This window comes from Odontesthes bonariensis, chromosome 18, assembly GCF_027942865.1.
Source record: "Odontesthes bonariensis isolate fOdoBon6 chromosome 18, fOdoBon6.hap1, whole genome shotgun sequence".
Taxonomy (NCBI): domain Eukaryota; kingdom Metazoa; phylum Chordata; class Actinopteri; order Atheriniformes; family Atherinopsidae; genus Odontesthes; species Odontesthes bonariensis.
Genome location: NC_134523.1, coordinates 24,520,947 through 24,580,245, shown reverse-complemented (window position 1 = coordinate 24,580,245; position 59,299 = coordinate 24,520,947). Strand labels below are relative to the sequence as shown.

The following is a 59,299-nucleotide window of genomic DNA, read 5'->3' as shown; positions in this document are numbered from 1 at the left end:
TTTACAGCATCAAAATCAGACTTTGAATTTGAAAAACCAACAGTGGAAAAAAAAAAATTCAGTGGAAAAATTCAACTTCCAAAAATTCAGTAGAAAAAGAACCAGACTCAACATCCGGGTAAACAGGGAGAAGCAATCGATCCCTGTTCTCAATTCATCCAACGGCAGCCAATCAAGTTACGCTCCATTGGACAGATCAGCCATGTCCATGGTGCTTCGGGGATTGAGTTTACTTTATTTGTGTTATTAAAATTTGTGTTATTAAAATTGAGCAATAGATATTACTCAATATCTATTGAGCTGATCTGATGAATTGAGACAGGGATCGATTGCTTCTCCCTGTTTACCTGGACGTTGAGTCTGGTTCTTTTTCCACTGTTGGTTTTTCAAATTCAAAGTCTGATTTTGATGCTGTAAAAAATTCAATATTAGAAATTCGTATTCAAACTCTGATGGCACAGAAAAACTTCCATACTCGTCAGAACCAGGCAACGGTTTTCCAATCTTCTATTGTCCAGTTCTGGGGAGCCTGTGTGAATTGTAGTGGAGTACTCAAGTACTTTTACTTAATTTATTATTATTATTATTTTTAACTTTAGTACTTTTACTTGTAATTGAGCACAATTTAAGCAATGTAACAGTATTATTTGTACTTGAGTACAAATATTCAGTACTCTTCCCACCTCTGTGTCTGATTAAAGGCTGATTTAAGCCCGATTAGTTTCTTAGATTTTAATTTATATCTTAATTTCTTAGACATTAGTTTCGTAAGATGTTCAGACCCTTCGTCACCAGTCAGTCAAGTCTGCCTTCAATTAACACAACAGCAAACTATCTTCAGCCAAAAGAGGAATAAGGAGGCATGAGGTCAATGATTTCTGATGATCTCTGAAGAGCAAGAATTTTCTGTACTAACAAAAAGGGAAAAGGCAGTAAGAGCATTTTATTTGTTTCTTGAGTTATTTGATCATTAAAAACAATTTTAAGTTGATATCAAAGGGGCTTTAAAAGAAACTTTGTCTTTGGCACCTGATTGATAATGGGTGTGTCACTAAGTTCAAGGTATATGGTTTTAGAGAGCAGCAGTCTGGAGACAACAAACAAATGAATGAAGTATTTACTGGAAAAACAAGCTATAAACTGAAGACAGAAAGACTAAAAACACAAACAACCAGCTGAGGGGAGAAAAGCGTAAACCAGCAATGAAGGCGCAGCAGTAATGGAAAGGATCTGACAAGGGTTGACCAAACCCAGGGAGCTTAAATACAGGCAGTGAGTGCAGCTGGGACTGGTTATCAACAGATAAGTGTGGAGGGAAGCCAAAGGAAACAAGGTGACAAGTGAGGAAAACTGGGGGTGAAAAAAGATCCAAACACACAGCTGAATGCAGGGATGAAGTAAAGATGATGACGTGCTGTCAAACACTAAAAACTGATAAATAATGACAGAACGGGTGTGATTTTTCCTACAAATGCCTTTTTATTTCTCCCGAATGTTTCACAGTCAACAAGATCCCAAATGAAAGTTTCACTGGAATAAAATAGAAAAAAAGTACAAACACAGAACAGAGAAACGCGACTGAGGCTCACACACTTTGGGTTTGAGTTGAACACTTTAGAGGCTCAGACGGAGTAAACAAGTATTTCAAACTTCACATCTTTTTTCAGAAGAATTATAAGAAGCTTTTTATCCGTTTCATTTTTGAAACTTAAAGATTCAGTTTGAATAAAATAGTCCAAAGTTGGTCCTTTTTTTGATGAATTTGCAGTCAATGTAAAAGTCTGAGAAGCTCTTCACCGCAACCCAGAAAGCTTTATGATGCTCGTGTTCAGTTTTCCAGTTGAGCGCCGCTCCGTGTTCGTGTTTTAATACTTTACAGAGTTAAATAAGAGTTAATGTGCTTCCCAGGTGAGGATTATTGCTGCAGTCTTCCCGGTGATCCAATCAGAGCTCTGAGCATCTGCACGACGTTGGCTGGCGTCTGAGAAAAGTCCCGAAACTCTGACAACACACCGTCAGGAAGCCTGAGTGTTTGAACCTGGACAGAGTTGTGCAGAATACACACCAGCTGCACTTTTAGCTCAAAGTGAACCCTTGAACATGACAACAACTTAGAAGGGTGCCTTTATTTCTGCCTGAGGCTGATGGTAACCTGTAAATACTCACACATATGATCCATTTAACACCTTAAAAGTTGAATAAAATGACACTGAACACTGATAAATTCTTGCTTTCATACCTTTGAGTCTCACATTCAGGTCAGAGATCCGGTTGTATACGCAGCTTCAAACACTTTAATAAGTTAACATGATTTTACAGTCAGAAAAGAATAAAACCAAACCGAGGAAACCTTGAGAAAACATGAGAATAAAACAGGTTTCAGATTCACAAAGTCTTTCCAAGTCGCATCATGGCAGTAAACTGTAAGTTTGGTGAGTTTGTTGGATGTTTCATTTCTTATTTAGATCAATAGTTCAGCCCCCGGAGCGGTTTGTTCCCTCTCTATGAGACCAGATTCTGGTGTAAAAAAGGATTTTGGAAGATTCTTGTTGATCAAACTAAAACTATCTCGACACACACAGTAAACCATGGCACGTTGATTTGGTCGTTTGGTTTCATTCCGTCTCTCGTTCTGCTCTCTGCTTCAGACCTGCTGTTTTCCTTCATTTCATTTCACAGTTTTTCTATTTTTTGGGGGATTTTTGTCGTTTTCTTGGCGTATTTTCTTTCTTGGACTTCGGTTGCGTGATTTGGTTACTTTCTTTAGGCGTCCTCCTCCACGTCCTCCTCAAACTCGCCCTCCTCCTCGGCCGTGGCGTCCTGGTACTGCTGGTACTCGGACACCAGGTCGTTCATGTTGCTCTCGGCCTCGGTGAACTCCATCTCGTCCATGCCCTCGCCGGTGTACCAGTGCAGGAAGGCCTTGCGGCGGAACATGGCGGTGAACTGCTCAGAGATGCGTTTGAACAGCTCCTGTATGGCCGTGCTGTTGCCGATGAAGGTGACGGCCATCTTGAGGCCGCGTGGCGGGATGTCGCACACGGCCGTCTTGACATTGTTGGGGATCCACTCCACGAAGTAGCTGCTGTTCTTGTTCTGCACGTTCAGCATCTGCTCGTCCACCTCCTTCATGGACATCCGGCCGCGGAAGACAGCGGCGACCGTCAGGTAGCGTCCGTGGCGGGGGTCGCACGCCGCCATCATGTTTTTGGCGTCGAACACCTGCTGGGTGAGCTCGGGCACCGTCAGGGCGCGGTACTGCTGGCTGCCCCGGCTCGTCAGAGGGGCGAAGCCGGGCATGAAGAAGTGGAGACGAGGGAAGGGCACCATGTTGACGGCCAGCTTCCTCAGATCGGCGTTCAGCTGGCCGGGGAAACGGAGGCAGGTGGTGACGCCGCTCATGGTGGCTGAGACCAGGTGGTTGAGGTCTCCGTAGGTGGGCGTGGTGAGTTTGAGAGTGCGGAAGCAGATGTCATACAGGGCCTCGTTGTCAATGCAGTAGGTCTCGTCTGTGTTTTCTACCAGCTGGTGGACGGAGAGGGTGGCGTTGTACGGCTCCACCACCGTGTCCGACACCTGCCGCACAGAGAGGAGCCGCATCAGAACATGTGGAAGGTTACATTTAATAAACACGTGCAGCTCAGAAGATCACTGCTGAGCGCTGAGCGTCACAGCACATTACCCCCTCATAACTCCAACTGGACCCTTTCCTATCAGAGCTCCAGTTACACTGACCCAAGACCAATCAATGCATGTTAAAAAAAAATAACTAAAATTGTTTATATTGTAATCAATATTAAATTCAATATTTATGCTGTGACATAAAAAACAGGACACAGCAGTGATTCCCTGACTGTTTCTGACTACATGAGCTGCGTTTAAGCCTGGAAATGAAGGTGTCAGTGTTGGCTGCGGAGCGGCAGCGTCTGCGCTACCTTTGGAGACGGCACCACGCTGAAGGTGTTCATGATGCGGTCGGGGTACTCCTCTCTGATCTTGCTGATCAGCAGGGTTCCCATACCGGAGCCGGTGCCTCCCCCCAGGGAGTGCGTGAGCTGGAAACCCTGCAGGCACTCGCAGCTCTCGGCCTCCTTCCTCACCACGTCCAGGACCGAGTCCACAAGCTCCGCCCCCTCCGTGTAGTGACCTTTGGCCCAGTTGTTTCCTGCTCCGCTCTGACCTGGGAAGCGATGGTTATTATCATAAGTTACTGACGATCATTTTCTTGGAGTCATCATTGAATTATTACACAACAACTGGAAACATCCAATAGCCTCAGGTTTAAGTTTGACCCCTGACCCCTGGCCACATTAGCCCCTCCTCTCCCGTCCAGCTCGTTCTTACCAAAGACAAAGTTGTCGGGTCTGAAGATTTGTCCAAAGGGCCCAGAGCGGACCGAGTCCATGGTGCCTGGTTCCAGGTCAACGAGGATGGCTCGGGGCACATACTTCCCACCTGCGCACGGACATAAACAGAAAGAAGAAACTTTCATTCAGGTTCTGGGACTCCACGATGGAGGCCGCAAAGGCCAGATCAAGTCTATCAACCCATGAGGGTTTGAAGGAATTTTATATTTTACATCAAGCCGTTTAACTTTTATTAAAGCCAGAAACAACATTCAAGCTTCTTGACGTGAAGAAATGCTGGAAAAGGAGCGTCGGGTGGCTCAAATGACTTAGACTATGACTTTCTTTGTTGTCATAGCACAAAAAACACAGGTGAGTCTTGACAACGAAATGTCGTTACGTGGCTTCTGGTTAACAGCGCCAAAATTTTGAATGCTGTACAGTACTATACAATAAAAATAATTAGGTATGGAAGTGCTATGTGCCAGCACTGGGAATAAAAATATAAAAAATAAATAAACTGCACTTAGTGCAAAAATATTGCTAAATATTTTTGCACTCAGCCTCAGGGAAATTGCACAAACAGAAGTGTGTAGTTCGACCCCCAGGTCGATGGTTGAGCAGGCGCCCTGTGAAGCTAAAGCTCCCGCAGGTTAAAGCCCTGGCTCGGGCCATTTCCTCTCGCTGTCACCCTTCCTGTCAAATAAAGGCCACATAGTGCTCAAAAATCCTTTAAAAATAAAGAAAAGAAAGTCTGTAAAATCATTAAGTGCTAGATTGATTTAAGAGTAGAGAGAAGCAGCAGGAAAGAAGTGCGTGTGTTAGAAGAGGAGGGGCTTCTGAGAGCTGGGATGGCTTAATAATAATAATAATAATAATAATAATAATAATAATAATAATAATAATAATAATACTACATTTTATTTGAAGGCGCCTTTCAAAATACTGAAGGATGCTGAACAATAAAATCAAGAAGACAAATAAGAAACTGACATAAAATCCATGAACAATAAACTAAAGACGATGTAAAATGGGGTCGTGTGACAGACATTAAGTAGAGGAAGCTATTTTTAACAGATGAGTCTTGAGTTTAGTTTGAAGTCAGACAGATATGGAGCGAGGTGATGAACGGCCTTGAACGTCCACGGGAGCATTTTAAAATTGAAGCGTAGCTTTACCAGGAAGCTGGAGGGGGCCGAACGGCAGAATTCTGAACTATCGAAGCTTTTTGGAGGGATTAGTGAGTGATTTGAGTTTCAGCTGCTGTGGGACAGAATTAATGAATACTGAGAATATAAGAAAAAACAAAGTTTCTCAACAGACTGGAGTGAAAATCTCTAATCTTCAGTGGGCATTTCTACAGCTGGCGTTCATGTGTAGTACCACGTGTGTCCACTAGATGGAGTCAAGCACAGTAAAACACTCAGTTGACATTTAGTTTGGGAAGCTGAACAAAATGTGTCTGAGATGAACATTAAGGATCATTTTAATACTCAGAGGCTCTTCCGGGTCATTCTGATTCATTTTTAATGATCAGCAAGCGTCAATAGACTTTAAATCAATGTGTTCTTTTACTGAAGGCAAGAGTGCAACTCGGGGTCAAACTATATACACTCAGGGTAGCAGAATATACCATTAGCATTAAAATTAAATGAGCGTAACTGCGTGGCTTTTTAAGGCGGCACGGCCCACATGCTGACTCACAGCCGAGCAACAGAGGACACTTAACACGTCATATCCTTAAATTGTAATAATATCAGGCCAATATGCATAACATTACCACATCCCTGTTTGAAAACTGCAGTGAGCTAGTTTCTCCACAAGGGGGACGCCTCAGTTCAACATGTCCAACACTGGGAAGTCTGGATGAACTCACCAGTGGCTTCGTTGTAGTACACACTGATCCTGTCCAGCTGCAGGTCGCTGTCTCCGTGGTAGGTTCCTGTTGGGTCGATGCCGTGCTCGTCACTGATCACCTCCCAGAACTAAACAAACACACGAACCAACATATCACTGCACCAACTGGGCTGTACGCTCATTAACTGCAGAAAAACATAAAAGCAATCACTGAACGCGGGTTTCCAAGCTTTATCTGATAAATCATTGTGTACTCAACAGTTTTCTGGTCACAGATTCCTGACAAAGAGGCGTCTGTGTGGTTCTTCAGGTCATAACTGAGCTAATTTCAGGAGAAACGGTCTTCTGTGCTTCCAAAGCACATGTTAGCATCTAATTGTGTTTTGTAGTCACAAGACCACCTGAAAACAGCAACGTGTTATCTGAGAACACTTCTTTAACATGATATGTAGACCAGAAGTTTAAATAAAGTAACAACCCGCCACAAACTAAGTTTAGCTTTTTCCCCCCCATCCAAAGGCAATTTGAAATTCCAAGGGACTGCCAATTTGATCCACGTCCCAGCCAGATGGAGGCTGAAAAACTAACAGTAGTTTTTCAGGAATTTTCTGAATGGAAATGGATCAGAACAAGAAAAAGGATGAGAGCAGAATGAAAAACAGGAGCCATAAAATAAGCACATCGAGGCATATTCAGGCTACAACTAATAAAATGTATTAACTGCGTCTTAATCTGACTCCTCCAGCTGTGTTCTGCAACATGAGCCTGCAACTTCCTGAAGAAAATGTTGTGAGCATGCCGACTGGAGTCAGAGTGTGAAACATCTGTAGATCAAACCTACTGCAGATGTGCAGAGAAGCATCCAGGTCAGTACAAACCGGCCCTAAGCAGAACTTTCATATTATAGTTGGCAGGAGATTTGATGGGCCACAAACAAAAAATAAAACCAATCAGATCAAACAAAGGAATTCCAGTGGATTTCATCTGAGAAGCAGTTTTTCCACCAGGACAGGCCTTCAGTGTTTTTCTTTGCTCTCCTTTGGATGAAGAAGCCTCCTCCATCACTGATATGAATGAATATATGGCTGAACCCTCAAGCCTGGATCAAGCTTGTCAAGACAACTAACGAGCGATCCATAAACCTAAACACAGGATTAACATGGATGCGTTGATGCGTGATGGTAGTCGGGCCTGATGCTTGGAATCGTAGCAACAATAAAGCTCGAGGTGAGATGCATGATTAGTGATGTAATTTGATTAGTTGGTTGGAAAAGTTGACCAGTTCCCAACTTTCCACCACAAGCTACGCTAACAAGGTGAAGCAACGGACCCTGAATTCAAAGCGATGGAGAGGAGCGACCCCCGAACACCTGCAACACATACATGAAACCAGCCCAATGAAAGGAATGAAAAGGAAATAAACTAATTTTTATATTAAATATATATATATATATATAATAAAAAATAACACAGATTTGTATTAAAATTGCAACCAGAAGTAGGACACGAACCAACTTAGAAGTGATTCTAATTAAAGTCCACATCTGGATCCAGGAATGTTTTATCCATCCATGGGAAGCAATCTCAGGCTGATCTGGATGATGAACCGAATGAGCGGCTGTTTCATCTCAAGATAGCACATAAAGCTAAAAGGAAATATACCTCGCCATCAGTACAAAGGTTAAAAATTAATAATAATCCAAGTTCCTCTCCATCTGGGTGAATAAATCTGCTGTTTCTGCAGAAGAGGAAGCACAAAGCCATGCAGTCATTTTCAACCTGAAAGCAGGAAATCATTGGAAAACAAGGAAAACTTAACAGGATGTTATTGTGTTCCACTCTACTCTGTGATCTGAGCTGTAATAAAAGTCTAAAAAAAAGGAAGGGAGGATGCCGTTTAATCATCCCCACCTGGATGTTTCCAGTTGGTTCAGTGAATCACACTCTGACCACAACAGTGTAAATAAACATTTAAAAAACTCTTTCACTCTTTATTACTCATATAGGAGAAGCTAACGCGAGAAAGCTGAGGTCAGACAGCTCGAGTATTCTCCAAAAACAAGCATCCTGATCACATGCTGGGCCCAACACGTCATAGGAGAAGCTAATGCGATCGTTTTCCTCTGGAAACAGCAGATGTTACATACTCAGTTCATGACTGAAAGCAAATCTCATCCAGAGATGTTAATCTACAGCAACATTAGATTCGGTTTGGAGGAACTACAGTGTCCCCCCAAGCATTTATCTGGAAGTCGTTGGAGAAATTTCACCCATGAGCTGCTTGTTTTTCTAACTGAACTCGTTGTAAAGATGTTTCCTGCTGCTGATGCCAGATTTTGCTGACCGGGCCAAAACAGGCAGCTCGGTAACTTCCCCCCCCCCCGACCCTCACACGGGCAGCTGGGTGTGCCACTAAAATCCTTATGGATACTGATGCTACTCCAGCCAATTATCTGTGAGACACAGAGATAAAGTCTTTTGTGTTTTTTGTCCATCCTCTCGTTCACTGTTCACCCCGCAGGGGAAAAGCCCCGGGAGACATTTCCCCTGGGAAGACGCACTGTGTCTGTGGAACCTCCTGATTCAGGACGTCAGTCAGAGTCAGCAGCTCTGATCAATCATATTTCACCAGCATGAACGCAGCAGAAACAGTTCTGTGTTCATCACTGACTGAGGAAGACGTTGGAGTCGTGCCTCGTGCAGTATTAAAGGAATAGCTCGTGTTTTTTTTAAGTGGGCTTGTGACGTATTTATAAGCAGCAGCAGTCAGAGCTCTTTGAGTTTGGAGCAGCAGGAAGTCTTTTTGTCATCTAAAACAACTCAAACCTCTAAAACCTCCCCATATTCCAGTTTTTTTTTTTTTTACAACTCCTCACTGTTGCTTCAGATTAGCTTACTTTGTCACTGTTTTCTCAACCCAATGGCGTCCCTATTGCTCGCCGATCACTACTGATGATCACGGATCAGCCGAGTCCACCAATAGTTGTGTCAGACATGTTGGACATCTTCCTCCAGGGAAGATTACTTCTGCTCCGTCTCTCTGTCCCACATCTCTTATCAGCAGATCTTCTGCCTCATACACAAATCCTCTCATGTCTTCGCTTTGGTAATTCCTCGTCTTTAGAGTCCCGTTGCTTTGGGATTGGACCAGCAGAACGATAAGCAACACGGACTTTGTTCAAGTTAAACTACTGTGCTAAAGTCTAAGTTTTAAGGTTTCAGTTGTCGTTAGGCTGCTCCATGTGAGCTGCTGCAGGTACCAACGACTCATAAATACATCACCTAAAAACAGCCAAACCATCTCTTTCAGGGCTCTTTGCACGCCAAAACCTTTTTTTTTTTTTTTTTTTTTTTATTTAATAGGAAAACAAATGACTGGTTTGTGGTTGGGGAGCAGCTGAAACGGAGCTTTAAGACTTTAGATCTGTTCCTTTCACAGTTGGAGGCTCAGTAAGCGCTGAGCTTTCACAGAGGATCTAGTTCTACAGGCGGAGACATTAACGCCAAACTCAGTTAGAAACAAGAGCACAGGCTGTCGCACCAGCTCAGTCAACTGACCCTAATCTGTGCCCCGGACTGAGTGTGTTTAAGAGAAAGAGTTGGAGATAATCGGGGGGCGTGGGGGGGGGGGGGGGGGGGTCGCCCATCTTTGAGCTTCTATACGAGTGCAGGAGAGAGCAGAAGGGAGAGACGGAAATCTAATTTCTTTTCTTAATCGACCTCAGTTGATTCAGTTTTAGGGGGAAGAGCGTCTTAATTTGCATTTCCAAGAAGTAAAAATCAATCCCGAGGAAAGTTAAAATTGACGAAACCAATAAGTTAGAAAACAGTAAGTTACTGAAACCTGGAAAAAAATGGTCCAAGCTTCCATTTCCATCACATCTTTTGAGACGTTATCCAGCAACTCAAGAGAGCCGAGCGGCTTTTGGTTGGATTGTGTAAGTGAGGGAAATCAGGCAGTTAATCCACTGTGAAATGTTCATGACCTCAGCCTCGCTAAGTCCTCTGTAAATACACTTGGCTTCACTGATGGGGACCATCGAGCAGTGGATCCAATGTTCCCGGTTGAGTCTATAACAGGCCAAATATCTGAATACAATTTAAATAAATTATGCTAAATATCCATCAGGCTGATGAAGCTTTCATTGTTATCCTGTTACAGAGCAGATTAAACTCAAGCCTAAACTTTATAAGTGATAATCTGATATATTCACTGATGTTTTATTGAATAAATAGACCACTTACAGCGACCTCACGGCGGTCATTTTACAAAAAGTGCTCATTGTTTTCTGAAAAAATAAATTTAAAAAAATCGCAAAGTAATTGTCCCATTTTCTGGAATTTAAAGAGTTGTGCTTTGAAAATGGCTTTACATGCTATATGCACCAAAGAAAAACAGTGGAAATCTTCACATGTGGGGAGATGAAGCAGGCAAAGGTTGAGCATCTTTTGTTTAAAGCAACGCATTGTTGGTCCGAATTATTGAACAGATCCATCTGCTGCATCATCAGCTTGTTGCTGACTGGATCCCTGTGCAGCTTAAATGTAGAGACTCCATTCAAGTCAAGTTAAATAGAAAGCACACATTAGTATCTTTGTGTAAACAGGAGATTTGTTTAGGGTTTGGGGGCCCGGGGTGTGTGCATGTGATACACTGACTGGAAAGGCAGCCATTTAAACGACGTCATCTGTGCTTTCAGAGCACACACTGAGCCACTTGTCATCCCCCCCCCACCGTCACCCTCCTCCTGCTGCGTTCCTCTCCTCTGCCTCAGCAAATTTCTCTTTTCTTTTCACCCTCTTCTCTTGTGTTTTTTTCTCATTGACAAAGACTCGTCATGCAGCCAAGACAGCAGCTGGTTCTGTGAGTCTGCTGGAGTCTGGCCGGCTCATTAATCATGGCTCAATGACCCGAGTCACTCTTTAAAATGCTCATTTTCACTGTAGCCATATGCATGGATTTAAATCCATTTGATCAAAGTATAATGCAATATGCTGCACGCTCACATGTTTCACATTGTTGAATTAAACGGGAGTTAAGATACGAATGCTTAAACAGGCTTTTCTGCATTTTGTGTTGCTGTTATAATCCAACACATCACAAGATATTTCAACAGTGATTTATTGTTCCTGTCAAACAGAATTTAAATCCACTTTTACAAGAGGAACAAGGTAGATTTTCCATTTAATTTCCATTGTGCCTGTGGGTTAAAGATTTATATCACAGTTATAACAGCAAAATCTGGACACAAGCTTGGAAAAACGGACAATAAAGTGCAAAATATACACTTTCCTTCTGGGTGAAAGTGACAAAATAAATTCATTTGGAGCAAATAAAACAGAATAAACTAACTTATAAAGTCATGTATCTGATCCAAGTTTCTCAAAACAAGAAGAGCAAAACATTAGAGGTGCATGGTTTCTTATTACGTTGCATCTTTAAAACTGAAAAAGGTGAGTAAGATACAGAAATTAAGCCATTTGTTTGGTATCTATAAATAAATTCAGTTAATGTTTAAACTGTTAAAAAATAAAACAATAGTCCTGAGACTGAGAGATGAAGATGTGGGTAAAAAAAGGGTGAAATGTTTCAGAAAAAAACAGATTAAACTGCTAATTAACGTTTTTTATCACTTCTTCTTACCTTTGCCCCAATCTGGTTCCCGCACTGGCCGGCCTGCATGTGCACGATTTCTCTCATGATGAATGGTAGTGAGTGATAAAAGTCAACTATAACTGTTTTAATTGAGTACGGTTGACCTACTGACTGAGCACAGCCCGGACAGACGGCGACAGGAGTTTGTCAGAGCCCGGAGTACAACAGGCGGGTATAAAGGGTTTGGAACGCGCCCATCATGTTGTCCGCGCCAATGATTGGCTGCTGTTATTTCAGGCCCGGCGTTGATTGGTTGAAATGTCGGATTTCTCTTACAAGGGGTTTCCTGGACTTAAAGGCAAGGACCGGAAAAGAAGAGGTAGCGGTTTTCATCATCACTGCCCTGTTGGAGCCCAACTAAAACAATGTAGAGTAGAATAGAATAGAACAGAATAGACTAAAATAGAATAGAACAGAATAGAATAAAATAGAATTTGTTATTCTTGGATTTTGTGCACTCAGAACAATATGTTTATATTTTTGTGCACAGTTTTCCATTATGAAATTTGAATTTAATTTATACATAGATTTATGCATAAAAACGTTCAATTTTACCAAAAATTTCTGCATTAGAAATCCTCACTTAATTTCTGCCAGTGAAATTGACTTTAAGGGTTAAATATCACTTCGCTGAGCCGCATCACCGGCCTTCCTCTCTCCTCCTGGGGCCTCTTCCACATTGCTGTTTTCCATTTTGTGTTAAAGGGGGAGTTGTGTTAACATATCTACCTTAGTTTAAAACATATTCTTTTCTGTTTTCACACTATGTGAACTGCTCTGTTCATTACAGGATTGTTTTACATTTACAAGCTTTATTTCTCTGTTTATATACATCTACAGGCACTTAAAATACAGAAACTGAATGTAACCCCTAACCCCTGATGGACACTGAAAGCTGCCATTTGTGTGAGGGGATACAAAGCTGGTCTGCGTGCTCCCAACCCACAGAAGATTCACAAAACAGCCAACTGCTGAAAACACTGAAATCCTCTTTTGAGATATCATCAGTCATGGAAGTCACCACCTGGTCATCCATTGGTGTGGGAACTGTGGTTTTAAAGCCTCCAGGTTGGCATTCAGGCATCACTGTGTTAGTCTTTGTAGAATTCAAACTGACTATAATTGGAAAAACTGCTGACACCATGATGAGTGAGGAAAAAAGATTTGGACTTATTAGTATTTCATCATAGGAGTTGGTTTTTGAAAGGGAATCTTCACAACAACAAAAAAACCATGAACAAACTACTACTTCTTCTCTACTGTTTAAAATGTAACTGATAAACTGAAGCACAATTACAGGACCAATCAAATCCGTATATAAAAAGTGCATTACATGAACAGCAGATTCCAACCGAGCCTGCTTTCTAACATAAACAATCATTAATCACTAGTGGTTGCAGTTCCCCACCACGCCGCTAGATGGCGGGCGCGGGCAATCGATGGGCGTGCTCCAAGCGAGATGCTGTTCGGTTGGAGCGAGTCATCGTCACTGGCCGCATCATCTCGTATTTTACGGGAATAAACGTTACCTGGGATTAAAAAAAAAACAAACAAACATATTTTTTAACGCACAGAAAAAAGATACTGATATCCATCTGTTTTAACTATCCAGCCTAAATCCTGAGCGGTAAGTGTGCGTTTATATGACGTCTCTCTCCTGTAAACTGTAAACACAAACGTTTGGGAAATGTGGATTGAAAAAATGGATGAACAGCTAGCTGCAAGCTGCCTGCGCTGAGAATTATACAAAGGGTAAAAGCCCAGTCGGACGCTGTAATGTGTAAGTCCTCCGTTTTTTGTTCGACTTTTTCTTGCGCATTTTACTGCGCAACATTTGCGTCAATTAGATTATTCCAGACCTGCTTGTCTGCTCCGCTTCCCACCACAGCCCCTCCCTTCTGTGTAGCAGTCATACAACACAAACCGGTGACAATTTTGGAGCATTTCATCTGTAAAATACTGTTAAGGGTGGTTTAATGTCGTCTGCTTTTATTCATCATCTGTTACTTTATTTGACTTTCAGCCTGAGGGAGGATCAGTAAACATGTTCTACACCTGTGGTCCCAACGAGGCTATGGTGGTGTCAGGTGAGGAGATGATCTGTATATGCTCAATAAATAACATTAAAGAAAGTAAATGTGTGATGATTAATACTGTTGATGCTATTGTGAACCTGTTTTGGACTGATTCTCAGTTTCTGAGGTGAAAATTTGAGCAGAAATGTAGTAAAACAGGCTCCGCCTTAGAGGAAAGAGTAAAAGAAATAGTTGTTCTGCAGTCACTAAATGATTTGATGCTCCGCTTGGTTTCCTGGTTTCCTCATAGGCTTCTGTCGTTCTCCTCCGCTGATGATCCCTGGAGGCAGAGTGTTCGTCATCCCGTGCATACAGCAGATACAGAGGTGAGAAATAACTCAGGCTTTTTTTTACTCGTCCTGATATACACCTGCGTACACCGGCTTTATTCACAGTAAGCGTCTTTGGCATTTGGCAGACATATTTCAACTGGCTGATCTGGAACACCTGATCTTACCAGAGTGTTGTAGCTGACTTCTACAGTCGTGCACTCGGTGCTTGCAGCTCAGTATGACACAAACAAAGAGGAAATACGGCACGTTAATGTATACCATTAGAGCGATTTACAATCCATCAGTAATCACCCTTACTCTGACGCCTTATCCTGCGTCTACAGGATTTCCCTGAACACTCTGACTCTGAATGTGAAGAGCGATAAGGTCTACACCCGCCATGGAGTCCCCATCTCTGTCACTGGGATCGCTCAGGTCAGTTCAGCCTGGAGATGAAACAGTTGTAAAGCAGTTTCTGTGAGAACAACAACCAGTTTCCATGTGTTTGGACTCTTGTTCCTATTTAGAGATGCATGCGCTGTTTGTCTTCCAGTCCAAATGTAGTTCCTCTTATCGTCTAGATGTAGTTTCATCATTTTAAACCTTACAGTGTTGTTTATGTGCATATTGGACCCGTCCCTTTAACAATAAAGTGGTAACTTGTATTCTACAGATGAAAATCCAGGGACATAACAAACAGATGCTGGCTGCAGCCTGCCAGATGTTCATGGGGAAGTCGGAGCCTGAGATCGCTCATATTGCTTTGGAGACGCTGGAGGGACACCAGCGAGCCATCATCGCCCACCTGACTGTTGAGGTGAGGATCAAAGAGTCGCCTCCAGTTTTTTTCTTCACAGCAGATTAGAAACATTTAGCTTCTCTGAAACTGATTCCACGCATTCTCAGACTGAAAACTGCAGCTGTCACATCCTGGTTAACATCTTTCTCTGATAGGAGATCTACAAGGACCGCAAGAAGTTCTCAGAGCAGGTTTTCAAGGTGGCTTCCTCAGACCTGCTCAACATGGGCATCAGCGTGGTCAGCTACACTCTCAAAGATGTGCATGACGACCAGGTACTTCTATGTTCTCACGCATAAAGAACCACAATCGTTTAGGGGGAAGAAATGTATTTAAAGTTTTGCTTTTGAACAGCTGAAATTAGAAAGGCAGCAGAATAAGTTAATGAGTTAATGAGTCACATCCGGCCCTTTTTCCCCCGGTGATGCACAGGATTATCTCCACTCGCTGGGAAAGGCTCGAACCGCCCAGGTGCAGAAAGACGCCCGCATCGGAGAGGCCCAGAACAAGAGAGATGCTGTGATCAGGGTGAGACGGATCACTTTGTTCTTATTCCTACCAATGTCTCATTCCACAAACAATCTCGTTGCTCCGGGCAGCTTTAAAGGGATAGTTTGCCTCTTTTGACATGAAGCTGTATGACATCCCATATTAGCAATATCATTTATGAACATTTTCTTACCCCCTGCTGCGTCCTGTGAGCCGAGTTCCAGCCTCGTTTTGGTGTTGGCGAAGGCAGTCCGGCTAGTTGGATGGGGCCACAAAAATAAAGCGTTTTGCTTCTCAAAACAATATGCATTCAAAAGAGTAATACATATGCATCAAAAAATGAGAGAAAATAGGGCTGACTTTTTCCTGGAGAACGATTTTGTGATGCCAATGTATTACTCTTTTGAACGCATATTGTTTTGAGAAGCAAAACGCTTTATTTTTTAAACCCCAGCCAACTAGCCAGACTACCTTCATCAACACCAAAACGAGGCTGGAACTCGGCTCACAGGACGCAGCAGGGGGTAAGTCAATGTTCATAAATGATATTGCTAATATGGGATGTCATACAGCTTCATGTCAAAAGAGGCAAACTATCCCTTTAACGCTTATTCAAACTGTTTTGAGAATCAGGAAAATTAATATTTTTATTCATCTGGTTCTGTCACCATTTAAGTGTCTTCAGTCGGGTCTGTATTAGCATGTTATCCCAGTGTGTTTTCAGGAGTTGCTCCCACTGATGGCAGCTGTCCTCGTGTCCCTGCTCCTCTCTGCAGGAGGCTCATGCGATGCAGGAGAAAATATCTGCTCAGTACAGGAATGAGATCGACATGGCGAAGGCCCAAAGAGACTATGAGCTGAAGAAGGCGGCCTATGACATCGAAGTGAACACCAAGAAGGCGGAGTCAGAGATGGCGTACCAGCTGCAGGTACACAGCAGTGAATAGGAATTAGTTGTGAAGTAATTCATTTCATTTTTCATTTTCTAACTGGATCAGATCTTTTATGACACTGAGTGAGGACATAACTGATTGCTTATGTGTGTTTTCCACCGGCAGGTTGCCAAGACGAAGCAGTGCATCGAGGATGAGAAGATGCAGGTGCAGGTGGTGGAGCGGACGCAGCAGATCATGCTGCAGGAGCAGGAGATCACCCGCAGGGAGAAGGAGCTGGAGGCCAAAGTGAAGAAGCCTGCCGAGGCCGAGCGGTACCGGCTGGAGAAACTGGCTGAGGCTCAGCGGTGAGTTGCAGGTTTATTCTCACTCACGGCTACTCATGTTCTGCTGCAGAATGTTTAGGCAGACATCCTTTCAGATTTATGTCGAGGAATCTTCTTAACGTCTTAATTTAACCACTTCTTAAGACATCTGTTCGACCCCACAGACCAGGTTCAGTCCAGATAATTCATGGTGAACTCGTGCCTTTTTGAAGCCTCTCTTTCTGTCTCTGCTCATCGTTTGTTCTCCCCCAGTCTGAAGATGATCATGGAGGCAGAGGCTGAAGCTGAGTCCATAAGGGTGAGTCGCAAATCGATACAGAGGATTCTCACAGGAGCAGTTTGTAGGATTTGGCGCCATTTAGAGGTGAAGTTGAAGATTGCAATGAGCTGAATGTCTCTTTTAACTTCCAAGTATGCGTGAGGAGCTAAAGTGGCTGCTGAACAGGGAAAGGCTGCTCTGGGCTGCTGAAGAAATATGTTCAGAGGTTACAGAAACAGAGCATTACTTCACCTTTAAATCCTTTTATTCATTTAAAACATATAGATGGAAATGATATTTTTTTAAATATTTTTAATTCATAAGTTTGTTTAGCTGTTCTAATATATGGGAACTCTGGAGAATGTTCAGAAAATTAGATTCAGACTTTGGAAGTTGCTGTTATCACATGCACAAGCTTTCTTTTTATAACTATAAAGTGTTATGGAGTGTATTCAGCTGAGCTGAGAATAGTGAGCGGGGCTCACCGATGACTATTTGTGCCGATATGAATCTCACATGTATTTGGATGTATTCGACGAACGAGGGAAAAGCAACATGCAGGTCAGCAAAGAATGAGCATGAAGCAGCTACTCTAGCTTTAAATGCTCCGGAGTATCACCTGCTGTGCTCGCACACGGGCCTCTAACCAGGCCGCAGGTTGGTAAACTGTGGAAGAAGTTGGGTTCATGCTTCAGGCATTTGTGGTCTGACTTGCTGCTCCTCTGGATCATTGAAAAGCATTTCAGGGCAGCAGTTTACGTGAGAAAACGGCAGGAATCAGAGATGCTTTGGTGGGAGGATGAGGGAACCATGTTTGATCCTTCAGAGCCAAGGCCAGATGTGTGCAGGTTTGTGTGTGCAAATAGGAGTGTTGGTGCTACATTTTTTTTAAATTCTTTAAACTTGAAGCCGATTCTTCGGTTGAATCAATGAAGACATTGAGACAGTCCTTCTGTAAGGTTAAATAGTAAAGCACCTTACAATCCGGAATAATCTTTTTTTTTATAACCGCAGGTTTTCCTGTTGATGTGATTTTAATAAAAAGGAAGCTGAGAGTTTACCGTTTCAGTCAACCTGTCCTGTCGACTTTCAGATCAAAGGTGAGGCTGAGGCGTTTGCGGTGGAGGCCATGGGCCGAGCTGAGGCAGAGCAGATGGCGAAGAAGGCAGAGGCCTTCCAGGAGTACAAGGATGGAGCCATGGTGGACATGCTGCTGGAGAAAATCCCTCTGGTGAGCAACGGGAAACCATTTGTACAGCCGGCTGTTACTCTTTGCCTCTACGAGATGTCGTGGATGGATTCACTTTGCATTATCAAAATATTAACGCAGGTTTTATTATTTTTTTTTTTTATTAAAAATTTTTTTTTGGAAAAAACGTTTGTTTTTTTTTAGGCTTTCATTTTGTAAAAGTCTGCTGCTCACAGGTTTTTATTTTGTAAAAGTCTGTTGCTGTCTGCTGCGGAACCGGAAAAGAAAGTAATTGAAAGTAAAATCCACCAAACATGGAGAAGGGTACGGAACTTTTACTCGGCCATTTTCATTTTGAAGTTCTTCCAGACGGCGGAGTCGACAGAACCAAAGTCATCTGTAAACACTGCCAAGTTGAATTGTCTTCTCAGCGTAGTAGTTCCAGTCTAAAATATCACTTAAAGGCAAAACACACAACTGATAGCAGCAAGTCATTCAAGGAAACAGACAGTGGAGCGAGGCTTCTACATAAAAACTACAGAAAGATGCTGATGTTAAAAGTGTGTTTGCACAACAAATGTTAAGGCACTTTCATTCATATGGCAGCACATTTAAAATAACACTAAATTCTAAAAGCTATACACTACTTTTGAATTCATTTCGGGATTTTGCGTACAAATGCGATTAATCGTGATTAATCAGGGAAATCGTGTGATTAATTAGATTAAACATTTTAATATTTGCCCAGCCCTAGTTTTAACATTTGGTGATGTCTGTCCTGCACCAGATGGCCGAGGAGATCAGCAGGCCTCTGTGTGGAGCCAGTAAGGTCACCATGGTGTCCAGCGGAGGTGGAGAGGTGGGCGCCGCCAAACTGTCCGGAGAAGTGATGAACATCATGACCCGCCTCCCCGAGGCAGTGGAGAAGCTGACCGGGGTCAACATCTCTCAGGTAACGCGCACTCACATGTGCGTTTGCAGTGTTGGAACAGGAGCAGGGACCTGTGCGCCACCTTCTCCCATGTTCCTTCCCCTCCGTCCTGCAGGTGACCTCCCGCACAGGCTGAGCAGAGTCGACCACACCTGCTGGCAGATCTACTCTCCCGCTGTGTCACCACCCGCCTGGACTCTCTGCACCCGTCCTCTGTTGTTCCCCAGCTGCTTTGTGATGTTGCTGTGTGGTGAAAATGGTATTCCACCTTTGTCCGGCGCCCTGCTGTGTTCAAATGTATTTATGTTATATGTTCTTCTGTTGATAATATCCTCACTGGTACTGCATTCATTCAGTAACAAGTATTCAAACGACAAGATTTTAGAAATATTCTTTTCGGTTTCAGGCCTGTGACACGAGATTTTAAATGCAATGAAATTTAACTGTAGCTATTATTTGACATTTCTTATTATATTTATCTGTCTCACTGCGTGTTTACGTCTGACTGAGTCTGAGTCCCCCCCCCTGTGTCCATGTTTACCTGTAATGTCTCCTCCATTACTGCCTGCGTCCACTGCCTCGCTGCCAAACCTTAAGTGCATCTTAGCATGAGCCTGTGATAGAAACATGCAAACTAAACCTTCCTTTACTAACGCCTCTAACATTTTGCTTCATGTGTTTCTGACAGAACAATTTAATCAAGTCCTTTCTGCATAGGGTCACATTCTAACAGGTGATAGGTGGCATTGAAATATTTAAATCTGTCATTGCTTTCTGTTTAAAATCGGTTTAGTTTGTTTTTAGGGATTACTTGAGGACCCTTTGATTAAGTCTTACCAGTTGCATCACATCTTCAGCTTGCTCCTGACTTCAGGTTCTTCACCACAAACGCTGCATCAGTCGAGACTTATCCAGCTTTTTCATTTCTATCATTTGAACCCTGCTCTGGTTTTAAATGTTTAAGCTTTTTCTGGTAGAGGCTTGAGATTTTCACTCAGGAAATTCAGTTTTCTTTTCTAGCAACCTCATAGAGCATCTATACAGACAGACTAAGGAAACAGAAGATTTTAAAGCTCTCACATTACAGATTACAGAGTTTATTCTAAAAGTTCTAAAGTTATTGGTTATTTCTTAATAATCTGATGCTGTGGTGACCACAGAGGACATTTCTCCTTGATAATCCACAGCATAAGACTTCGTGGGCAGAGTCAACAGAGTAACAATCATGTTAACGTACGTCCTGAGTGATCTGAGCTCAGCTGCGCAGCTCTGAGTATGTGTGCTCACACCTGGTGTTAAAATGCATCTTCACATGCATCCTCCCACTCAGTAACATGTTACAGATTCACCTGAGATGCACTTATTGATTATTTACGAACATTTCTGCACATCTCTGCTGATAAAACACTCGCACTGAAGGTTTGAACCCCCTTAAATTTCTACACAACCTTGCTGTGTGCACATACTTTTGGAAATTTGAGATTCTTATTGTTTGATTGATGTAAGGTTTTTTTTATTTAATGGGGGTGATCACAGCAATCTTGATCCTGTGATTTTGTTGGCACACAAACGCATAAACATCTGTTTATGCAGTTGTGAGGTCACGCGACCGACCCCAGAAAGGATGGATGCGTCCTGAGGGACCCGATCTGAGTCCATCCTCAGTCTGTCCTGAACACACTCCCACCTGTTTTTAGCTGCGTCCACTTGTGTTCGGATCACCCAGGATGCATGTTATCACTAAATGTGTCCAAAATGTACCAGATTTAGGCCCAAACGGGAGCTTGAGCTGTACCTTCTGAGTCAGTTTCATTAGAGACTTTACCAGCCTGCAGTTCAGGAATACACCTGAAGTCAGCGCTGGCTGCTGGGTTACTTTGACCAGCTATGCAGCAACAGATGTAGCTTGAGAAACTAAAGATAAATCTGGATAAAGTAAACCTTTAGCCATCCAGAGAATATCACAGAGTAATTATAAAAGGAACCGTAAGTATTGAACCGTTAGTTTATGAACAGGATGCTGAACAGTACGACCACAGATCTGTAAAGGTCAGCTTGTGCTCCAGGGAAATGGATGCCAAAATGAATAGTCTGAATCAGGAATTATGGAGAAATGATCAGATTAGTGCAGTTTTTTTTCTTCATTCCTGTTCATTCTTGCTGTAATACACACTGAATGTGTTTGTTGATTTACACAAATATCAAACAATTCATTGTTTGGAAGGGAACGTTTCTTTCGATCTCCATGCAGCTATCACCCAGAATGATAAAACTACTGTAATGGCGGTTTAGGTCATCAGCTCTGATGTGTTACTGTAGTTATTATCAAGTGTCCCAAATTGCCTTATATAAGTCCCACCGTCTCCCTCTACCTCACCTCTTGGGCTGCTTGTATTAAAAGCAAAAGAAACACTATTTATTTCTTAGTATTCGAGAACATCAAAAAAGGGAGAGAAAAATCTCTTTAAAATTAAAAGCATTCTTATTTATATTTTAATTGGGTCTGTTTGTGAACCAAATGGACTGAAGTGACTTTTGAAGATGCATTCATTTGTATTTGATGATAAACACTGCTGTTATGACGCATGTATCAATACCTATTACACTTGAATTGTCATGTGATCGTGCAAAAGATCTTATGCAGAAGGCGTGCGTCACTCTGGAGTTACCAAAGTAGGAGATTACGTGTTGACTAGCTATGGAAATGGTGTTTTATTTGCTGTGATACAGTATGGAATAGATGTAATTATGCAGAATATATTTGATAATTGATAAAGTAGCAGTGTAGCACTGTATGTTTCACAAATCACCACTGACAACTTCACTAACTCTCACTAAGGGAAGCTTCTGTGTGTTATCATAAATGTATAAAAAGCTCCATTCAGATTATTGTGATTTCTATGCTGTGCTGCTGTGCTATGTTGAAGAAGTTCTGCCTAAATGGAAGTTACCTCTTTATGGCGTTTCAGTTGTTCACAGTGCATTTCAGGAAGCTTGTGTTGAAGGAAAATGTCACTCTACAATCCTGTACACGATATACTTATTAAATTTCAAAAAGGAAAGCACGTCTTTGTTGTTTCTGAAAGCAGTTATTACATATTATGAATATATCCTTCTGCTATATGTTTTATTTTGAGTTTACACATACAATGTGTGCATGTTTTGTTGTTGTTTTACATGTTTGTTTATTTTATTGTTTTAGTTTATCATCTGTGGGGTTCTAATTAAATTTTTCATGGACTCTTTGTTTTGTTATTTTATATGTTTGTCTATTTTATTGTTTTAGTTTATCATCTGTGGGGTTCTAATTAAACTTTTTCATGGACTCTTTTTTTCAGTTTTCAGTTTATTTATCTATCAAACACACACACACACACACACACATATATATAAATAGATATAATCTATATTCTTTTGTTGATTTAAGGGTATGTGGTTTACATCCCTAGGGTGCTACCTTATTCCCACACTTTATATTAAGAAGCTTGAGTGGAAGTGACTGACTCCAGAGCCCCTGATTGGTGTATTTGTAGATCCAGGGCTTCAAACAGATAATTGCCCTAATGACAGAGTCTATATGATATATAGATATAAACAGTAAAAGTACATTAAAAATAGAAAAAGATGAAACTAAGTGGATACACGACAAAATACAAATAGAAAATACAGGAAATTAGTGTGTATCAAAAACATTGGGGCACCTCTTAAATGCAGTGTTTGTCTTTTTATTTACAAACAGTGAAAACAATATAGCATCGAATATGAGACAAACGACTCATAATGGTATATATCACAGCATACATTATGATGTTCATATTCCCGTACAGCTAATCAATACACCGGAAACACTGTGTGGACGTCGGTAGTTGTGTCAAGTTAATAGGAGGTACAGGAAATATGTGGATTTAATATCAAGAATTGAGATACAAACCGTCTGAAAAAAGTGGCGTTTTGTGTGTTTTGAACAAACTTTAAAAAAAAAAAATTAATAGAGACAGTGTAATTCAAATGGAAAACACGTCAATTGTCAGATTTATTGTGAAAAGAAATGTTCAGTCGTCAAAGAAAACAAGCAAATATAATATTATATTAAAGCTACCAAACATAAATCCATAAATGCGTGATTAGATCTGACACTGGTCGTTTCTTCCCATCTTTATTGTTGTTTCATCGTTGTTTTACTGTTGCGAAAGCGCCTTATCCGCGTTAAGCTGGGGATTTATTTTGAAAGGTGCCACCGGAAACGCCGCTGTTTAACACCGTCTGATTTGACAGGTAAGAAGAGCAGGAGGGGAAAAAAAGGAAAAAAACCCGAAGAAAAAAAAGGCACATCTGAGGGCTTTGAGGGGCGGATTTGGACAAAGTTTCTTAACTGTCCCGACCCGAGGAAGCTCCGGGGGGGTTGACGGGGAGTCCATTTCACCGGTAATTAACACAGGAGTTATGAGTCGGTTGTTAATTAACTGTTATTTTCAGTGTGTCTGAGAGCACCGTCGTCCCAGCCGCCGGAAGTCTGCATGAAGCTGCGTCTCCTACAGAGTCAACGGCGTCGACGTTTTTTTTTCTATTTTTTTTTTCTTTTTTTTTTTTTTTTTTTATTCGAGACTTTTTTTTCTCTTTTTTTATTTTCTCACAGCTGAGATGAGCAGGGAGTGAGGAATGGAGGCGTAGGGAGCGAGGATGTTTGTGTTTGCCAAGCGGCAAGCTGGCTTAAGCATGAACACACGGGCCTCCTTGTAGCTAGAGCAAGCCAGCGAACAAAAGGAGAAAATTAATGGAGGCAAGTTAGCTAGCTCCCCTTGTCTTGTGAGGCGTTAAACAGCTCCCGTTAGCCATGTTTGTGTGTGACCCTGATTACACTTTTAGCTCTTGGCAGCCGGTTAGGTGCAGTGTAACACATCTGTCCTGAGAACATCGCAGGTTGTTTCCTGAATTATGCCAGTTTTAATGATTTTTTAGAAGATATCACCAACCACTGCTAACGTTAGCTCGTAGCTAGCAGTGCCACAGTTTTGGAGCCAGCTTGTGCCCTCCCGTCAAAAATGGCTCTCACAGCACTGAAACGTTGACTGTAATACACAAATAACAGCCCCTCGTATCCGATGCTGAGTAGCAGAATAGCTGCAGCATATGGGAAAAAATATAATTTTCCTCAGAGGCTTTTCACATTTTTTTATTTATTAGCTGTGCAGCTGCAGAAGAGAAAGGCTGATGAAAAGCAACGCAAACATGCCCTGAGTTGTGTTGCCAATGTGTTGCATGAAATATGTCGGTGCCTAAAATGTTATGGTGACGTTCTTTTCCCATGCGCTTCACATCCTTTTCTGAAAGATCTTGACTGATATTTGCTGTATAAACCTATAGTTCAGTTTAACTAACATGTAATTACATGCATGCTTCTTCTGGTCCGTGAGCAGTATGGCTATGCTGGGCATCCACAATCTTCAGAAAGCTGGATCTCATAACTGCTTTTCAGGAGAAAAACATGGGAAATAAAGTGCAAATGCATGCCAAAATTGGACAATCTACATTAAACTTTCTTCTTTGTGCTTCTGAAAAAAATATTGTCTCAGTGAGAGATGATCAGGGAACAGGAAATGACTGGTTAAATTAATAAGGTATATATTAGTCTTATAAACCAGCTGTATCTAGTTTTTGTTCTTAAAAACTGATTGACATGTTGCTGATAAAACAACCACTTTAAGATTTTATAATTTGATCATAGCAACACATTCAGAGGTGCATGGGCTGTGTTACTAAACACAAAAATACTGATTTTTTTTTTTTTTTACATGTCCATCCCCCCTGGGATGAACATCTTTGCCTGACTCCTTTTGCATCCTCTTCTCTGTAAAATTGATCAGTTATTGAAACAAAAAGCGCTTCGCTCTGGCCTCGGATTTGTAAATTTTCCCAATCCCAACAAAAACTTGGCAGCATATATTGTCTCGTTTTCCTTAGATTTTTAAACATGTTCAAAGTGTTCGGAGGAGAGGATACATGGAAAGGAAATGAGCTAAGATGACTATAAAGCAGCCAAGCATGCTCTCCTTTCATGTGACAGAAAAAAAAATAGAGAAAAATCAACAAGGAGGGGGAGGACAGGTGTTTTCTAAGTGTGTTGCTTTTTAATTACAGAAATAATGGACGATTCCCATTTCAACTCATCATACTTTTGGTCTCCCGTCCCCACTGTACAAGGACAGGTAGAGACAACCTTATTGTTGGAATTGTCTTGAAATACACATGGTATAGTGGTGTGAAGCGATTATTATCACTTTGACTGTTTATGGAAATACTTTTGACAATGAATTGAACATGAACATGTTGTTTGTCACGCAGCCAAATAAGAGGCTGAAGTTAAGCTCACAGTGAAGTTTTCAGTGATTTCTCGGTTGGTTCACTGGGTCACATGATCACTCGTGTCCCTCTCCTCTCTCATCTCTTAATTTCCTCTTTGTTTCTTCTTTTCATTTATTTTTTGTATCTCACATGCGTTCGTTTTTTTCTTCTCTCCCACTGCTTTCTTCTCTTCTGTGTCTGTCCTCACTCATCCAACCCATCACGCTTTGACACCCTAACTTATTATTACCTTCGTTTTATCTCTCCCCACGTGAACTGTCTCTCTTATATGTTTCATCTTTTTTTTATTTGTCCCTTTATGACACACGTGCTGTTATCTGTATCACCTCCTCTGGTGTTTTCTTTAAATATGAACTTAACCCCTCCTTCGCTTTTCTTCCCCACCTCCTCCATTATGCCGTCATTCTCTGCATACTTTTCCCTTCATTTTAATTTCTTTTCCTTTTCGGTTTCTTTCCGCCCTCCGCACTTGTTTGATCTCGTTCTTTTTTTGTCGTCATATTGTTTTTCCCCTCTCCTCACCTCACCCCATGTCCTCCTCATCTCTCGTGAGCTTCCTTCTTCTTCTCGCTTTCCATCCTTCCCCTTCCTTCATTTTAACTCACCCAACCACCCACATGAATCATTTTTACCTTCACCATCCCATATTCCCTCTCCCCTTTTTTACTTCATCCTCCCTTCTTTCCTCCCTCTACTCACCACTGTCTAGATCGAGAACGCCATGTTCCTCAACAAGGCTAAGGAGCAGCTGGGTCCTGAGAAGACCAATGCGCCCCCCTTCCCTCACTCCTCTGCATCTTCCACCTCCTCCCCCCACTATCCTACAGCTGTGCTCGCAATCCCGAGCTCATTGGACGCGGGGGCTGGAGTCAGGGTGGTCCCCAAACAAGAAGGAGGTGGGGGCACTGCAGGAGGTGGTGGAAACGGCAGCAGCACATCCTTGAGTGTAGTCGGGGGACACCTCCACCAGTCGCACACCTCCCAGAACGTCACCGTTGTGCCTGTTCCCTCCACGGGTATCATGACCGCAGGTGAGTGGGATTCTCTGTCCTTTTCCCGGCCTGAATCGTGACATCCTCCTCTCAAGTTGTCACATATTGGTTCACACTATTTGGTGGTATCTCTTTAAGATTGTGAGAGAGGGACACTATAAATATTCATCAGCAGGTGCCTCTTGGCTTGATCTCATCTGTTTTTCACTTTCTTTGTATTGAGTGTCATGGTTAGCAGGTGCATGCAGCACCTTTACCGACCCAGTCGTTCCGGGGGGAAAAAGTCTTCAATATGATAATTGAGAAATGTTGAGAATTGAAAACCTAGTATGCCAACATCTGGACTGCCAGATCCTTTTCTTTGTTTTGATAGCGGGGTTAGTGATCACCACCCCTCAAGGCACGCTGGTCCCCACTGCCTCCACGCAGTCATTTGTGGCTGGGCACCATACTGCCACCACCATGATAGTGTCAGCAATGCATCCTTCAACTACAGGTAATACACACCTGCTGCTCACCAACACTTGGGTCATTTAAAGAACTGATGAAAGATATCTGTGAATTTCTTTAGTAACGTTTAGCTCTGTGGTGCACACTGATAGACAGTCTGCATCATGTGGGATCAAATGAGGCCAAGTCCCTGAATATCATTTCATTTACAAACATGGTTTAAACATGTTCAAACAAAGCTACAGCTTACCTGTTGTGATGGTGACACTGAAAGATTTCAGTCCATTTCAGCAGATGCATGTTACTGCTCTTCATGCCTTCACTTTTCAAGTCATATTAGTCATGGATTACACCAAACTGTGTGTTTATGGTTATGATCAGAGGCATTTCTGGGTTTAAAACAATCATGAACGCAGTTACTGCGCCGCAGCACAGAGGTTGGTGTTGTGGGTACACACAGGCAGTTCAACAAAGCACGCAGCACAAACACCAGGACAAGCACCACACAGATGTCTTCCAGATGTTTTTACAATCAAAAGATGCTCAGTGGGTACACGCTCATGCAAACGTGCGAACTGTTGTGTATATCTCCAACCCCCACTGTGTTTTCCTTTCAGATAAGAAGGATGATGTTGCTCTTCATCCTGCCGTTGTCATGCCAACACCATCAAAGCGAGGCAGGAAGAGCAAACAGGTGATGGGCAGAATGGGTGGGGTCCTCCCCACGGGAAGCGATGCATTAATATTGGCACACCTTGCTGCTGGCGGACAGGTGAGGGTCGTCCTCTCTCAGCTTGTCTTGTTTTGTGTTTTTGACTTCTGTTGCTGGTGTTCCATACATACGATCAGAGGAATTTGTTGTTACAGCACCACACTGCTGACCCATATGATCTTTCAAATGATGAGGATGATCATACCAGCAAAGATGGCCCCAAATCCTACAGGTAGTTGAAAGATGTTGAGATAGAATAATTGTATTTCTTTATATATTTTTATAGCCACTGATGCAGGCTCAACACCGGCTGCTAACTCTGAACAACCTTTGTGTTTCTGCCTTCTTTCTCTCACTCTTCCCCTCCCAAGGTGTCGGATGTGTGCAGTGACGTTTTTCAGCAAGTCAGACATGCAGATCCATGCCAAGTCCCACACTGAGGCCAAGCCCCACAAGTGCCCCCACTGCTCCAAGTCGTTTGCCAACTCCAGCTACCTGTCCCAGCATATCCGCATCCACAGCGGGGCCAAGCCCTACACCTGCACCTACTGCCAGAAAACATTCAGGCAGCTCAGTCACCTGCAGCAGCACACACGGTACTGGGCCGGGCTGGGCTGTGAGGTCCTCTGTGTGTGCGTGTGTGTGCGCACTTGCCTGTGCTTGCAGTCGCTGTTGTAAAGCATGTGCATGAACTTCTGTGTGGTGATGGATAAAAGGAGGAATGGAGTGATGAGCTGGGGATTTGCTGGGGGGTATTGACAGTGTAAAGAATGACTTTTTGAAGATACGCCAAACTTTGATTAATCGATGTTTGGATTATAAATTACAGTTGTTTTCTTCTCCTAAGAGCTGGAATCCTCCCAGAAACAATGAAACCCTGGTGGATGGATGTAACTTAGTGTTTGATAGTTATTACCAAATTATATATATGTTTTACCTCTTCTTTTTCCACACCTCCTTCAGACATCCCCTCTTTCACGCCAGAGCTGTTTGGTCCGCTGTAAACGCACCAGAGTTAGTTTCCCCTGATGGTCCGCTTCGTTTGGGCTGATGTGAAAGCTCATCCGAGCTCTGGTGCGGACCAAACAAGCGAACTCTGGTCTGCCTGAAAACGTGGGTCTTGGTTCTCTTACAGTGGGAAATGCAAACAGACTATCCAGCGAACCAAAGAGAGGAGGCGACGTACCTCGCTCTGCGTCCGTTACCATAGCTACTGTTACATCGTGAGAGCAATTTCAATTACAAGTAATACATTTCAAAGGGATTTGGTCGACTGTAAAGTCAGTCTCTCATTCTCCCCTCACATTAAACAAAAATTCCCACTTACATCTGGCTTTTGAGTGCAGAGGGAGAGTGTTTAAAAAGCACTCTGTCTGTTCGGTTAAATAACTCTGGAACAGTCATGGGTATTTATTGGCTCCAGCTCCAATCTGCATTGTTGGAAACAGTATATCCGAGTACACGTTAATCTCCACTAAGGGGGCCCGTGTTTAGTGCAAAGATCACTTTTCTTTTATTAAGACATGTTTAACGATTGTAACGCCCTCACACTGAAGCTCTAAAACTGACAGCAACCATTCACGGATAAGAAGAGACTTACTGACTTTTAGCAGGACAGCTGGCAGAAAGCTCTCAGTCCTACCAGGGTCCAGTCAAAAAAGATAAGCTAGCTTTAGTGTTTCAGAAAGCTCTCAGTCCTACCAGGGTCCAGTCAAAAAAGATAAGCTAGCTTTAGTGTTTCAGAAAGCTCTCAGTCCTGCTAGGGTCCAGTCAAAAAAAATAAACTAGCTTTAGTGTTTCAGAAAGCTGTAGTTGTAGTAACTGGATGTAACTCCAGTTCTGTAAGTGTAGGCCTCATCACACTGGGAATAGTTGTGTTAGTGGGTGTACCTTTGGTAAAAAAACATACATAAAACGGGTATTATTGGAATCCCACTGTGTGCGTAAGACTGGCTGCAGGAATTTCAGTTAATACACCTTCATTACTATCTTTACTACGCTTCTTACTGCACTTTGCATGTGTCCCACATAACGACTGAAAGGTTTAAAGCCACTAATAGCACTCTGAGAGTAGTTCCACTAATAGTGACTGAAGTCTTGTCATGCTTCTTCAACTGTTTCTGTTTTACGTCTGACTTTGTCATGCATCCTCCTCGTGTTTTCTTCTCACTCACTGCCATGCTCTGGACTTTCTGTGAGAGCTTCAGGTTTCAAACTGGAGGATAAGCTCCACTTGCTTGCCGCTCGCCTTTTGATTTCCATTTTAGTTTGACTGCAGCAGAGTCAGACACACACACTTACACACTCACACACACACACTGCAGGACACACCAAATGGAGAGAGAGAGAGAGAGAGAGAAAGAGTAAAGCGTGACTGTGCTTGCTGTATGTTTGTTCTGTGTTTTCACAACTCAGACACAGCACAAAGAGCACACTGTCAGATCGTCTGTGGTCGGCGTAGTCGATCGCAGATTCTTTCAACTCAAACGCATGATTTGGTCCTCGGTTCATCGTGAAGTTTGGTCATGCTGTAGCTTAAAAGTCTCTCGCTGTTTCTCTCTCTGTTTCTCTCTCTCCACCCCCTCAACCCTCCAATCCCGCCTTCCCGTGTTAGAAACCACACTGAGGCCAAGCCCCACAAGTGTCCCCACTGCTCCAAGTCGTTTGCCAACTCCAGCTACCTGTCCCAGCACATCCGCATCCACACCGGGGCCAAGCCCTACAGCTGCTCCTACTGCCAGAAAACATTCAGGCAGCTCAGTCACCTACAGCAGCACACACGGTACTGGGCCGGGCTGGGCTGGGCTGGGCTGGGTTTGAGTGATCAGGTGTGTTTTGTGTGCATGTATGGGAGCAGGTGTGTGGAAATATTCTTCACTGTTATTTGATCTTTTTTGAATGTTTGTCTCTTTGTGGGATCAAATCTATCAAATTTAGAAATCTAACCGGTGTTTTATGGTATTTTCTGTCAATTCAGAGTAATCAAACCAATACTTCTTACACAGGATTGGCTTTTTAAACCTCATTGGGCTTAACACTGACAGCAGCTTACCTGTCTGCCACAATCAAGATTTTCTGTTTTAAGCCTCTTTCACGTGTAAAAGCACAGAGGCGGAACTGATACGCCTCTGAGCCAGCAACAAGGGTAGTAACAGAGGCGAAATGGTGTGTGTGTGTGCTTACACACATCACACGTCAGTGTGTGTAAGGACCCAGTAATGCGGTGCTGATCCGTCTCTGTTTGGCAACGTGAATTACAGTGAGGGTCAGCGGCAGGTTAACGAGGTCGTCCTCTTTCGCCTAAAAGGCGCAACAAAGAAGCTTTTAGTAACTTCCTACTATCAGTGGCATAATGTCATAGATTTCCTTATCTTAATGCTGTTCCACTGCTTCTGCTGATGCTTTATCCATCGTACGTTGGGCTAAAGATCGGTGTTAGCGGCACCAAAACCTTTAAGGGAACAGGAAGTCAAACGGCTCAGTAGGTCTTCTTAGTGGAAGAAGGTAAAATATCAGAAAGCAGTGAGTTTAGCTGAGAATCTGTGATCTTTATGCTGTAACTGCTGTATGTTTGTTTACACTCATTTTTTTAATTATTAGTCATAATTGTAATTTGGAATGTAATTAACTTACCTGATTTTTCAGAATTCACACCGGTGACCGGCCGTACAAGTGTAACCATCCTGGTTGTGAAAAAGCTTTCACCCAGTTGTCCAACCTACAGGTGAGAGAATTCACAGGTTTTCTTCTGTTCCGCTGACCCGCTGATAACTGTTCCCCCCCATCTGTCACCCCCACCCCGCTGCTCAGTTTGGGCCAAATGCCTGAAACACAAACGTAAACTGTTTTTCTTTCCAAACTCTTCTGTGTTTCTCTGTTCCTCGCAGTCTCACCGTCGGCAGCACAACAAAGACAAGCCGTTCAAGTGCCACAACTGTAACCGTGGTTACACAGATGCTGCCAGCCTGGAGGTGCACCTGTCCACGCATACTGTTAAGCATGCCAAGCTGTTCTCCTGTGGCCTCTGCAACAGATCCTACACCTCGGTACGCTCTCAGTCTTTCCAGGCCTCCTATGTTTCAGACCAGCTTGTAAATGCTTTACTGTGTCCATGATAGAATATAACGAATTTTCTCAAGATCAAATGATTCACATTAAGATTTCTGATCATCTTTAGTTCTGTTATTGATCATTTTTACAAATGCAATCTGTAGAATTTATCACAAAAATAAATACATTGTCTGTTCAGTACTATAAACATTTACATGGGCAGATTATCGTTTAGATTAAGCTAATGCTAAATGCTAAATCCTTTCTAGTCAAATCTTTAATCTTTCAGGCAACTCAAATGAACTCAATCACCTTTATTCCAAAAAAAGCTGAAAATGTTTCTTTTTCTAGGAGACGTACCTAATGAAACACATGAGGAAGCACAATCCTGACCCGCTGACGGTGGCAGCAACCGTGGCTGCTCAGCAGGCCCAGGGCCTAACGCCAGGAGGAGGGGGCAGGGGGCGAGGCCGTGGTCGGGGGAGAGGAGGTGGCAGAGCAAGCCAACTCCAAAGCCAGAACAACCCTAATAACACCAACCAGAATCCTAATACTGGACCCCCAGGCAGCTACCAGCAGGCCCAGCAACCCACGGAAGCTGTGGTCCAGTGCCCGTTTGATCTGCACCAGTACAAGACAGTGGCAGCCAATGAGATCCAGTACAAACCAGTCACTGTGGCAGACCTGCCCGTGACCCATAAAGACCTCTGCCTAACCGTTTCCACATCAGCCATACAGGTGGAGCACATGAACTCGTAGGCTGCGTCCTCCCACTCTGCTGGTGGGGTTACTACTTGTGTCTGCAGTGTAAAAAGATCCATATGAACAAGTAATTTAGCTGTATTCCAGTCTTCTTAAAGCAAGAAAAATGGCTAAAAGGGGAGAAGTTCAACAGTGAATCGGTTTTCATTCACTCAAGAAGTTCTGAAAGACATTTTAATTAAAAGGGACTGATAAGGTGTTGCAATACAATCAGAATATAAAAGCCCAGTTTAATTGGTTTAAGCTCAGAGTATTCAGTGCTGAGTACGATATCAAATGACTTGATAGAACACAGATATTTTACATTGACTCCTCTTGCTACGTGCCTCTGAGCGGATAAGCTGGTTCAGGAGGTGGATTCTGCCTCTGCTCATTCAAAATGAATGTTTCAGTGTGTCCAAAGCTTTTAACTGGAGCTGTATGCAGTTTACTCCTCAGCTGGGGGACACATTCTTCTTAAAAATCAGATCACGTTTGGCCTCTATATGATTTTGAATGAGATGGCAGTTTGATTCAAACTTTTTCATCTTTGCTCACCTTCGAATGGATAAACAAATCACCAACATGTTGCTCTGAGGGATGACTGGGGGCTGGAAGTGTAAAATATCTGTGAAGGAAAACATGACAAAATACGAAATGATTTTAAGGCCATTCAGATGTTAAATTAATGTTAACATTCTCCATATTTAGTTAAAGCCTAAACAAGGGAGATAAAGAAGACAAGGAGTCATTAATGAAAGACTGTAGAGATTCTTAATAGCAACTAAAATGCATTTGTACACATATGAAAACTGAGGACGGACAGAGTAAATGTGTTTCAGTGGCATTCGAATGGCACTTTAAAGGTGCTGTGGACAAGCCTGAGAAAAAGGCCACAAACAAAGAGGAGCAGAAGGAAGAAAAGGACGTGTTGCAATGGGGTTTAGGCTAAACTCTGCCTCTGAATTACAAAGGATTCATGTCTTTACATCTCATCACGTCGTTTACCTTCATCTCCACTCTGAGGAGCGAGGAGTTAAGGAACCGTTTCTTTGTCGGAGCCCAAAGTACTGAACTAAAGAGACAAAGGAGGTTCAGGAATGTTCTACATGTGGGGAATCTGCCGCAGAGCGACGTGGAAACACAGAGAAAAGAAAGGAAAGGGTTATACAGAAAGCACTTGATGAAGCTTGTACTTCACGCCTATGTTTGTCATCGTTAGTCTTTTTTTTTATATATATATATATATTATATATATCTTGTTTGTATTTTTCTACCAACAGAGGAACTTGTGAACATACAGAGAGAAAACAAAGTGAGTGCATGAATGCGATGGGAACCGAGAGAAAAGTCCTAACTTTCTGTCCCATTTCTGTTACTATTGAAAAAGGAGCTATCTATTATCCTCCTGTGAGTGAAGACGGCCCAGCCTGTCACTGTCAGGGTGGTAGATGGTAAATAATGACTGTGTGATGCACACAGCTGACAGGTACTGTTATCTATCTTTTTTTTAAGAACTTTTCATACATATTATTACTACTTTCATTATAACTGTATTGCAATTGTTAGCCATGTTATATCCGGTCTGAGGCATTATGGTATTGCAGTATGCTGTACATAAAATAGATAGAAAGGACTTTTTCCATCAGTAAAAGGGAAGTATGTCTCGTGTACAGAATTTATGAGAACTGAAGAACTCCAGTTAACAAGTACCAAATCACGGGCTGTGTCCCGGGTCACCTTAAAGCTTTGAGTGACTGTAACTGACTAAAGTTCAGCAAAGTCTGAATAATTATGAATTTCAGGCCAAATTATGTGTGTGATAGATCATAGAAACTGCTCAAACATCCCGTAGATCTCACCAGTTCAGGTGTCTTTTTGGTCTCTAACTGTAGGCTATGAGTCACACCATGTAATATACTGGGAAGCTGGTTCAATAAGTCACAGAACCACTGTAATAATGCTGCTACACTGTATTCAAGGAACCATTTACAGTTCACAGCAAAATAAATTTGTTGCCTGGGCTGTTCTGACATTAAAAACGAGCTGTGACCCGGGACACTGCACAAGCCATCTCTACCCAATCAAAAATGTTCCAAGCGACCTGTACAACAGGCTGTTTATCTTCATGTGTACTCCGCCTTGTATTTCATCGTGTCTTTTTATGAAAATTAACGTACCAATGCTCCTGATAATACATAGCTGCCCTCCTATACTACACCCTTGCATACTGTATGCACAGTTAAACCTCTCTTACACATCTGAACAGACTGTTTCTTCCCTTAAGGAGAATAAAGTTCAAAAACTGTTTATGATGGAAAACCCTCACCGTTTCATTATTATTATTATTATTTATGCCTGGTTCGTGTTGATAAAGGTCAGTCAGAGCCTACTCACAAGAAGGTGACGATTGTGAGTTGGATGTTTGTAATTAATTATTTTTAAGGAAACTAAGATTTGACTTCACAAGCTGGTTTGTGGTGCAGACCAGAAAGAACACAACAGTCAGTGTGTTTTAATTTTATGTTCGTAAGTAGTTTAAAAGCAGTAAACATTGTATAAACTGTAACAAAGGGATTCCAACTCTCATGGATTCATAAGAGTGCAATATTTATTTTACAAAACCGAGGGAAAAGCAGCGTAAGTGAATAAAAAAAGACAAATATGTGCTGTAGATATTAGTTGTTCTAGAAAAGTTGGGATAGTTAGCCTATTCTATTACTATTGAATTAACATTTGATTTGAAAATACTAAAATCAATGTTTTTGTTCTATTTATTTATGACGTAGTACAATTTTTCTAAAAAGACATTCGTTTTATCATATATCATCGCCCGTGTTTTGCCTTTAACACGGAGTTAACTGTGCAAAGACTGTATACACCCCGCCCATGTGGCACATATGGTCAAACAAAACAAGCACAAATGAGTAGGTAGGCGGGGATTACAGCCTCTCAGCCAATCGCACCAGTTCTTTCGAAGTGCCCACCAAAACCTTTGGATTTCAAATTCAAACGGCCGGAGACCGTGGATTTGCTATACACTAAAACAGGACGTAACCTGATTTCAAGGTATTTATTCTTTTTTTTTTTTTATCCTGTAAACTTGATACTTTCGTTAATCTCAACCTATGAAAAGCGGTTACCAACTTCTCCCTAAATCATAAAATCGTAGTTCGTGAGAGTTAACGTAGCAATTTACATTGAGGCTCAAGCTAACAACAGTAACAACATGAACGTCGGTTAGTGTAAATTAGTTTTAAATAGCTAACGTTAATCCAGCCGATGCTAATACATATTTAACACGTTTCTGTAAAACACCACTCATGTAAAAGGCTAGATTTGGTTAACATAAGCTTGAAGAGACTTTAAGTTCTATTTTCTTCCTGTTTTCAACCCAGTAAAGAGGGTTGACGCAGCTTCGTTAGTGCCGCCTGCTTATGCATCTGGTTACTTCGTACTGGTCGTACTTTTATCCCAATTAAAGTTGCTGTCTTCATGCTAAATCACACATGACCTTCCAGATAAGGTTTTGGATCCGTAGTTTACATTAGATCAGAGACTAAGTTTATGTTATATTGTCATTTCATTGTTCTGTTTTCAAACTGGAGACTTATTTTATACCCAAACTTAACAAAGTTACCTTTGGAGCTGACTGTGCTTCAGCCACAGTTTGTGTCTCACATATATGCATTTGAGTTGGATATCTAAGTTATGGATTAAAAGTTATTTTTGTAAAGAAATGTTAATAAACCCATTAAACAAAACTGTTAATTCCCAAAGTTGGTTCCCTCTTTTCTTATTAAGACAATTGGTCAAATAATGACACACGTACCTTTACAGTAATTTACATTTCCCTGCAAGCTATAATATGTATTCTAAATCATTTGTCTTTGTTTGTGTTGTGTACATGAAACAAACATATATCTCATTGTGTATTTTTGGCAGGAAATACAGTCACAAATTCAGATTAAAACCTATTATCTTTTGACGCTACAGCACAATGTTTACATTTAGATGGTTTAATTATCATAGAAATGAGTGCTTCTGTAACTTAAGTGTGTGTGGTGGACAGGTGTATCTGCTTCCCATTCCTCTGAACTAATTGTATGCTCTGACCATTATTTTTCTATTAGTCCTTTGAAGAAAATGTCTCGCTTGCCAGTGATGACAAGCAAGAGGGTTCTCACAAGCAGCAGCAGCAGCTCAGAGAATTCCCAAGACATGGCGCCTGCTCAGGTTTGTATAATCACTGCTTTGTTACCAGTTATTTTCTGCCAGTTTTATTCTGCTGCTGTACGTCGAGCTACTGCAGAAGAAGCGATTAGCAAGGTGTCCCTAAAACGACCTAAGCAGTCATTGCACTCACTTTGTGCCGTTGGTTTTTCTGCATTTGCAGAAGAGGATGCGGAAGGACCCAGAGAAGCATAAACCTCAGGTGGCAGCAACGGTCATCGGAGACAGGCGACCTGCTGCTGCAGCAACCAGAGCACCTCTTTGTGAGTTATTTTCTTATTTCTGAGCTTCGAGAGTTTTTGTGTTAATCCCCAAAGTTCAGAGAAATGTTTGTGCAAACATGTCTGACCTGAACATGCTTTGTTATTATTGTGAAGATTTGTTTACTTATTGTTTGCTGCACTCACAACATGTCAGAATAGAGCTTGTGAAGGTGACATCAGATAATAAAGTATAAAAAGAGCAATCCTGGAAGAAGTCCAGTTTCCCTTATTGAAGCTCTTACGAGTGATGCCGGCAGTGGAATCTCGGTCTGGTGTTTTCAGTTAAGTTATTATTTAGTTTAAAGAAAAACGGTGAAACTAGTTGCTTGTGTTTTTATCAGCTGCTGTAACACTTCTGTAAATCATCATTTCAAAAGACGTTTCCTATTTGGAAGCCAAACAATGGCAGTAACTTACCTTTATGAGAGTGGCAGTTTTCTGGTTGTTGGGTCTGGAAATCTGCAGGATCCTCATCCTTCTGTTGGTGAGATGAAGCTGGGCTTTAGGCAGTTTAGAATATTTGAACAGTTGGGATGTGTAAGCTTTCACTGCACATGCATGTGGGCTCACATTGAGATCGCTTGACCGCTCCTTAAAGGAGCGTTTACATAGTTTATTCTATTCATTTTGTCTCTTTCTCTCTGGAATATTCACCTGCTCATTCTGTGTTTTTCCTGTTTCTCAGATGTTTATTCTCTCCATGCTGTTGATCTGTGCTTGTTTTGGTTGTGCACTTGACAGGTGCATCATACAATGTGGCAACCATTGCCCAGAATGCATTGCACCACGATGTTGTTACCCATACTCTATACAGCAGGCACTACAACATTTTAAACAAGACTGTACAGATGAATTCATTTTGTGTGTGCTTCCTCTGCTGTGTTTTTTAATCTTCTTCTCATATTTTTGTGTCGCACAGCTAGGCCGATCAGAAGTGTTGGAGCTGCCACTGTGGCTTCTGGTCCTTCCAGAGGTAAGATGAGCTGTCTGTGAATGATGAGTTGGAAGTGCATAGGCTCCATCATTAGATCTTAATGTCAGATGCACGGGCTTTAATCCCTTGATGTTTGTGTAGGTGTTCTGAAACAGGCTGCAGCATCCACTGCTCCTCGAGGAGGCAACATCAAACAACCTGTTTGTACAAAAACAGGTGAGAAATACATTTAGCTTCCTCGTTCTTTATGAAATGCTGTGCCATACGGTATGACGTGTTTAAGACTGAGACCCACAATTACCAGTGTTTCTGACCAGTGGTAAACTTTTGACTGACCACATTTCTGTGGCTTCTGTCATCTTTGTCAGCCTCTACAACTAATTCAGTGTAATTCGTTTGTGTAGCTGTGCTTGTGCAGGGTCCAGATGGAGGTTTGTTTTCTCTACAATGGTGTTACATCCTCCAACTGTAGGGGGCGCTAAAGAGCAAAGATGGACAGATTCTCGAGTGATGCTTTATGGCTCTAGCATGGTTGCCGCGTCTACTAGCGCGAGCAGTGTTGATGACGTCACGATTTCGTGCCGGCTATATATGGTGGCGCCAGTAGTTGCAATTTTCTCCGTCACGGAGGTGGCGCTGCTACGTGAAGGTTACGCTACTCTACAACAATGAAAGTCGAGAAGAAAACAATGCCTCTGCCAAGAGCAGGAACACTGTCATCAATGATGCTGCTGCAATATCTGGAAGATTTAAATTTTTTTAATCCAGTCAACAGAGGTGAAGGTCTGAAGCGCCCGGCATCACCACTCCGAGTCTCTGCCCTCTTCTTTGCCTTCACGTATCTGTCCTGTAGCATCTTCCACACATTCTTACAGAACTCTCCCTCTTTCCCCAAAGTTCTGCCAATCTCTGCCCTGAAGTTTTGGGAGTTTACGTGCTCCCTGTGCTGTTTCACTGCACCTCCTGACTGAGTCTGGTCTCACATCGGTCCATCCGGTTTGTCGTTCTCGGCGCAGCCAAGTGACAAAAATCGCCTGGTGCACGACAACGCGCTGCGCCGTCTTTTCAAGGCAAGCGCCATGCCTGATACGTCACGGGTCGGCTGCGCCGTGAGCGACGCGTCAACTGTAAATCCGCCTTTAAGCTCCCACTCCACTCTCTCATGGAGCCTTGATAATCCTGAACTCAAGGCTGATGAAAAGCTGTTTTAGTCCAACTACACAACGCTTTTAACATGTGTTAAGCTACCAACATGTGAACATTTCTGAAGTGGCTTTACTCTAAATTTAAGCTTAGTGTTGATCCATGAAAGATTAAAAGTGCATGATCTGATTTTGGAGTAAATGCAGAGTTTTTAGCATGAAAAAAGTCCCAATAAGCCCTGACTGGGTGATTGTCAAAATGCACCAAACCTGGACGATGAATCCGAAGCAGCTAACGGCTCTCAGTCAACTCTGGTTTTTATTTTCTTTTGATGCTTTTGTCTACAGGTGGGACCGGGGGCTCCCGGCGGCAGCCCTGGGACTTGAAGGGCAAAGTCAGTGACATGGAGGGTAAAATCCGCAACTACCAGACGAAGGTCAAATCAGTTAATGAAGAGAACGAGGTGCTGAAAGGCTCGGTGGCCCAGAATCGCACCAAAATGACTGAACTGGAGAGGGAAGTTGGAAGACAGAGGAGCCAGATCAGGTGCATGAAGCCATCTTGTTTAGTAACTAAATTAAATAAAATGCAGCGTGTCATTATTTTATTCTTTTACTAACTTTGCGTGTGTCCTTTCCTGTGATTTGTAGTGAGTACGAGGTGAAGCTGCAGGCACTGTCAGGTGTCCGTGAGGAGCTGGAGAAAGTGTCAAGTGACAAGAGCTTTCTTCAGAAGGAGCTGTCCAACTTGGAGGGAAAATTCAAAGTCATGGAGACTCTCAGAGATAGCCAAGAGACGGAGCTGCAGACCCTGAAGGTAAAGAGTCTGCTCCCGAGCAGCAGCAGCAGCTGGTACTGGTTAGGTTTCAGTGGCATCTTTACTCCAATAAATCCTTTTAACAAGCTAGAAAATACCTGTTCGCTGAAACCCAGTTGGGATCGACGTAGAAAGCTGCTCACCGTTAATTTTTCTTTGTACTGCAGATGAAGCTGTCGGTGCAGGAGTCGACGATGGCCCGTCTGCAGGCCACCCTCAGAGACACGGAGGAAGAGGTCCGCTCCCTCAAAGAAACTGTGGCCCAGCAGAAGGAGGAGTTTCATGCTGGAGAGATGGAGCGCAGACGTCTCCACAATACCATCCAGGAGCTCAAGGCGAGTTACAGTGTGGGGTGCCAGCTCAGCGCAGCACGGTGACCACTCCCCCCAGCGACCCCTCAGGGGTCCATGAGCTGGGTTAATGAGTCAATCTTCCTCCTGTCGGATTCTAACCTCGTTTGCACCTGTACCTTTTTGTTTCTGACGTTCCATCACTAACATTTTCTGTCTCCTCTGTCATGCAGGGCAATATCAGGGTGTTTTGCAGAGTGCGCCCCCTAGAGGATGGAGGCAACGGTAAGCACATCCAGCTTCCGTCCAGTGACGACAAGTCGATCATTTTGGCCAAAACAGAGGAGGTGAGAATGCTGTCAGTTCTGCGGGTTTTTTATGGCATTGCTTCAAAGGATCATACCCTGCCATTGCTAATGCATTTAACAGAATTAAACCCAGAAACGGGTCACAGACTACATTAACTGAATTCTCCATTTTCTGCCTCTCAGTCTCACACCGGCAAAACTACAGACACCCACAAGAATTACAATTTCAGTTTTGACCGTGTGTTTGGGCCCCAGGCTTCACAGCAGGAGGTAAATACTACACGTGTGTCATGTAAAATTGAAGATGTTATATATGAACGTGCCATTTTCTTTGTGGCTGGGTCTCAGGAGAAGACATTCAGTGGTTTTCGTTTTCAGATTTTTGAGGAGATCTCTCTGCTGGTGCAGTCAGCGCTGGATGGATACAACGTCTGCTGCTTCGCTTACGGTCAGACGGGCAGCGGGAAGACGTACACTATGGAGGGGGAGGAGTTCGATGTCGCCAGGGGTGTCATTCCCAGAGCCGTGCAGCAGATCTTCAAAGCAGGCGAGAAGCTGGAAGCACAAGGCTGGGAGGTTGGTTTTGGGAGCTGATCGTTAAAAGTATTCATGTTATTAATGTTTCTATGAACTACTTTTTGTTTAAGATGTTGTTCAAAACCAGACTTATAACTGTTTTTTACCAGTGGAGATTTATTAATGTGAGTAGTTAATATCAGAACTGTTTTTGTTTTGTTTTTTTGGGTCTCAGTTCACCTTCACAGCAAGCTTTGTGGAAATTTACAACGAGACCCTGCGAGACCTCCTGTACACGGGCAAGGCCAGCAAGAGGCCGGAGCATGAGATCCGGAAGGTGGCCAACAATGAGGTGACCATCACCAACCTCACCTACGAGAAGGTCTACACCGAGGATCAGGTACGTCGGGCAGAAACCTGAACGGCAGCGTTGGGTCATTTTTTACTGATAAACGGGTTTTTTCATTATCAACATAAAGTTTTATTCATGTATTTATTATTTGAAAATAAAAATGTACATGATTCCTTACTGAATATGTAACCAGTAGCTAATTAGGACTCTTAAAGAACTAATAAAATGTACGGAGTCCCACAAGGGTCAATTCTTGTGCTCCTTTTTAATGTCCTTCCAGGACTACAGGGTCACTTATCACTCTCACTAGATGACTTCACTCCTGTAGACCTGCAGTGTTTGTGGCTTGAAAAGTTAACTGGATACAACGAACTTTCCAAACTAATAAAGAAAATAAACTTTAAAGGGACACTGTGTAATTTCTTCCCCCATCTAGTGGTGCAATTTTATTTTGCAAAGTCGAATGAATTTGCTCTCTAGCGCCTCACGTTTTCAAATGTGCGCTGCAACTTCTTGAACTACGGCAAGCGGAATGTGTCAAGATTCAAGAAGCTATAGCTTCAGACTCAAGGTCCATACAAACAAAAAGAAATCAAGACACACAGTACAAAGGATTACATAACACACATACAACAACACTATAAATACAGATAACAGATAACATAAGTTGACATAGCCTTTGATGTGCAAGCAATGCAATTAGTCAAATTCCGGGAGTTACCGGAAGTGACGTTGATGCAGCGATAGCGTTAGCAGCAGTGTGTAGTTGCTGGAAAGTGTTCTTTTAAATAAACTCCCGGTAAACTTACAAACTTTCTAATACCTCGTTTTGTGAGTTAAGAGCCTATGTGTACTACGGCAGAAGTTTGGTAACAATCAATGCATTATTAGTGGGATCATTTACGAGACAAAATCTATTTACCATTAGCGGCTGTAAGCCATTCGGCGTAAATGACGTCACAATGACGTCATTTCCGCTTGCAGGCCTGGCGGGGAAATCGCGATTCGAAGTGCTTTATGTCCCTCTCGGCACTTTGTCGTTTTTCATAGACCGGAAGGACATGGCAGCCTCCATAGAGCTTACCTGCTCTATGTAGATACAGACAAGTTATTCTTCACTCAGGAGGATAAGTGAGATTGTTGACAGAGATCATTTTACACCAATGAGGACTAATTTATGAATGAATATGTTGATTTGAGCGAATAAATGACTTAATTTATTACATAGTGTCCCTTTAAGGCAATAAAGAAGGAATGATGCTCTTTTGTTCTACAGCTTTATATCAGTTATGTTGATTTAACGCATTTCGGAAGCTATGATTTAAGCTTGATTAAGATTTCTTTTAAATTTGGATTGGATATTTTTAAGCATTCTTTTCCCTTCATAATGCTTTCAGTAATACACTTCTATTCACCTTTTGTGTGTTTAAAAACGGACCACCGCCTGTAAATAAAATAAACTCGCTTCCTTCCAGGTTCTCGGTCTGATTGCTTTGGCCAACCAGAATCGCTCCACCGCTCAGACGGCCCAGAATGATCGCTCATCTCGCTCCCACTCAGTCTTCCAGCTGGATATCGAGGGAGTCAACGCTGGCAGGGATATCAAATGCAAGTGTGAGTATAATCCGATGTCAGAACGTTTGGTTTCACGTTAGTTTTTAGAGCAAAGCTAAAGGGTTTCTGAGCAGCGTTGACCAGCATTATTACTGGGATTTTTGTTTAATCCCTGTTGTTGCTGCGTGTTTGTAACCTGATGTTTGTTTTCTCACATGTAGCCTCTCTTTGCCTGGTGGACTTGGCTGGCAGCGAGCGAATGGTGAAGAGTCAGTCTCAGGGTGAGCGCTTCAAAGAGATGACGGCCATCAACAGCTCCCTGTCCAACCTGGGCATCGTCATCACTGCACTGGCCAACAAGGTGAGTCCCGCACAAAAACCGTGAAGGCCTCAGTTCAGAGGGGCCGCAGCTTCCAGAGGATTCCACAACGTGTTTTTATTTGCACAGTGGACCCGACATGCTGTGCATCTATGTCGGGTATTCATTTAGTTTGTGACATGAACCGGCTTTCTGTTCCAGGAGAGCCACGTTCCATACAGGAACACCAAACTGACCTATCTCCTGCAGGGCTGCTTGGGAGGAAACAGCAAAACGTGAGTTGCTTAGCTCAGAAAGACGCTCAGTTGAGTCATTTCTTTGCAGCACTTTCATCCATATCTGTTAAACTAATTTAAAGCAACAATAGAGAAGTTTGTGAACCTTTCAAACTGCCTGTTTTTCGCTCATTTTGAAGCGCACTGACCTTTGCGATGCACATTCCCCGCCCAGCACCACACCTTTTTGCTTTGTGGACTTTAGACATTTTTGTTGGCTTCTGATAGCGTCTGTGGCCTCTGCAACATGGTAGTAAATGCACGTGTATGGCTGTGCATGTGCACGGCTCACATGGAGATTTGTTTTCATGAGAGTGCTGTTACATCCCACAACTGTAGGGGGAGCCAAAGAGTAAAACAATATGGGAAATTCTCTCGTGCTTAAGCAGAGTATCGCAGCTGGTTTTCCTCCCAGTTTGAGGAGGAAATGATTTCTGGTGATTGTGTGTTTTCACGTTGCGTCTTTGTCTTTGCAGCCTGATGTTTGTGAACATTTCTCCAGAGCCCGACAGCTTTGGGGAAACTCTCAACTCTCTGAGGTTTGCCAGCAAGGTCAGTAGTTTGTTTACGAGACAGCAGGTATAAGATCAGCTTTTACCGCAGCTCTGACGTCTTGCAGTGTTCTAGCATCTGTTTTCGCTGCCTTTTTCTTATCATTTCTGCCTTTTCTGTCCCCACAGGTGAACGACTGTGTAATTGGAACTGCAAGTTCCAACAAGAAGTAGATCAAATCGTCTTGAAAAAGGCAGCCATTTGACTTTTTTCTTTTCTTTTTCTTCTACTTTTACTTTTATAGTCACATTGAAATATTCACTCTGCTTCATATGACTAACACAATATGCAGTTTGGCACACACTGTGGTGCCAATCGGTAAGAACCAAAGCTTTTTTATGTACTCTCAGGGCCTGATAGTAAACACTAATACAGGCTTTAAATTAATTTTTTACCCCTCTGTGTACATCAGGAAGATCTGTTCATGTACATATGTCTTTGTCGGATTTGAACTTTTTTAAAGCTCCCAAGAGTTTAGATTGAGGCGTTTCTCTGGTTGAGAGATTGAATCCCCCCCCATCATTCATGATGTTTTGCAGTAAAAATATCCATAACATTGATTTTTCCTGTCATGGTATGTATAACTTGCAGGAATCTGCAAATAAATGTAGTCTGTTTTAATTTTCTGTCTTGATCCTTGTTTAGAAGTGTCCTTTTTATGATAATAAAGACATTCAGTAGATGGTCAATTTGTATTTCATCTGCCAACTCGTGATGGGAGTAAAGGATCGCTTCTACTCTCAAAGATTAGGCACATTGCCACAAATCCTGTATCCAAAGCATACTTTGTGTTTACTGTTCATGCAAACATATTATGTTCTGTTTTCCACTCAAAATATTTACAATGATCTTGAAGAAACATGTTAATTTGTTAAGTCTATTATATTTTCTTTATTTTGCTGCTTAAATGATTTCAGATATCAGAGTCCCCATGAAACGGCTGGCTGACCTGTGTTTGTTTTTCCCGGCTCTGTGGACACTTTGTGGCCCTTTATCAAATATTTTTGTGGCTATACAACATGAGTGAGGATGCTCATGGTGGGTTCCTGCAGCACTACTCACTGTAGCTGCTAAAACAGATAGAGCCAAGCCGTCTAGCTGTTCTTGTCCTCAGCTCTTTTGTTACAAAGGATGATTTATTTTCCCGTCCTTTACAGCTAAGTACCATCCACTAATTTGCTTTGATAGTTTGAATTTCAAAATAGTGTCAAACTATCAACCCGAGTTGTCTAACAAAGATACATTTTTATGTTGTTTCAGTGGTCGCATCCATCAAAAAAATCTGATATGACACTAACCGTCCAATCTGTATCAAATCCAAATTTTAAAGATGTTGTGTATCCGTTAATGTAAAAGTAACCATATTTATGCATTTTTTTGTGGAAAGTTGGACAATCCTAAGAAAAACCTTGTGTGCTCTGATTGGTCGGCTCCAGTGGCCTGATCAGACTCCGCCTACCATTCTGCAAAAGCTTTAAAGAAATATATTTTTAATTCCAATTTTTATTGAACGAAAAAAATATGAACTAAAACGACCTGTAATAGATTTTTAGTCCTTCATAGGCCACATACTGGTGTATATGTGATATTTACCACAAGATATGTCATTTAAAACTAAACTGATTTATTGGGATTTTAAGAGAGCAAAATTATGGATGTTCATTATCAACAAGCTTGACAGTCACATATTGTGGGACTTTGTCAGACTGTAATCAGTCAGAATCATTACTTCCAAGTATTTTATTGATATGTCGGATTGAACCGATGGAAAAAGTTCAAGAAAATGAAGGAATCAAATGATCATTTAAATGTGACCATTTTCTAATAAAATCTGCTCAGCAGAACATCATGATCTACAAACACGGCTGTGACATCCTTAATGCTTCTTAACCCTAATCCCTGATAGGGGACATTCTTGTCCACTTGGGCTGTACTTTCTCCTCTAATTTCACACTGTAGATAGTGATACTCATCATATTTGATCCAGTTGTGTATTTTTGACTATTTTTTCGAATTTCAAACACACATCATATACAATGCAATTTTTCATTGTGTAAAAAAAAAAACTCCCTAATTTCTGAAAAGGGACATTTTTGTCCCCTTTTAAAATGACCTAAAAACATTTATTAATATTTTTTCCACTTTTTTTTCATAAATCTTTTATTCCACTTCAGTTCTGATCATAACTACCAAGTTTTCAATTATTTTCTAAAAAAATAACTCTTTAAATGTCAATTTGAACTTTTTAGCTCAATTTTATATTGAATACGGCATTAGTCTATGGCACCCGCACGCACGCGCACACACACACACACACACACACACACACACACACACACGCACGCACGCACACACACACACACACACACGCACGCACACACACACACACACACACGGACACCTGTGTGACCCCAGTGATGTTATGAGGTCGTCAGACTGAGAAATAGTTTGGGTTTCTTTGAGGTAACATAATAAAATAATTTAGGTGTCTTTGAGGTAACATGATGAAAGCACCCTCGTTTGTCAACGACAGCTCCACCAGCATGAGAATACGAGAGCTGTGCACATTTCTCATTCTCCTTAAGGTTCGAAGGCATGGCACAAAAATTCAGCGTTGCCCAAGCCGTGGAGGAAGTCCTCAGACCAGGGCACAGCGACTCTCTCTATTCATCCTCCTCTGACGACTCCTCAGATGAAGAATGGGAACTCACCCTCCCTCTCGCAGCTCTGATTATAACAGCACGGAGGATGAAACTGATGAGACTGCTGGCCTGGATATTCTGTTGGTGTCAAAAACTGGCAAGATATCCTGGTCTGACAACCACGCCAACACCCTCCGATACCTGCCTGCACCCTGTGCTCGCCCTGGACCGACCACCTACGCATACGCCCGCATAACCGATGTGAAGCCCACCTGGGATCTTTTTCTGACTGATGAGCTGATGGAGCTGATCATTCAATTCACCAACCTGGAAGGCAGACGCACCACAGAGGCCTGGAGGGACACCGACAAAGGAGAGCTGCAGGCATTCCTCGGGCCGCTCATCCTCGCCGGGTGCATCACTCACGAGGTGAGAGCACCCTCAGTCTGTGGGATGCACTGGATGGGCCATGTTCAGGCAAACCATGGCACACACAAGATTTGAATCCCTTGTTTGATGACCAGCTGACACGACCCCATCGACAGCGAGAGGGCAAACTGGCTCCGATTGCAGCTCGCTGGGAGAAGTGGGAGAGCCGACTCGCCCGCCTCTTCACCCCGGGCAGAAAGTCTGCATCGATGAGCAGCTGAAGGCCTTTCAGGGTCGCTGCGCGTTTCGGCAGTATATCCCCAGCAAACCCCCAAAATATGGCATCAAAGTGTGGGTTGCCTGTGACGTGCGCAGCTCATAGCCTTCCAAAGACATCTAAGATATGAATGATATGAATGTTTCAGTACGGTCGTACATCGGCCCTTTTACCGATGAAGGGTTTGGGAGTGGCGAGCTTTAGATGCTGTGTTAAAATGTATCGGCCTACGTCGTGGGCTAATAAGCTAAATAATAATATATAAATAATAAGCTAAATTGCTATCTTCAAGTATTGGAATGAAGATCTGCTCAAATGAAAACTTGCCATGGTTGGGACCATTAGAAGGAATAAGCCCGAGCTTCCCCCAGTCCATCTGCAGGCGAGCCACAGACCTGTGCGCTCCTCAACATTGGCCTTCACTGCAACACACACTTTCTGTAATCTGCATATCGCATGTCATATGTGCCGAAGAGGTGGAAAATGTTCTCCTCCTCAGCACAGCGCACAGGGACCCAGTGGTCAGCGAGGATGAGCACCGAAAACCCCAACTAATCCTGGACTGCGCGTGTGTGTGTGCCATAGACTAATGCTGTATTCATTATAATGGATGTCTATGGGAGCCGTTTCTGTAATCTGCCATTGCAGAAAAACTAAGAAGCTGATAAAACTGATGTTGTAGCTCATCAATGACATATGCCAGACCTAATAATCCCCCATAGAATATTTCACTTTGCATTGCATATATTGAAAATACAGCAGTTTTTGTGTCTGTTTTTTGACGAAAATTGGTGTTTACCTCATATACACTGGTATTTAAAGGGTTAATTTTTTGAAAATAATTGAAAACTTGATGATTATGATCAGAACTGAAGTGGAAGAAAAGATTTCTGAAAAAAAAGTGGAAAAAAATATTAACATATGGTATTTTGGGGATCATTTTAGAAGGGGACAAAAATGGCCCTTTTCAGAAATTAAGGATTTTTTTTTTAAAATCAGGCATAAAAAAAAAATTAAAAATCCCTAAAAATCAATGTTGTTGCTAATCATTGACATATCCCAGACCCTAATTATCCCTACTCAATAATTCCACTCTGCATTCCATATTTTGAAAATACTGGCACCAAAAGGCTTCAAAATTGGGCTAAAAAGTTCAAATTGGCATTTAAAGGGTTATTTTTTTTAAAAATAATTGAAAACTTGGTAGTTATGATCAGAACTGAAGTGGAAGAAAAGATTTATGGAAAAAAAAGTGGAAAAAAATATTAATATATGATGTTTTTAGGTCGTTTTAAAAGGGGACAAAAATGTCCCTTTTCAGAAATTAAGGAGTTTTTTTTTTAAATCAGGCATAACAAAAACATTAAAAATCCCTAAAAATCAGTGTTGTTGCTGATCATTGACTTATCCCAGACCATAATTATCCCCCCTCAACAATTCCACTTTGCATTCTATATATTGAAAATATAGCAGTTTTTGTGAGTTTTTTTTTTTTACAGAAATTGGCGTTTACGTCATTTAAACCAGTATTTAAAGGGTTACATTTTTGAAAATAATTGAAAACTTGGTAGTTATGATCAGAACTGAAGTGGAATAAAAGATTTATGAAAAAAAAGCGGAAAAAATGTTAACATTTGATGTTTTTAGGTCGTTTTAAGAGGGGACAAAAATGTCCCTTTTCAGAAATTAAGTTGCGTTTTAAATCGAGTATGAGGGTTAACGCACCATAAGGTTTTCATCTTCTCATCAGCTGTCGTGATGAATATTGAAATATTTAATAATTTATTTTCTGTCGGCCAAAGTCTGGCTCCTCTGTCTGGAATCGCGTTAAAGGCGACGCGTCGCTGTCTGCCGCTGCAGAGATCTGATGGAGAAACAGTGTTTGAAAAATGCTCCTCAAACTTCGGCTCCTGGATAACCCGGCGGGGACACACCGCCTTCAGCTCGCCCACAGACTGGACCTTTGAGGGCTGCAGTGTCCACTGAAACGGTGAGCTGAGCGGCGGCTGTTTGTCCAGCCAGCCGCCGGAGCTAGCTAGCAGGCTAACGCCACATCTGTAATGGTGTGACTGGAGTCTGACGGCTTTGTAGATGCAGCTGTTTCCCAGACTGCTGTCACCGACTGGACATTTCAACAGAAATGCATGCTTGACTTCCAATCACCAGCTTTGTTTTAGTCGCTTATGAAGTAAAAATATCTCCAGCTGTTGATTTTTCTCATGCACTCAAAGTGTTGTCATGTCCTGTGTGTGATGTTTGATGACTTTACAAATGGAGGAGGCTCTGCAGAGATCTGTAAAGTGCAAGGGGCGCGAATCTGAAGTAAAACTGTCAGACATTCAGGTAAAATGGGCCATCAGGCTGATGTCATCACTGTGGTGCACGATCCTCAACATAAATGCATCTTTTTGGGCTGCATGATGTGCACAAAATGCTGTCAGAGGGACACGTAGCTGCTAAAAAAAACCAGTCTGATCTCACATGGACTTCAAATAGACGCCTCAGATTTTCTGTTGGAGAAGTCTGTTATGTTTCTGTCTCATTCGCAGCCTTTTTCAGGTCAATTTTGAGACCAAACAAGGTGAATCTGTTCCATGACCCGGTCACCTCTGGATGCACCATCTCATCTCCTCGCCCACAAAAGCAAAAATTTAGGGACGCCTGGTCAGAGTTTCTGTTACTGTTAACAGTTACGAGAGTAAAGGATGATCTAACATCCCAAACAGCTGCAGTTAGGCCTTCTTAGGTCTATTATGGTTTGTTCAGACTGATTAACAAACACCACAGAATGCTCATTTTAAAGCTTTATGAATACTGTGACTTTCACTCAGTAAGGAGTTGAGACTAAAATAAAACGGTGAGGTTGAAAATTAGAAACCCTTCTGAGAGAACTGCTAAAAAGAGCGATTAAAAACACCCCGTTTGACTGCAGGAGGCCTTCAGGAAGGTTTCACAGACTTCGCAGCGGTGGGTTTCTGTTCAGTCACACCTGCACAAGCGTGAAGAATGAAGAGAAAACGTCTCCTGCACCCTCCCCACAGCATCAGCAGTTTGCAAAGGAACATCGTAACAAGCCTTTTTGCACGCCGATGAAGTTAAATGATAATTTTCTGGCCTCGATGAGCAAAGAACGAGCGTTTTTGGGGAGAAAAAGGATGCAGAATTTCACAAGAACTCTAAATGTTGAACACTGGGAACCTTTCACAGGTTGAAGGAGGAATTGATTAATTTCATTCTCAGCGAATTCCGGACATCATGTGTCTGATAAAACGAGGCTGTAAAGAGGACAGATTCTACAAGAAGGGTCTGATGAGGTTTGGTCCTCAGTCCAACAACCTGAACGTCTTCAGGAGTCTGTGGATGCACAAAGATCTCAGTGAACTGGAAGAATGAGTCAAACAACAAACTAAAGGGAGTGTTGCCACGTTCTTACCCTGCAGGAGGCCACATCTGCTTTAAAGATGAAAGAAAAGTGTTTTTACCTGTTATAAAATCCTGTCCTCTGTCACTAACTTAGTTATAGTAACGATGCCGCTGCGTTTAGTGAAGATTTAAGATGTTATTATGTGCAACAGCATCACAGCGAACGGGTTCCATCTGCTGTGTATTGGTTATTAAACAAAGATTTGGAAGATCCATGCCAGCTTTTTACCGTTAATATTTCAGGGCTGAGTTTAGAATTACAGCTTTTCCAGAAGGATGAGCGCTCTGTTTCAGTTTACCTCTGGACACGGAGTTTAATACGTGGATGTAACTATCATTTATAAAATGCTGCGATACAACAGCTCCTGCATGAAAAGCTCTCCATTTCCTTCCTGTTCTTCTTCTTTTCCCCCACTTAGGCTTCTCTCTATTGTTCCCACGGTGTCCTATTTCAGCTCTCTTGTCTTTCCCTTCGTCAGCTCTTCTGTTGCTTCCGTTCACCTTCCTGTTTCTTCAGGTTTTGGTTCCCTGTTTTTGGATTTTTTAACTCTTTGAAAGTCCTCCCTCCTCCCAAGCTTCACCTGTTTGGATAGTTTGATCAGATTTAACATTTTTGTCCCTGTTTGTGATGCCCACCCTGCCGTCTTCTGACAGCAGCATCACAAGTTAAACACCTGTGAGTACGCTCACCTCCAAAACGACGGTACATTTAAATCTCAACTAGTTCTACAACAGTTAGCTGATTAATAAACTTCTTTATCGATCGATTATTTGATTGAGTTGACAGAGAATGAATAAGCAACTGTTCTGATTACGGTTTAAAGATTCATTTTAAAGGAAAAACATGACAATATTACTGATATATGCAACTGTAGAATGAATATCTTTTAGATTTGGGCTGTTTTAGTGAGGAAAACTGACATTTTCCCCTTTTTTCTCTGTAGAGAATAAAATATTGTTGTATCAGTGGTCATATAAATATCTGTTTAGGTGGGATCTTTAGCAGAGCTGCCGCATCAGTTTAACCCTTATCCCTGATAGGGAACATTTTTGTCCACTTGGGCTGTACTTTCTCCTCTAATTTCACACTGGAAATAGTGATACTCATCATATTTGGTCCAGTTGTGCATTTTTTACTATTTTTTTCGAATTTCAAACACACATCATATACAATGCAATTGTGTAGAAAAAAAACTCCTTAATTTCTGAAAAGGGCCAGACCATAATTATCCCCGCTCAACAATTCCACTTTGCATTCTATATATTGAAAATATAGCAGTTTTTGTGTTGTTGTTTTTTTTTTTACAGAAATTGGCGTTTACATCATATAAACCAGTATTTAAAGGGTTACATTTTTTTTAAATAATTGAAAACTTGGTAGTCATGATCAGAACTGAAGTGGAATAAAAGATCTATGAAAAAAAAAGCGGAAAAAAATATTAACATATGATGTTTTTAGGTCGTTTTAAAAGGGGACAAAAATGTCCCTTTTCAGAAATTCAGTTGTGTTTTAAATCAGGTATAAGGGTTAAGCTACTTTATAAACTTTCAGATGAGTATTTTACATAATATATCGTGTTTTGAATATGATTTATAGTTTTGCCTGCAGTCATGGATTAATTGGTCTTTTAGGGATGTGTGATGTCTTTATTTGGACATCAGAAAAGTTCCTCGGCTCACAGAGATGGAGTCTCCTATTTTAACTTGATGGCTGTGTCTCTGTGAGTAGAGCAGATGGCCACCAGCCGGTGGTCCGATCTCTGGCTTCACCGCTCCACATGTCCGGCAGTAAGACTCTAAAACACAACAATGTCCTCCAATGAGAGCAAAAAGCACTCAGTATGTAGAATTTTTAAAAAGCTGTAATAGCTCTTAGAGAGGTCAGAAAGGCTAGAAAGTGCCACTTAAATGCAGCCCATTTACCGTTTCTATTAGACTGATAAATGGACCGCATTTACAAAGCAGAGTGGAAAACCATTATGGAAGAACTCATTTCATCTTTAAATGTTGGAGCTCAGACGGCAGAGTGGTCGTCTTTCTGTTGGAAGTTTGCTGTTTTGATCCGAAACATCTCTAATTGAAATGTCAGCGTCTCCTTTGGAAGACTCTGAGCCTCTGAGCGTGCGTCCTCTGTCTCCCAGATGCAGTCTCTGTCCATGGAGGTGGGAAGCAGCAGCAGCTCGGTGGTGCAGGTGAGCTTCCCCAGCGCTCAGACCTCGGTGCTGGACAGCCTGAACCGGCAGAGGGAGGACGGCCGGCTCTGTGACCTCTCCATCCACGTCCAGGGTCAAGTGTTCAAGGCCCACCGCTGCGTCCTGGCTGCGTCCTCGCCCTACTTCCACGACCAGGTGGGTGACTGAGCTGTGGCATTTCATTTTTTCATTTCCAGGGAGCAACAAGAATCAGAATCTCAGGCTGTGTTCAAAACTGCATACTACATACTACATACTACATACTATATACTTGCATACTGCATACTACATACTACATACTACATACTTGCATACTGCATACTACATACTACATACTGCATACCACATACCACATACTACATACTACATACCACATACCACATACTACATACTCATCGATCAGACAGTATGCAGAGCGTTTACCCATAATGCATTTCGCTCCTGCCCGAGCTGAAATCAGCCGGCCTGAAGCTGATTTCACTTAAGCTCTAAACTCTGTAAACTTTAGCAACATTTGAAACATTTTCAGGCGAGAAAGTAGTCGTTTAGATCCCCAACGTGTTGAAAATTTGACAAAATACCGGCTATTTACTATTTTGTTCCCACGAATTCGGCGCTACTAAAGCTAGCCGCAGTGAGCAACGCACTTCCGGTTATTTTCACAAAATAAAATACCCGTTGCCTTTTATCATAGGGAAAGACATTACAATACAATTGGTGCTTTTGTTTTGAAAACAGGAAGTGAACCTAGCCTCGTTGTAGCTAGCTTGAAACTGCCGTTTTGACAGGAAATGACGATTGGCGACGTCACGTTACGTTGCATCTTGGGTAGTTTGAGTATGAGTAGTAACCTCATGATGCATACCCAACATTTCGGAGAATCTAGTATGCATCCGGGAAAAAAGTCAGTAGGAGTAGTAGGAGAAGTATGCGGTTTCGAACACAGCCTCAGTTTTTTTTTGACGCTAGCATGACATACCTAAACCAACTCTTAGAGATGCTTTAGGTAGGTTCGCTACCTCTAAGCTTTGATAAGCCGGAGTACAGTTTGAGAACAATGTTCTCAACCAAATGACAGAGTAGGATTTTATTTAGCCTCTGTACATGGGGCGCCTGCTTAACCCACTACACCCCCGAGCACCCCCAGAGTAAGATTTTAAAGGGTTCACAAAGGTTAGAGTCACTTTGGTTTGTCAGATATGGAGATAAAGTCCTGCCGTGTGAACGCAGCCACACAGAAATGCTTGAATTATGTTTTTATGATTTAATTAATTAAAAAGAGTCCAACTCGTCTCTGCCATAACCACACTGTAAAGAATTTCCCCGTAAAATAACAGTAAAATACTGGCAGCAGGGACGCCAGTATTTTAATATTATTTTACAGTGCAGCTACTTTTATTTATTTTAACAGTATATTACTGTTTTTTGGATTACAGTATTTGACAGTAGAATAACGGTAGGTGTTGTGGTTATTTTACAGTGCAACTACTGTTATTTATCAAGCAGTATAATACTGTTTTTTAAATGACAGTACATGACGGTAGGATAACTGTTTTAGTCATTTTACAGTGCATCTACCGTAATTCATTTAACAGTATAATAACGTATTTTGGATTACAGTATATGGCAGTAGGAGAACTACAAATACTGTTTTATGCTGTTAAATTACAGTTATCTACTGGTTTTGTTAAATGACTGATTTAACTGTTAATTTACATGTGAGGGATGAATATTCAACAGTATTTTACAATTATTATAAAATACAGTAGTGTAGGAGCTATTTGTAAGATTAGTTTTTGTTTTATGTTTTTTGTTTGGTTTAAGTTGAATTTGTTTTTGTTTTTTGTTTTTTGCTCTCCGCCCTCCTTCAGGTACTACTGAAGAACATGTCCACAGTCTCCATCCCCGCGGTGATGGACCCGCTGGCCTTCGAGAGCGTGCTGAGCTGCGCCTACACCGGCCAGCTGCGGATGCTGCGCGAGGACATCGTCAACTACCTCACGGTGGGCAGCGTCCTGCAGATGTGGCACATCGTGGACAAATGCACCGAGCTGCTGAGGGAGGGCCGAGCTGCGGCGGCGGGGGGCGGCGGAGGGGCCGTGCAGGACGGCGCAGGTGGAGGCAGAGGGTCGGCCAACCCCGGGTGTAGCAGCAGCAGCAGCGGCGGTGAGGGTGGAGCAAGCGGTGCCACTGGAGCCGGTAGCACAAGTGGCGTCGGCCAAGGTCAGGAGTCCAGCGAGCCCCAGCGAGCCTCGCAGCCCCCCAGCCGCCCGTCAGCGAGCGAGAGCCAGTCCCCTAGCAGCACCAACTACTTCAGCCCCAGGGACGCAAGCGGCTTCGGGGGAGGTGGAGCAGCTGCAGCTGGGGCTTCAGTGGATGGAGGCAGAGCCAGCAACACCCCCAGCTACTGCACTCCATCAGGAGAAGAGGAGGCCTTCCTCATTGAGGAGGAGGAGGAGGTAGATGAAGAAGAAGAAGAAGAAGAAGAAGAAGAGGAGGAGGAGGTGATGTACCACCAAAGGAAGAGAGGAAGAGGAGGAGGAAGCGGCGGGCGGAGGAAGAAGGGGAGCTCAGTGTTGGAGCAGGAGGTCGGCGTCAGCGACAGCTTTGGTGTGTCGTCCTATCAGGTGAGACGCTGACGCACCTTTCATTTATCCCAGAATGCTGAATGTCTCACTATGATTACAACCAGGGCTCTAAATTAACTTTTTTCATCACCAGCCAAAATGGCTAGTAGATCTTACCAGCCAAACGCACTCACTAATGGGTTAAAGTGTCTAGTAAGTTGGTCTTTTCTACCAGCCAAATTGAAATTTCACCAGCATTTGGCCGGTTGGCTGGTGTTAAATTAGAGCCCTGATTACAACAATAAACTACAAATGCAACATGAAGAAAGTCAAGGACATGCCTGCCAGCTTCCGCTCATCCCAGTATTAAGGTAAATGTGGTCTTAATTGAAAATGTATTGGCTGTGTTGTTTCTTTCTTTGTGGGATGTTTTATATGTAGAAATGCATATTTGCAAAAGGGGACTTTAGTATGTTGTTGTAAAAGTGGCTCTTCCCTTGATTTTGCTCTGCCAATGTGGCTCTTGTGAAAAAAACAGTGAGTATCACTGGTGTAAATGTTCTGCTGATAACCACGTGTTAATGTCCACGTGTTAAAAGGACGGGGAGGACTCAGCGATGCCCCTGCAGAAGCGCCCCACCTACAGCCAGCCCAGCATCATGCCCCGCAAACAGTGGGTGGTGGTGAAAACCGAGCGCACCGAGGACGACCTGATCGTGGTGTCCGGGGAGGAGGGAGGGGAGGACGAGGAGGACGAGGATGAGAGGGAGAGGGAGATGGAGCTGGCACGAGAGAGGGAGAGGGGCAACTTCAACATCTCCAACGTCAGGAGCCTTTCAGCCGAGCTGGGGGTCCGAGCTGAGAGCGACATGGACTCACAGGTGAGCTGTGGGGGCCCCTCTGGGGACCCGTTTGAAGCTGTTTTTATTTGTGGAAAATCAAACAACTGCTGGAAACTGGTCCTTGTGTGTTCTCAACACAACCACTAGAGGGTGCCAGAGTCACATAATTTATTCTTGTAGGTTCGATAAGTGAAGTTTGTTTTACAAACAGAAACTTTAAGATTCTTTCATGAATATCAGACATCCATCATGTGATTAATTATAAAGATTCCACTAAAGATAAAAAAAAAGGGTATTTTTAAGTCACTTTTTTAATACTTTGGTATTTTGTAAACTGTGTTGAGGCTCCACATTCTCTGTAAACGTGTTTCTGGATTCATGGTGGATTTCTCTGTCTGTCTGTCTGCAGGTGGACTACTGCCAGTCGTCAGAGGACTACCTGAAGTTTGAAGGCAGCCTGATGGAACAGACATTGGCTCAGCACCTTCACGACAGCGCTGCAGGTCAGAACCAGAACACTACCCGTGCCGTCTCAGCTCTGCTGGGCCAGGTTCAGTCTGCGGCCTCGGCCCGGGCCCAGCTCTTCCCCCTGGACATGCAGGGGAACCAGATTCTGCTCTACAGCCAGGCCGCCGGACTCTCCCTGGACGCCGCGGCGCCTCCGCTGGGGATGGCGGGCGGTTTGATCGGAGGAGCCTCTTTCAAAGGCCCGAGTCTGGAGCACGGGGCGGTGCACCTGCAGGCCGGGCTGGGAGTCGATGGGTCGGACGGCGCGGGGATCGGAGGTGGCTGCGGCGGCGGCGGCGGCGGCACCGGGGGTTCGGCCAAAGTGTTTATGTGCCACTGTGGGAAAACTTTCACCCACAAAAGCATGAGAGACCGCCACATCAACATGCACCTGGACCTGCGGCCTTTCCACTGCCCCGTCTGCGCCAAGAAGTTCAAGATGAAGCATCACCTCACGGAGCACATGAAGACGCACACCGGCCTCAAGCCGTACGACTGCCTGGGCTGCGGAAAGAAGTTCATGTGGCGCGACAGCTTCATGAGGCACCGCTCGCACTGCGAGAGGCGCAGCGGACTGGGGGAGAGCGGCGAGGGCGGGGGTGGGGGCGAGGGAGGCCGGCGAGGGGGAAGTGGAGGCGAGGATGGGATGGATTTGATGTCCTCCCCTCAACTGCTGCTGTCCGCGGGCGAGGGAGGACCGGGCGGTGTTCTGGGAGGAGGGGCGAGGGGCGTGGCCTCTGCTCCTCATCACACGTCTGCGGTCCTGTCCGCCACAGGAAGCAGCAGCAGCAGCAGCAGCATGGCTGCAGGGGCGCTGCTGGGGGTGGTCTCCCAGAGCCCGGGGCAGGATCAGGGCTCTGGGATGTTTGGCGGCCTCGGGTTGGCTCAAGGCGTCTGTGACGAAGACGTGTGTGAAGTCAGCGCCGATGAAAGTAGCGTGACTTAAAGCACGGGTGCGTTACAACCAGCCGGCACCTGCTGGATCCTGCTGTCGTTTTTTAACAATATTCTAAACTTGGAAGAAGACGTTTGAGGATGAAAGCCGAGGCCCGACCTGAAGGCGCTGCAGATGTTTACAGATGTGGCTCTGAGGTCCCGGAACACTGGCCTCATGATAACGGACCTGTTGTCTCTGAGTAAGCTATCAGTCTAAATATCTAAGATGTGCTCGAAGTATATTTTTTTGTTTCTGTGGAAGAATGTGCGTGTTTCGTCCAGAGAAAACCAAAAATGAAAAGACGGTGACCCCCCCCCCTCACAGAAGGAGCAGGGTGGGCAGGAGGCTGTGATTTCTCTGCAGGGTCGTGCTGTGGTCAGATAAAAAAAAACTGAAGAATGGAAGGATGGGGATGAAGGCCTTTATCATGAACTCACAAATTTCACATCAGATTCATTAAATTCACCTTAAATAGGAAAAAAGTTGCAGATTTCATCTTTTCTTGCCTCCGTGTCACCATGAAGGGGATGATGGCGGGTCGAGGCTCCTCAGTTGTGTGTGCAGGACGTTTTCTGCAGCAGACTCCACGGCCCGTTAACTTCATTTGTGTCTGAAGCAAAAGCCCGAAATGTTCCATCTTAATAAGCTGAAATAAGCTCAGACTTCCCTTCAGGAGGCTCGAGTCGACCTTTTTGCTGCTGCTTTCACTTTCTTACTCTGTTCATTTTAAAGCAGCTCGGGGAGAATATTATAAAACTATCTGTAAATATATAGAAGAACGTGAAGGTCCCTTATCTGACTTGGTCTGCTTTTAACCGGTTTCAGAGGACGTTTGTGAAAGTGAGTTTCCCACAATGCATCTGTTCAGTCATGTTCAGTCCCACAGAGGTCTTATCTCAGCTGTGCCTCCTCTGAATTCTGGACTCAGATGAGTAAAGGAACCTGTTTTTTTTATTCTAACGAAGAGTCGAACGTGTTCCCATCATTTCCAGGTGTCGCTCTGACCGCCCACAGTTGGGGGTGTTTGTTGTGGTAAATTACGTGCAGTAGATATGATTCACGGCGTCTGTGAACACGATAATCCAACAGGGAATCCTGGCAGGTATTTGGACCACAGGTACATTATATGGAGTGCAGGATTGGATGAGATTCTGAGCACCTTTCTGCATGATTAATGAAATAATACTGGCTCTATAAACAGTGAACATGCAGCATTCTTAGACCAACGTGTTGGTATAAAACCTTTCTGCCTCATTAAGAGGAAACTGCCAACTGGAACGGATGATCTGAATACATTTTAGTGCCTTGCAGCAGATAATAAATAAATTCTGTTCTAATTCAAACCTTTGAAGCTTTCACCGTGTTTGCGTTTGTTGATGGCAGAAAAGGAGTTCTGGTTTGAAGCACTCAAATCACCAGATTTAATCAGAAAGCTCATTTAAATTGATATTGTTAAACATCAAAATTCACTAAAGGGTTAAATTGGACGCAATATTAGCTCAAGTGTTGGATTTCCTGCCTGTTCTGGTGTAATAAGCTAAAGTATGTATGAGAAATACATCCATAAAAAACCTTTAAACATAACATT

The 59,299-nt window shown here is 42.8% G+C and overlaps 5 protein-coding genes across 7 annotated transcripts; 4 read left to right on the top strand and 1 right to left on the bottom strand.

Annotated features, from left to right (window-relative positions):
- Positions 1 to 1,702: 1,702 nt before the first annotated feature.
- Positions 1,703 to 12,003, bottom strand: LOC142367464 (tubulin beta chain-like). The gene is made up of 5 exons (XM_075449434.1): positions 11,848 to 12,003; positions 6,223 to 6,331; positions 4,345 to 4,455; positions 3,936 to 4,180; positions 1,703 to 3,576 (listed from the first exon to the last, which is right to left on the bottom strand). Exons 1-5 carry the CDS (start codon positions 11,902 to 11,904, stop codon positions 2,764 to 2,766), a joined length of 1,335 nt encoding a protein of 444 aa, XP_075305549.1. The 5' UTR covers positions 11,905 to 12,003; the 3' UTR covers positions 1,703 to 2,763.
- A 1,307-nt stretch (positions 12,004 to 13,310) lies between these two features.
- Positions 13,311 to 22,411, top strand: flot1a (flotillin 1a). The gene is made up of 13 exons (XM_075449990.1): positions 13,311 to 13,486; positions 13,883 to 13,946; positions 14,185 to 14,260; positions 14,551 to 14,641; positions 14,880 to 15,023; positions 15,161 to 15,280; positions 15,438 to 15,533; positions 16,271 to 16,423; positions 16,553 to 16,734; positions 16,966 to 17,011; positions 18,066 to 18,203; positions 18,949 to 19,113; positions 19,208 to 22,411. Exons 2-13 carry the CDS (start codon positions 13,904 to 13,906, stop codon positions 19,226 to 19,228), a joined length of 1,275 nt encoding a protein of 424 aa, XP_075306105.1. The 5' UTR covers positions 13,311 to 13,486; positions 13,883 to 13,903; the 3' UTR covers positions 19,229 to 22,411.
- A 948-nt stretch (positions 22,412 to 23,359) lies between these two features.
- znf384a (zinc finger protein 384 a) lies at positions 23,360 to 34,726 on the top strand. Of its 3 annotated transcripts, none has more exons than XM_075449368.1 (11): positions 23,360 to 23,517; positions 25,231 to 25,298; positions 26,165 to 26,486; positions 26,821 to 26,943; positions 27,515 to 27,669; positions 27,765 to 27,841; positions 27,981 to 28,205; positions 30,224 to 30,391; positions 31,255 to 31,333; positions 31,497 to 31,655; positions 32,011 to 34,726. In XM_075449368.1, the coding sequence occupies exons 2-11, from the start codon at positions 25,236 to 25,238 to the stop codon at positions 32,416 to 32,418; spliced, it is 1,779 nt and encodes a 592-aa protein (XP_075305483.1). In that variant the 5' UTR covers positions 23,360 to 23,517; positions 25,231 to 25,235; the 3' UTR covers positions 32,419 to 34,726. The 3 variants fall into 3 exon arrangements, with proteins under 3 accessions (XP_075305483.1, XP_075305482.1, XP_075305484.1); XM_075449367.1 differs by having other exon boundaries at positions 27,747 to 27,841; XM_075449369.1 differs by lacking the exon at positions 30,224 to 30,391 and having other exon boundaries at positions 27,747 to 27,841.
- A 666-nt stretch (positions 34,727 to 35,392) lies between these two features.
- On the top strand, positions 35,393 to 44,620 carry kifc1 (kinesin family member C1). Its single transcript, XM_075449388.1, has 17 exons — positions 35,393 to 35,469; positions 36,534 to 36,636; positions 36,797 to 36,896; positions 37,816 to 37,869; positions 37,972 to 38,046; positions 39,321 to 39,519; positions 39,624 to 39,789; positions 39,957 to 40,124; positions 40,313 to 40,426; positions 40,571 to 40,657; positions 40,766 to 40,963; positions 41,139 to 41,303; positions 42,731 to 42,869; positions 43,031 to 43,170; positions 43,330 to 43,403; positions 43,880 to 43,955; positions 44,084 to 44,620. The coding sequence occupies exons 2-17, from the start codon at positions 36,547 to 36,549 to the stop codon at positions 44,126 to 44,128; spliced, it is 1,890 nt and encodes a 629-aa protein (XP_075305503.1). The 5' UTR covers positions 35,393 to 35,469; positions 36,534 to 36,546; the 3' UTR covers positions 44,129 to 44,620.
- Positions 44,621 to 49,061: 4,441 nt separating this feature from the next.
- Positions 49,062 to 57,773, top strand: zbtb22b (zinc finger and BTB domain containing 22b). The gene is made up of 5 exons (XM_075450075.1): positions 49,062 to 49,233; positions 52,808 to 53,014; positions 54,730 to 55,485; positions 56,025 to 56,306; positions 56,677 to 57,773. The coding sequence occupies exons 2-5, from the start codon at positions 52,808 to 52,810 to the stop codon at positions 57,718 to 57,720; spliced, it is 2,289 nt and encodes a 762-aa protein (XP_075306190.1). The 5' UTR covers positions 49,062 to 49,233; the 3' UTR covers positions 57,721 to 57,773.
- The last annotated feature ends 1,526 nt before the right edge of the window (positions 57,774 to 59,299 follow it).

Coding starts and splice junctions, on each gene's coding strand:
- LOC142367464 (XM_075449434.1), bottom strand. CDS start 11,904: ATGAGAGAAATCGTGCACATGCAGGCCGGCCAGTGCGGGAACCAGATT. Junction 4,456..6,222: donor GTACTACAACGAAGCCACTG/GTGAGTTCATCC, acceptor GTCCGTGCGCAG/GTGGGAAGTATGTGCCCCGA. Junction 4,181..4,344: donor ACCCGACAACTTTGTCTTTG/GTAAGAACGAGC, acceptor ATCGCTTCCCAG/GTCAGAGCGGAGCAGGAAAC.
- flot1a (XM_075449990.1), top strand. CDS start 13,904: ATGTTCTACACCTGTGGTCCCAACGAGGCTATGGTGGTGTCAG. Junction 15,534..16,270: donor AGAGAGATGCTGTGATCAGG/GTGAGACGGATC, acceptor TCCTCTCTGCAG/GAGGCTCATGCGATGCAGGA. Junction 17,012..18,065: donor CTGAAGCTGAGTCCATAAGG/GTGAGTCGCAAA, acceptor GTCGACTTTCAG/ATCAAAGGTGAGGCTGAGGC.
- znf384a (XM_075449367.1), top strand. CDS start 25,236: ATGGACGATTCCCATTTCAACTCATCATACTTTTGGTCTCCCGTCCCC. Junction 26,487..26,820: donor CACGGGTATCATGACCGCAG/GTGAGTGGGATT, acceptor TTGTTTTGATAG/CGGGGTTAGTGATCACCACC. Junction 27,670..27,746: donor ACCTTGCTGCTGGCGGACAG/GTGAGGGTCGTC, acceptor ACATACGATCAG/AGGAATTTGTTGTTACAGCA.
- kifc1 (XM_075449388.1), top strand. CDS start 36,547: ATGTCTCGCTTGCCAGTGATGACAAGCAAGAGGGTTCTCACAAGCAGC. Junction 39,790..39,956: donor CGGAGCTGCAGACCCTGAAG/GTAAAGAGTCTG, acceptor TTTGTACTGCAG/ATGAAGCTGTCGGTGCAGGA. Junction 43,404..43,879: donor TTGGGAGGAAACAGCAAAAC/GTGAGTTGCTTA, acceptor TTGTCTTTGCAG/CCTGATGTTTGTGAACATTT.
- zbtb22b (XM_075450075.1), top strand. CDS start 52,808: ATGCAGTCTCTGTCCATGGAGGTGGGAAGCAGCAGCAGCTCGGTGGTG. Junction 53,015..54,729: donor CGCCCTACTTCCACGACCAG/GTGGGTGACTGA, acceptor GCCCTCCTTCAG/GTACTACTGAAGAACATGTC. Junction 56,307..56,676: donor AGAGCGACATGGACTCACAG/GTGAGCTGTGGG, acceptor GTCTGTCTGCAG/GTGGACTACTGCCAGTCGTC.